Below are 72,089 nucleotides of genomic sequence, written 5' to 3'. Positions count from 1 at the left end.
GGAAACCTAGAATTCTCAGTCTTAACAATTATCCTCTGCCAAACTATTTTATCATTTCCGACCAAAGGACTCTACACAGAGTAAAGTAGCAAAGTAGGAAGCTAATGTACAATCTTATGATCTTCATTTTTATTTTCTATATGTTAAAATACAATCTTGTTAATGGCACCCCATAACCATCGGTACAGATTCTAGTGACCTGGCCACATGGTGTAGGCAAAGAAGTCTACATTGGAATTTCCCATTTCCATCCTTACGATTAAAGGAGTACCTGGCTTAATGTTCCTCCTTATTTCATCTGCAGCCATGATAAAATAGAGAACTATGTGGCCAGACTTGTGTCAAATGGGCATGCCTTGTCAGAGTCCTTAGCAGGACTTAGAGAGAGGTGTGTTTAAGAGTTACGTTTCAGCCTGACCCAGTGTGCTTACATCTGCAAGTACAAGATAAGTTGTTTTGCTAGGGCTTTGATATTTAAGGATCAGTAGTCACACCTGGGAGTAAAAAGAAATATAAGGATATCATGAAATCTGACAATTCACATTTAGAAACCTCTCTGCCTTTATACTGATGTTTGTGTGTATATAGGAGGAGCTGGCCAGGAGGGGAGGGTGGAAACACTGAGGATCAAATGCAGAGGGAAAAGGAACCATGTATCACCCCATTAAACAAAGAAATGCGAATGATTAAGAAGGGTATAATAATCATAATTAACTCACTAAATTGGAGGTTGAGTCTGCCACATCTGACTCTTCCTGTCTATAATTAATTTATGATATTCTCACTCTGTATTTACATATAATTAAAAGCTTAACAGCTTATTTTGGGGTGTTGTTATTATTTATCAAAATATAACATTTAAGTCCTATATTCCCCTTTTTTTGTTTAGTTTAGCTTTAGCAGTTCTATTATGGTATAATTGAAACCCAATAATCTAATACTTTTCAAATGTACAAATTTACATTTAGATGTACATACACATCCTTGAAATTGCTATCACAACCAAGCCAGTGAAGATTTGGTGTAGGCAAAGAGATCTACAATGGAATCTCTCATTCCCTTCCGTGTGATTAAAATAGTAGCTGGCTTAATGACCCTCCTCATTTCATCTGCAGTTCTGATAAAACAGAATGATATTTAGCCAGATCTACATCAAAGGGGCATGCCCTATCAGAATCCCTAGCAGGACTTAAAGAGAAGTGTGTGTTAAGCCTGCCTCTGTGTGCTTATCACCTTGAATGAACATATCCATTACCCATTGTGAAAGTTTCTTGTCTTCCCTTGGTAATCCCTTTCTCAAGCCCCTCCTCCCAACCCCCACGCCATTGCGCATCTATTTTTTTGTTACTATAGATTAATTTACATTTTGTATAACTTGAATTAACATAGTCATAAAAATTCTCACTTCCCGCTCCTCTTTCATTCAGTATAATTATTTTAAGATTTATCAATGCCATTTTTTAATAGTTCATTACTTTTGTTGTGAGTAATTGTGAAACTTAATTTTCTGTGTCAACATAACTTGGTCATAGGATGCTCAGATATCTGGTTAAAAATTGTTTCCAAGTGTGGCTGTGAGAATGCTTTCAAAAGATACTAGCAATTAAATGGGTGGGCTGAGTAAAGCAGGTGGTTCTCACTAATGAGGGTGGGCATCATTCAATTTGTTGAGAGCCTGACTAGAACCAAAGGGTGGAAGAAAGTTGAATGAGCTGTGGCTGGCCACTGAACTGGGGCATTGATCTTCCACTGTACTTGGTGCCTATGAACCTCAGACCTGCAAATTGAGACTAGAATTTACACCATCAGGTTTCTAATTGTCAGGCCTTTGAACTGTATTACCAGTTTTCCTGAATCTCCAGCATGAAAAAGGCAAATCATGGGACTTCTCAGTCTCTGTAATCTCATAGCCAGTGCCTAATAGATCTCTTTAGATGTACATCTTCTTGGTTCCATTACTCTAGACAACTCCGTGTAATGTGGTAGTATTCGATTACATGGATATAAAAAATTTGTTTCTCCATTCAGCTGTTGATGGACATATGAATTGTTAGGAGTTTTTAGCTATTTCAATAGGCTGTGGAAACTCATGTCTAAGTCTCAGTATGAACATATGCATTTATTACTTTTGGGTATATAGCTAGAAGTAAAAAAAAAAAAAAAAAAGGCGTCATTTGGAAGTTTTATGATTAACTCTTTAAAAACCTGCCAAAGTAAGTTCCAAAATAATTGCAGCATTTACATTCCCACTAACTGTGTATGAAAACTACAGTTGCTTCACATGCTTGCCAAAACTTCAGTCTTTTTAACTCTATCCATTATAATGGGTGTGTTACAGCATCTCATTATGTTTTATTTTGCATTTCCCAAAGACTAATTATATTGAGAATCTCTTCATGAGGTTGTCATCTCTGTATCTTCTTAGTGAAATGTCTATGCAAATCTTCTGACAATTTTTTTATTGGGTTGTGTTTATATTCTTAAGTTTTAAGAGTTTTTCATATATTCCAGGTATGGGTCCCTTATCAGATATTTGATTTAAAATTATTTTCTTCCCACTCATGATTTATCTTTTCATTCTTTTAGCAAAGTGTTTTGAAAACCAGAAGTCCATAAATTTGGTGAAGTATAATTTAACTTTTTTTTTCTTTTATGGATCCTCGTTTTGTTGTTACATCAAATAAATCTTGATCTAACCTGAGGTCACCAATAATTCCATCTACATTTCCAACTAAAGATTTATAAAACATTTGGCACAATTTATTTTTACCTATGGTGCAAGAAATAAACTGATTTTTTATGTCTGTTGGTTTTAGCATGTAGATATTCAATTGCTCTAGCACCATTTATTGAAAAGACTATCTTTCTCAACTGAATTGGTTTTTCATTGTTGTTGAAAATCTATTGATCTAATATGTGTGTGCCTATTTTTGGATTCTATATTATGTTCCATGGATCTATGTGTCCATTTTTAAACAAATACTAAAATACTATATTACCTTGATAATGCCTATTGAAATAAGCCCTCCAAGTTGTTCTTTTTCAAAGTTGTGGCCCGGCGCGGTGGCTCAAGCCTGTAATCTCAGCACTTTGGGAGGCCGAGATCATCCTGGCTAACACGGTGAAACCCCGTCTCTACTAAAAAAAATACAAAAAACTAGCCGGGTGAGGTGGCGGGCCCCTGTAGTCCCAGCTACTTGGGAGGCTGAGGCAGGAGAATGGCCTAAACCTGGGAGGCAGAGCTTGCAGTGAGCTGAGATCCAGCCTGGGCGACAGAGCGAGACTCCGTCTCAAAAAAAAAAAAAAAAACAAAGTTGTTTTGGGTGTTCTAGCTTTTTAAAGTTTCTATAAAAGTTTTAGAATCAGTGTCATTTTTTGAAAAAAGGTTAATGTGATTTCAGTTTTAATTGCACTCAATCTATAGATAAACTGAAATAATCAGAATTTTAAAATACTGAGACTTTCACTTCATAGACGTGTATTTCCCATTTACTTAAATCTTTACTTTTGCTCAGAAGGATTTTACTATTTTGGGATACAGGTTCTGCTTGCCTTAGATCTAGTTTTAAATATTTTGTAGTATAGGTCTTATTGTGATATTTTAAATTTTTAATTAAATTGATCTTTGCTAAAATGAAGTACAGTTGATTTTTATTTACTGATTGTGTATCTTGCTACCTAACTCACTTATAAGTTCAATGAATGTTTTTGTAGATTCCAAAAGATTTTGTATGTAAATGATTGTGCTGTCTCTAAAAAAAGAACAGTTTAACTTGTTTTGTTTTTGTTAAATCTGTATGTATAAATAAAATGTATATGAATTAAATAGCCTTAAGGTCAAGAGGGGAGAAATAGATTTATACTATAATAAATTTTTATACTATCATCAAAACAGTATAATAACTTAAAGGTAAAGTGTGGTAATTTAAAGATGTACACTGTCAATTTTGTAACAACCCCTAAAATAAAAAAAAAAAAAAAGAAAAGAAAACAGTTAACAAGCCAAAAAAAAGAATAAATTGGAATTATTTAAAAAGATACAGTGGATTTAAAATAAGGCAGAAAATGTGGGAAAGGAGAGTAAAGAACTGAAGAGGCAACAGAAAACAAATAGAAAGATGACACATGTAAGCATATCAATGAAAATTTAAGACATAAATCGTCTAACCAGAGGTTCACTAACATTTTCTTAAAAGAGCCAAATAGTAAATATTTTTAGCTCTCTGAGCCATATGGATTCTGTTGCAACTATTCAAAGCTACCATTATAGCATAAAAGCAGCCATACAATACGTAAATGAATGGACATGACTTTGTTCCAATAAAATCTTATTTATGAAAACAAGGCTAGCAATATTTGGCCCATGAATCATATTTTCCCAAGCCTTGTTCTAAACACTTTAATTAAAAGGCAGTGCATTAAAAAATAAAAGCAAGTATGACCTATATGCTGTCCACAAGGAGCAAGCTTTAAATACAAACACACAAATAGGTTAAAAGGAAAGTGATAAAAAATAGAAATATCAGAAAATGTTTATTTCAGAGCAAACAATATGACCCGAGGCAGAAAAAAAGAAGTCATTTCATAAGATAAAGGTCATCAAAGAGACCCCAAAATTCTAAATATTAATGGAATAATAGCATAATTTCAGGATATATAGAGGAACAACCTTATCAAATAAAAGGAAAAATTAACAAATATTCAAATATACTTGGTGCTTTGAATAAATTATTCTCAATAATTAATAGAATGATAGAGAGAAAAATCATGAAAGATGTAGAATACTTGAACATTATCAACCCACTTTATCTATTTAACATTCATGGGATACATCATCCCGAAACAGCAGAGTACATACTCAACTCAAAAGCACGGGGAAGGATATACCAAAATTTGAACCTTAAATTGAATTTCAATAAATTTTAAAATACTCAACTCAGACAATGTTCTCTGAATTAGAAATCCGTAACAGAAAGATTTCTAAAGGTCCTTCAAAATACTTGGTACTAAAAATGACAATACTAAAAAACTCCTGGATCAAAGAAGATATCACAGGGAAATTTGAAAGTGTTTCAACCTGTCACTCTGAGGGAAATTTATAGCACTAAGCGCTATTATACCAAATGCTTAGAAAGGAGGTGAGGTCCCAAGTTAGTGACCTCAGATTCTACCTTAAAGTAACAGAAAAATAAAAGGAAAGTTATCCTAAAGTGAGCAATACCAAGAAAGTCATAATGGTAACAGAGCAAATATTGTATAACAAGAAAATAGAAAAACAATGCTAAAGTTGATAAAATCAGAAACTGACACTTTGAGAAGATTAATAAAATTGGTAAAAACCTTAGCCAAACTTATAAGGGGAAAGAAAAGAAGACACACATTAGTAGTCGTGTAAACACAACAGAGCCTACAGATATTTAAAAGATAAGAAAGAAACAACGCAGGTATTGTGGACAAATTGCTTGAAATACACTAATTGCAAAAGCTTATTCAGGAATAAACAGATAAAAAGAATATCCCAATATTCATTATATAACTGAGTTAAAAATCTTCCCCAAAAGAAAATTTAAGATCCACATGGATTCACTGATGGCTGCTAGCAAATATTCAACAAGAAGTAATACCAATTCTAAACAAATATTTCTGCGAAATTCAAGAACCATAATACTTCCCAACTCATTCTGAGACCGCCATTACTCTGATATCAGAATCATATAAAGTGCTATGAGAAAACTATAAACAATAACCCCAGCAAACATGCATGCAAAAAATATTTTAAAAATTAGATCAATTGTAGTCCAACAATAATAAAAGGATAAAATATATGACCAGGTGGTACTTAAGAATGTAAGGTTGATTTTATATTCTAATAGTAAATATTTTTATATTCAAAAATTACAATTCTAATCTGCCATATTAACAAGGACACACACACACATACACATACACACATGCACACATGCACACACACAGTCCTATGATTGTCTCAATAGATGCAGAAAAAATCATTTGATAGAATCTAATATTCATTCTTGATTTAAAACAAACAAAACATAAAATAAAAACAGCGTGGAAAACTAAGAAAAAAGATAACTTAATAATGGGGACCTACCAATAACCTAAAACTGACATCATAATTAAAGTTATGAGACAAGCACTCCTATATAGCATTGTACTGAAGTTTCTAACCAATAAAATAAGGCACAAATAATTCCCATGATATTTAAAAATAAGTAAAATTACATTTGCACGAGGCATTACTATATATGTACAAAAAAAATGTAGGAGGAGAGGTCCTCAAATGACCTTGGCTGACCCGGTTTTCCCTCTATCGCTTGCAATTCCAGGCAGAAGGTACCAAAACGCAACATCTTGAAATGAGGAGGAGGTGTTCAAACAATCCAGGTGGTGTCTTCATCACTTGCAGACCAGATGTGCTGTAACAGTTGTGCTCAGTGAACAAAGTGACACCCAGGGCATATATACCCGGGGTGGAGGACTTCTGAGGTCCCTCATTTGAAGTGTGATATGGGGCAAGAGCAGAGGAGACTCCATCCACCCTAGCCAGCTTTCCCGAGACTTGAGGACCAATTCAACATGAATCCCAGGTTTCTGCTTGTCTTTGGAGCTTCACTGTGTGTAGTAGATCTGTTTTATGTAACTTGTGTGATTGTTTTGTCTCATCGGATTTATGCAGTTGGGAGAGATACTGAGGTTCCTCTTTGGCTCCTCTCTACTGTCTTCATGATGTCTTCAGAATGACTGCAGCAGCTAGATCTACTCTAAGCCCCCACTAAAGTTATGAACCTTTTCAAGAAGCTACTGGGATAGGTGACTTTTGCAAGATTTCAAGATAGGACTTCAATATACAAATATCAATTCTACTATGTCTTTAACAATAAATAGCAAGAAAATTAATACTATGCAGCCATAAAAAAGGAGGAGTTTGTGTCCTTTGTAGGGACATGGATGCAGCTGGAAACCGTCATTCTCAGCAAACTATCGCAAAAACAGAAAACCAAACACTGCATGTTCTCACTCATAGGTAGGAATTGAACAATGAGATCACTGGGACTCGGGAAGGGGAACATCACACACCGGGGCCTATTATGGAAAGGGGGAAGGGGGAAGGGATGGCATTGGGAGTTATACCTGATGTAAAGGACGAGTTGATGGGTGCAGCACGGGAACATGGCCCAAGTATACATATGTAACAAACCTGCACGTTATGCACATGTACCCTAGAACTTAAAGTATAATAATAATAAAAAATAAAATAAAATAAAATAAAATAAATTATTATGTACTATGCAAAAAAGTAATATTTTCATAGAATAAAAACAGAATTTGCTTTGAGACAGGTATAACGGAATGTGTGCAAGACCTGCACATTTAAAATATGAAAAGTTGCTGACAGGATTAAAGATCTAAATAAATAGTGAGATTTTACCATGGCCCAGCTTGTGAGCACCCAATAATAAGGTACTAATTTTCCCCAAATTTATCAATAGATTCAGAACAATTCTAATCAAAACCTCATCAGAATTTTTTATAGAAATTAATGCTTCCATTCTAAAATTCATATGGAAATGTTAAGTATCTTGAATAATTGAAATAACTTGGGGGAAAGTAACCAAATTGTAGGCTAGCAGTACCTAATTTCAGGACCCAGAAAGCAATGCTAAGCAAGTGGATATAGTTTTGACTTAAACATAGACGAGTAGGTCAAAGGAATAGAATAGACAATCCATAAATAGACCCACATATATATAGACAATTTATTTTTGAAAATGTTGTAAAGACAATTCAGTAGGAAAAGGTAATTATTCTCCACAAATGGTGCTGGAACAACTAAAAGTCTGTATATATAAAAAGAACTGAAATTTGTACCTTCAACTATATATAACAATTAACTCTAAATGCATCATAGTTGTAAATGCCAAAGCTAAAACTATAAAACTTGTAAGATAAAATAGTAAAAGGAGCATATTTTACCTTGATTTATGCAAAGATTCCTTACATATAGCACCAAAAGCATAATTCATTATAGAAAACATTGATGAAATGAACTTTCTCAACATACAAACTTCTTCGTTTAGAAAGTAAACAAAAAGATGAGCCAGAGACTGAAAGGAAATACTTGCTAAGCATATTTTCTGTATCCAGAATATATAGGCAAATTCTCAAAACTCACCAAAACATTTTTTTAAAACGGCCATTGAATTTGAAAAGACATTTTTAAAATGGTTAATAATAGCAAAAAGGAAAGGAAAAAAAAATACTCAGTATCATTACTCATTAGGAAAACGCAAATTAAAACCACAAGCAGATACGAGTTCACACAATTGGAATGGATACAATTAAAAACACTGATCATACCAAGTGTTGGCAGTGCTGCAGAGAAGCTGAAACTCTCATATCCTACTGGTGAGAATGTAAAATGCATCAACTGGGTTGGAAAACAGTTTGGCAGTTTCCTAGAAGTTAAATCTACTCATGCTATATTATTTGGCCATTCTGCTCTTAAATGATTACCTCTAACGAAAGAAAGCTTATGTGAATTGTGCACATATATTCATGGTAGCCTTATTTTTAATAACTGAAATCCAGAAAAACAATACAAATATTAATCAACAGGTAAATGGATAAACAAATGGTGATACAGTCAATTCTTGTTATTTTGCATTCCATATCTATGAATCTGGCTATGGGCTGATACTGATTTGTAACCCCAAAGTCAGTACTTGCAGAGCTGTCCTGGGCATTTGAGTGTACGTGCATGCACAGAACTGTGAAAAATTTGAGTCACCCACCACACACTTTCTCAACTGAAGATGAACAAGGCAGATGATGCTCTTTCTTCTTGTTTCAACTTTCATGTAGCCTCCTTTTAGCAGTATATTTAGTGACATGTTTTTGCATTTCTGTGCTTTTTGTTGGTAATTATGCTGTTTAAAATCACACCCAAGCACAGTGCTGAAGTGCTGTTTAGTGATGTGCCTCATAAAGTTAATATGCTTGTTAAATATGCATCATTCAGGCATGAGTTCAGTTCAGCTATTGGCCAGGAGTTCAGTGTTAGTAAATCAACAATATGTATTAAATAAGGTGTCCATAAACATAAAACCACATAAAACAGGGTTATGTATTGATTTGGTTGAGGAAAATGTTGAAGCCAGAAGCTGGCAGAAAATAATTCAGTATTTAATTATTCCTTGTTTGTGGGAACTTTTCAGAAGGTAAGTAACTTAAAAAATGAGAATCCACTGTGTACTCATACAATGGAATACAACTTAGCAATAAACCAAAATGAACTCTACACATAATATAAACGTCCTAATAATTACACTGAGAGAAAGAAGTCAGGGGAAAATAAGTATATTTTATGATTCTATTTATATAAAACTCTAGAAAATGCAAACAAATCTATTGTGATGAAGCAGGTAAATAGTTGCCTGGGGGAAAAGTGAGGGTGGAAAAAGAAGAAAGAGCTATATAAAGAGGTGATGAAAATATTGCTATCTTGATTTGGATGATGGTTTTATAGATATAAACATGCATAAAAGTCGCAAATTTTATGTTTTAAAAAAGTAAATATATACATATATCAATTATACTTCAAAAAAGCTTTCCCAAATATAGATTAACAATGGTATTATGTAGAAACAAGAAAGAGAATTATGTAACTATATAAAGCCTATAAGATACAAAATTGAGGATGTCTGTATAATAAGTGAATGTAATACACTAAGAATAAAATTTCTAAATCTTGTTGGAGTACATTCTTTTGTGTTTAATTATTACCAGTTTTTAATTTTCTTTCCCTCTTTTTAGTGTCCTTTCATATTATTTATGCTTCTTTGTTTCTTAGATGTCCCCACTGAAGCATAGAATGTTCTTAAGCTTAAAATAATTTCTTCATGATAATTCATCATTATGATGTTTATACTAATTTATTAATTTTCATAAAAAATTGCACTGTTAGCCACTATTGTTATAGCATGTAGAGTTAAATTCCATTGTTAGACCAGCAAATTAATAAAATCTTTATGCAAGCTTTTTCTCTTATATTTCTGATTGTAATAAATGGCATCACCACAGAGATGCTATTTAATAGTATATTTCACCTCTCTTAAATGTTATTAGGTTGGTAGCTAAATATCACATCTTGTTTAAATGCCAATAAAAAGGCTATTTGATTGATTATCAGTTATAACAAACTAAGTTTATAATGATTGTTTAATAAGAATATATTTAGACACTGATGTGTCCTTTTCTTATTATATATTAATCATTGTTATTACATGACTCATGTTTATTTGACCGTATATTTTTATATGAAGAAAAATGTAACCAAATTATAAATTAGGAAGTATAACATATTTAGTGTACAAAAATTAAACTATAAGTTCCTTTTTGTTGGCAAATGAAGTACAACTACGTTAAAAAATGATTTTTACATTATCATAAATACATCTTTATTGTTTTTCTTGGTGAAAAGTGAAATCATTTCTCAAAATACGTAATGCTGGTTTCTCAAAGAATTGATCACATTTGCCGTTAAAATCAATGTGGTTTATACCATTAATAGTTAAAATAAAATAACTAAGTTACTCAAAAAGCTATAAACTACTGATTCCGACTTTTGATTGTTTTTTTGCATACATATTCTGTTTAATGTCATTTACTGAGGAAAATTTTCTAATTTAAACCCTTAGCCTTCCTTATGATGTTTTACCTTTTTGAACTATTTTTCGCTAAATCCAGCTTACAATTTATAGTATTTAGATTCTGATTGGAATGGTTGCAAAATTTTTCTACTAGTAGAAACATATAACATTCTTGACTAATTCATGAATAATGAAGAGATTAATGAACCATTTTAAACAGCAAATTATGATAATTCAATTTGGCAATATATTAATTCTAGGGAGGCCTATATATGATTTCTGGATTTAGTCTATGGTGTGTAAATTGGTGAATGTATTGATTAACTTTAGCATAAGGGTAATAATCATTTTGCTATTGTCTGTTGGGTCATTTAATTGTTACTTAGCTTAAGAAAGTAACCTCATTTTCATCTAATCTTTTGAAAATATTTTAAAGCAATTTAAGGTTCAATGCAATTCTTACTAGAATACCGAAGACATTATTCACAGAATTTTTTTTAAATCCAAAATTTAAATGAAATCACAATGACCCTTAATAGCCAAAACAATCCTGAGCAAAAGAACAAAACTGGAGCTATCATCATACCAGCTGACTTCAAAATGTTCTACAAAGTAACAGTAATCAAATTGGCATGATACTGGCATGAAAACAGATACATACACCAATGGAAAAAAAAAAGAAAGCCCAGATTTAAACTCATGCATTTGTAGCCAATTTGACTTCAACAAAGGTGCCAAGAACGTACAATGGGGAAAGGACACTTTCTTCAATTAATGATGCTGGGAAAACTGAATATGCAGAAGAATGAAACTAGAACCCTTTTCTCTCACCATACACAAAAATCAAATGGAAAACACATTAAAGGTCTAAACATGAGACCTGAAAATATACAACTACTGGAAGAAAACATTGTGGAAATGCTTCAGGACATTGGGCAGATAAATTTTGTGTAAGGACCCAAAAGCACAGGTAAATAAAACAAAAGTAGACTAAGAGGATTATATCAAGCTAAAAAGCGTCTACATAGAAAAAAGAAATCAATTAAGTAAAGAGAGAACCCACAGAATGGAATCAAATAGTTGCAAACTACCTATCTGACAAGGGATTTGTAACCAGAATCCATAAGGAGATCAAACAACTAAATAGCAAAAACATCAAATAATCTGATTAAAATGTAGGCAAAATACCTAAATAGACATTTCTCAAACAAAGAAATACCAATGGTCAACAAGTATATGAAAATAAAATGTTCAACATCTCTAACCATTAGAGAAATGTAAATCAAAACTATACTGAGATATATATTATATAACCCTAGTCAATATGATTTTTATTTAAAAAGATAGGAAATAACATCTTCTGGCAAGGATGTTGAGAAAGGAGAACCCTCACACACTGTTGGTGAGAATGGAAATGAGTAGAGCCACTATAGAGAACTGTATGGCAATTCCTTAGAAAACTAAAAATAAAACTACCATATGATTCATCAGTTTGTATGGTAGTTCCACTGAGCATATATCCAAAAAAAAAAAAAAATCAGTATGTAAAAAAAATACCTGCACTCCCATGTTTATTGTAGCACTAGTCACAATACCTAAAATATGAAATCAATCTAAGTGCCCATTAATGGATGAATAGATTAAAAACAAACTTTATTATATATAAACAGTGAAATATTATTCAGTCATAAAAAAAGAATGAAATCTTATCATTTGCAGCAACATGGATGGAACTGGAGGTCATTATGTTAAGTGGATTAAACAAAGCACAGAGAGACAAATATTGCATTCTCACTCATACATGGAAGCTCAAAAACACAGATTTCATGGAGACATAGATGGTGATTATAGGAGACTAGGAAAGGTAGGGCAGGGTGTATGAAGAGAGATTGATTAATGAATATAAAAATATTGCTTGATAGAAGAAATGAAATCTAGTGTTTTATAGGTTAATAGAGTGACTATAGTTTATTATAACCTATTGTATATTTCAAAATAGCTTTCAGAATTTTAGTTTCTAGTGTTAAAAAAGACAAATGTTTAAGATGATGGATATCCTCAGTACACTGATTTGATCTTTACAAATTGTAAGAATGTATTTAATTATCACATGCACCCTGCAACTATGTACATCTATTATGCATCAATGTAAAAAATATTAGTGTTCTTAATAGGACGAAGTGAAACTGTTCTTATAAACTTTATAAAATTAATCAGGGAAGAAGAGAGGTGGAGAAATAAACCAAGTTTAAAGCATATTCAGGATTAATCATCAGGTCAGCTTGCTCTCTGACCAGCTACCTCACGGTTGTTTGATGGTTATTGTTCTAGAATCACATAGATTCAAGATTATAGCTCCTCTTTACTACTCTATAGGTAATTTGAATATTATGAAACATCTTATTCCCTTTGGGATATTCTTTCATGTCCTGCATACCGATGAATCTACTGATGTCAACTTGTCTGAAGGACCCCCACGAGGAGGTGACTCACCAAGGAATGCAGTTTCCTCATTCTGAAAGTTTCATCCCCCTTACCTTAATCAGTCCACAATCCCAAGTTTCAGCCCCTCATCCTCTATGATCCTCTGAAAAATCCCAGCCCAGAACTCCTTGGGGAGATAGATTTGAATGCAGTGGGCATATAAACCTGTTGGTCTTGTAACAAAAGTTATACAACATAACTTTGATATAGACTAAAAAAAGGATGGCAATCATTTTATAAAAAGCCCATTTGACAAAAGGGGAAAAGCTTTTTCAAATATTATCATTTTCTGTGATTTCCGTAAAAATAAGTATTATTGTGATTGTATTGTTTGTTGCCTAACCTATTACGTATCCACTATCCTTTCTTGCTTTGTACTCTCTCGAGACTAGAAAGACTATATAATAATTATTCCCACTTATGAGGTGTACCATGTGACACATATCTGCTCAATAAAATGCAATCGGAAGGCTACTGAAAACTTTTGAGGAGGGTTTTGCATTTTTTAAACTAGAAGCTGATGCAGTTGGTACCAAAAAAGCCTGTCCTCTTGTTTTAAATGGACACATGAAATCTAGAGCTGCTACAACCTTCATGCCATTAAGACAGAAAGGAAGAGAGAAATATAAGATTCTGGGACCCGTATCAATGGATTTTTGAACTAAAGTCACAAGCTGCCTCCTTCCTTATTTCATCATCTGTAAAAGATGCTGACTCCTATTTGTTTAAGTAACTGTGAGTCAGGATTGATTCTAATTGATGTATATGTTGTTACAGATAGCTAAATGTATTTTTAACAGGTCCATGTTTTCGTTTGCTCTGTTTGTTTGTTTCAGGTTGGCCCTTTCAAAGAGCATTCTTTAAATAATTTACATGACAGTATGGTTAGAATTATGCTGTTTGTAAAAAACAGAGAAGATTGATTTTCTACTAAAATTCATAACATAAATAAGAGCAATCAGGTTAACTAAGGTCAGCAGAATTAGTGTTACCAGAATAATTCCACATGCTATCAGAAATGTATAAGCTAATAAAATAAACTCTCATTTTATGTAACAAGCACAAATTTGGTGTTATGTCATAGATACATAAGGAACATATGGCCATACTAAAAATTATCTTTAAAACAGAAAGGCAGGCTGGTCGCAGTGGCTCATGCCTGTAATTGCAGCATTTTGGGAGGCCAAGGTGGTGGATAACGAGGTCAGGAGTTCGAGACCAGCCTCGTCAATATGGTGAGACTGCTGTCTCTACTAAAAGTACAAAAATTAGCTGAGTATGGTGGTAGGTGCCTGTAATCCCAGCTAATCAGGAGACTGAGGAGGAGAATCATTGCTTGAACCCGGGAGGTGGAGGTTGCAGTGAGCCAAGACCACACCACTGTACTCCAGCCTGGGCGACAGAGTGAGACTCAGTCTCAAAAAACAAAAAGCAAAACAAACAAAAAAAACCAGAAAGGCAAATATTTTAGTTATGTAATTATATGTATATGTTGATGCATGTCATTACCCATTCAATTTTTGCTTCACTTCATAATGATTATTGTAATAAGCCAAATCTCTACCGTAAAATTTTTATTTCACCAACTCACAAAGGTAAATTTTTTAAATAAATGAAAAAACAAATACATAAAATTATAATAATAAAAATAACTGAAGTTTATTATGTGCTTATTATGTTCTGGATGCTTGGCAAATGATATATACATATATATATATATAAATCACTTAAGAACTTATAAGTTAACTACCAATATTATCTCCATTTCATAGATAAAGAAACCAAAACACAAAGAGATAAAGTAACTTGCCCAAGTTCATACAGTGTTAAGTCCTGGAGTTAAATTTGAACTCAGTCATTTCATCTCCAGATCCTGTTCGCTTATCTTCTCCATAATGTTTAGTTTCTTCTTTGTGCATAGATGGGATATTTGTGGGTAGAGGAATTATTCATAGTCCTAGCACAGTCTTGAAAGACAGAATGCCTGCAAATTTTGAAAATAAAAACACAGTTGGGGGTTCAAAAGAACTTGCCTTCACCAATGCACTACTAGAATTGGTAACATCTTCTCTGTTAATGTACAAAAAGGTCTGAAGCAATCGTGTAGAATGAATAAATTTTTGTTAGCATTTGTCTCTACTAATGGAAGAAAGCATTTTTTAGTTTCTTAGTGACTTTCTAAGAGATACAGTCAACTGGAATTTAATTATTTTCTCCCTCCTTTCCTTCTTTACTCTTCCTTTCCCTCTCTTCTTTCTTTCTCTTCCTCCCTTCCTGTTTTCCTTTCTTCCTTTTTTCCTTCTTTCCCTCTTTCTCTCCATTCTTCTTTCTCTTATTCCTTTTCTTCTTTCCACTACAAAGCTTCTGGGAATTCGAAAAGGAATTTGGTAAATATTACACAATATTTTATTATTTTTTAAAAGAGGAAGACAAGATAACTAAGTTGTCCTAAAAATGTTTACACCTGCTAACATTTCACATATTTTAGAAGAATAATAAGTTACTTATATTGTGAACTTACAGAATAATTAAAAATACTATGACTTAAATTTTATTTTAAAAAGCTGAAGTTGGTATACTTCCTGGAAGAAGAAAAAAAATAAGGAAATTTTCGGAGTGAGAGAAATAGGCAGTCTCGAAAGTCAAATGGTAAATTTGAAAACCCATAAGGAATTACACCAGTGATTCATTAACAATGAATATTTAGTGTTTGAATAGAGGCTCGAACTGAGAAAAGAGGTAACTTGTACAGTGGGTGTAATAAAGCTGTTGGTGGCCTAATATGTTGCGAATGTTTGTCACCTACAGCAATGCATTCTTTAAAGATGTCTAACACAAAAAAATCTCCCAAGCGTATTTATTGACTAAAACCAGTTCCACAGAACCAATTAGTATCTTACACAGCCTGCCCTGCAAGGCTTATGAGGCCATCCATCACCTGTCCATTTAACTACTTAGCATTTGTTCCAGCAATTTGTCACTGTGTCAGAATGCTAGCATTTCAGAATGGGAGTTTTTGGTTGAAAGAAATCTAACTCAGATACTGCAGATATTTCTCCTCTAATAAGACTTACAGAAGATTTATGTTTCTATTATATTTAACCTTAAGCATCTTATCTGGAGGGTGAGGTTAATTCTTTGTACTGTGGATATTTCAAATTTAAATCAATTGTTTTATGCATTTTAAAATATGCGATACAAAATTATTTTAAATTTCAGCAATTAAGAGTTAACATCACTTAGAGTGCTAACATCACAATGCACCTTATCTCACAGTTTCTGGGATAACTTTTTACCATTTTTCCAATTCAATCATTTGCTTTTATGTTCTTTTCTCATACCTTTCTTAATTTCACAGTACCAAATGTATTATATTGTAGTTACCACTATGCCAAAAAAAAAAAAAAAAAAAAAAAAAATCAGCATTGCTCTTAATATTATGCCACCCAGCTAGACTTGGAAATGTAGACATATTTAATGGTGGAAAATTTGCTGCAACATTTCAATTAAATTACATGTAATTTACAAACAAATGTGAACCCATTTCAAGCTTGGTTGTTGATTACAGATATAGTTAACGGCTTAATTTTTCTCTCAGAAAATGCCAAACAAATATCATAACAGTATAATTTTAAACATGCTAGCTACTTGGTGTAGAGAAAATTGCCCAGAATCATGAAGCAAAGAACTGTAGCAAAACATAATTTGTGAAATGGTTCCACATAGTACAACCATTATAGAAAAATATAAATATTATATAGTTAATTTTAAAACTTAGACATTTTACTACTTTAGGCATGCTAACTTAATGAAAAATATTCAGATATCTAACCTTTAAATTTGATTTAAAAATAGGATGCATCTTTTTACTGGTGGCAACAGATATGTAGGCAGCCTGTTTTCCAACTACCTTATGGGTTCACCTGATTAAGATTTCTAATGCAAAAGAAGAAGCAAGATGCTGGGACTCAAATGCCATTTCTGCATCCTGAATGTTTGTTAAGCAGATCCCATGGCATTTCTCACAGACTTTCAATGTGTGCTTGTCACTAAGCTCAATCCCAGAGATAAAACAGAAAATGTAAACTCCTGTGGGAAGAGAGTTGAGTAAAAAGCTTTCCTGAAGCCCTCCGAGTAAAGTGTTCTATTACCAAGGCTTCAGTCAGCAATTTCATCCTTCTTACCTAACACAATTCAGAGTTTGACATGGATGGATGTTAGGTTGGAGTAAGGAATGAACAATATAAATGTTTATGCATATGTGTGCATCCATGCACATGCGAGTGTTCAAAACTAATCTTCATGTTTAAGACATTGCTAATCCCATAACGCCAGAATATTCATGTTTGATAATGTGTGTTGCTATTTAGAAAATATACATAACTTGATTTTAGAGGGTAGAAAAAAGGAGGAAATTTTTTTTTTTTTTTTTTTTTTTGAGACGGAGTCTCGCTCTGTCGCCCACGCTGGAGTGCAGTGGCAGCTCACTGCAAGCTCCGCCTCCCGGGTTTACGCCATTCTCCTGCCTCAGCCTACGGAGTAGCTGAGACCACAGGCGCCCGGCACCTCGCCCGGCTAGTTTTTTGTATTTTTTAGTAGAGACGGGGTTTCACTGTGTTAGCCAGGATGGTCTCGATCTCCTGACCTCGTGATCCGCCCGTCTCGGCCTCCCAAAGTGCTGGGATTACAGGCTTGAGCCACGGCGCCCGGCCGGAAAATATTTTTAAGGATTATTAGTTTAAAATAGGTTTTCAAACTAATTTTTAAAAATATTTAGAAATATTTTTAAGGATTATTAGTTTACATTAGTTTAAAATTTTTGTATATCTGTAAATATATACGACACGTGTATTACATTTCTGCATTGCTATTTGAAATTTTTATCTTTAAAATAAGGCTAGAAAATAAACAATTTAACAGTTTTTTTCACTAAAATAATAATAGCAAGATACTAATCTTACTAGATTAACACACACAGCAGCTACAAAGAAGTTATCTCTGAGTGGAAAGGACTCCCTTTGTTTATTAATTATAGTGATAGTAATAATAAAAATGATAGAGACTGCGTAACTACACTCCACCACTGCTCTTCAAATATAATAATTCATTAATCTCTTCAGTTTAAGAGCTAAGAGATTTGTCAGTTAGGACACCGGTTGCACAGTTGTGGGGCTAGAACTTTCCAGAAAAAGTTCCAGTGCCTATCCTCTTAAGCACTAGATAAAACGCCTCTTAACAACCTACACTATTTACAGAAGCAGGGAAATAAACTACTATTTATTGAGTGCTTTAATTTTCAGATGATAGTCACTTTATAGGTGATATTTCATTTAATATTTCTCAAAATTCTGTGAGGTGATTATTATTGTCCCAGTTAAATTAAAATAAAGTAATGTATTAGTGGTTATAGCATGCTAATTGGCAAAGGAAAGATTAGAGCTCAGTTCTTTCTGGCCTTTTAAGTGTAACTTTGTTCATGTTTTCAACGACTGAACAAAATATTATTGCTTGTATAGAGCCTTGGTTTTATTTTTAATTCCATCTATATGCTTCCTAGTAGCTACAACCTGTATATGGAAGCATAAGTTAACATGATGGATACCCAAATTTTGTTATTGTGATAGAAAATGTTTGGGCTATATAGGCACATATCTTTCTCGAATAAAAATATGGTTTATATAATTTAAAGCATAAATTTGTAAATTTTTGTTAAAACTTGGAAGAAAGTAGGCACAATATAGAAATGTAGATTTTCTTTTTTATCAAGATCAATTTGAGTGTCCATCTCTAGTTTCTTAAAAAATCTTCAAGAAGGCAGAGAAAAATAAAGTTCTTCATGAACTATATGTAATGCAAGCCTTAATTAAATAATGAATGTATAGGCATGAATGCAAAACTATTCCCTTAGAGGCAGTAGTGATATTGTTTTAGGGAAAGCAGAGAGATAGCTCCTTGAGGACTTGGATTCTCTCCTACTAAGCATGTTATCTCCAGGACTAATAATAGTGCCTGTCGCATAGTATATACTTGACTGACCATTTGCTAAAAAAGCAGACTCAGCACAGTTATGGCTAAAGGACCTGGAAATGGTTAAATAACATCAATTATTAAGTGTACCAATTTTAAAAATGCTAAAGCTCCGTGTGTTCATGGGGCATTTTTTAAACTTTGCTGGGTAGGGTGGGAATGTGGCAGAGATGTGAGAGGAAAATTAGTGTTCTATTGTCTTAATAGTCATCATTAAAATCTGCTCTAGAAATCTTGTGACTGCTCATACTACCACTGTGGTGACACATCACTATGACCAATTAGATGGTAGGGTCTGTATAAAGTAATTTGCAATGAAGACTCTTAAAATTCGATTTGAAGAAAAAGCAGAGAAGAAAGTGCTGGATATGATCTAAACATAAGCAGAGAAAATTGTGTATGTGTGTGTGTGGGGGCGCACATATGTGTGTGTGTGTATTAATGGCATATGTGTGTGTGTATATATATAGCTGAGGAGGTCTTAAGCATCAATGCTTTCCCCATCCCCCTATAACTAACATTTGACTTAAGCTGGAGCTAATATTGTCAAATGAGCAAATACTCATAGATAAATGCCTCACATCTGGCAAAGTGAAGTTAGCTGACATTTACTTGGTACAAAGGAGCAGGGATTAAATCAGATAGAATCTCACAGGATCTAACATTGGTACATTTTTCTCCGCATTATTTTAGTTGTTTTTGAAGACAAGCAGAAAAATTTATTATTAACTGGGAGGTGAAAAGAGGAAATCATATCTTATTTTTCTTTTTAACTTATTTTTCTTATTATGTCAATAGGTACATATTGTAACAAAAATGGAAAACTCAGACATGAATTGTAGATAATTTGAAAAGTGCAAGAGCATGTAAACAAGAAAGAAAAATAGGTCACAACTCCTAGTTCAGGCACAAGCACTCTTAAAATGTTGATATTTTTCTCTACAGTATTTTCTACGTGTGCAAAGAGAAATAATAGAGATGGTGAAAGAAATAAATACACAGATAAATGGAGAAATAGAAGGCAGATTTACATGTATGCATAAACATTACATTTTTGAAAACTAAAATCAAAATTATATAAAGTTTTTGCGAAATGAATTAATTGCAATATACACTGAATATTTTCTAATATCATTTCATAGCATTATGAAACAATTTTAGCTATTGTATAGTATTTCATTACAATACATTTGTCTTATAACAAGATGTCATCAAGGGTCATAAGAAAATTTACAAATTCAATTTATAAAGATCACCTTGATAATACCCTAGAGCATGGAATGTTAAGAGTACATTTAAGAATTTGCAGTTACAATCTAGGCAGATTATGTCAGAGTTCTAAACCACTGCTGTGAATTGAAGATGGAAAAATTGGAAAGATTAAGAGTAAGAATGATTTAGGGAACTGGGTAGATGGTTGGTGGTGTTTCATTGTGTTTGGGAATTCAAGAAAAGTTACACTACTTTTTGGAGGAAATCACATGAGAATGATCATTTCAATTGATTCAGAAGGAGAATCAGGTAAATAATAGAAAATCTTGGTGAATATATATTTTAAATTAAGAATGTTGTCACCAACTGGATAAAGAAAAATTAAAGAGAGAGGAAAGTTAAATGAGGAGAAAGTAAATAATCTAGTAAATAATTACTTACATGATTTTAAGGAGAGACATAATAAGACTAAGTTTAAAATGTTAAGGAGGATAGAATGTTATAATTAAGGAGGATACTTTTGATAAATGTAAGAGAATGCTGTAGCATATATCAAATTTTTAAGATGTAACAACATAAGAAACACTAGTAATTCCAAAACTCAACAGAAAAATTGGACCACCACCAGAACTATTGAATGAACTCATATTTTTTTCTTCGCTGCCACCTTCTTATCCCTTAGAAGTAAGTATTTTATGGAATTTTTAATTTATTATTACCTATCTTCACTAAACATGTGTTTTTGCCAAGTAGATGTTTTCTCTTGTTCCACTTAGCATCTATTCTAATCCTTAAATCATAAAATAATTGTATGCTTTTGACCAGCATGAGGAAATAATATATTACCTTTTTTACTCATTTTCCTTATTATGTCAATGAACATAATAAGAAAATATAATACATATAGTGACAAAAATAGAAAGCACAGAAATGAATTGTAAATAATTTGAAAAGTGCAGGAGCATGTAAACAAGAAAAAAAAAGTAAGTCATAACTCCTAATTCGGGAACACACACTCCTAAAATATTGATGTTTTTGTTTACACTATTTTCTATGTGTGTAAAGAGAAAAATTATAGGTGAAAGAAATAAAAATAGAGATTGGAGACATTCTCATCCATCATCTCTTCTAACGGGGTAGACACAAAGTGTAACAGTCGTGGTAACCATCTCAGCTCCAGGAATCCCAGATAACATCTCTTCTTCCTTAGTTACGGATGCAGCTTCTAGTCATCTTTGGATGATCTATGAGAGTAAAGTTAAGCATTACCAGAAAGCCTCATTCCAAATAAGATAGACAGAAATTTATTTCAGTAAACATACATAGAAGAAAACACATAAATGGGTAATAGTTTGATGGAAAATAACAGAAATATACACTGGTAATGTAGTTTATATTTTGCAATTGATCAAAAGGCTAGAGTTGATATTTATTGTTCCATTTTATATTTCCCTACATCTTTTTTTTTTTTTCTGTCTCCCTCAGGTAACATCTCAGAATTCTCTGCTTCATGGGGTAAGTTAAATTACTTTGAAGGACCTGAGTCCATTATGATCCTGCATTTATTGGATTCCTATATTTTTCTATTGACATCTACCATTTACCATGGAAGTTCCAAGAGGTACTCAGGAAAGCATTTAGATTCCATTCATAGTTCACCCTGCCTCTGTTGAGCATAAGCAGCCTTATTTCCCTTTGGTATGTGGAATCAATCACTCTGTCCTATCTTTGGTTCAATGGCATGTGGATCTTGTTGTCACTCTTAAAATAACAAGACAAATGGCACAGGCCATTTTGAAAGTTTTTTTCCAGTAAGAACTAATAACTCTAGACAACAAAAAAATTCTAAGATTGTGGGAAAATAAAAAAAAAGTTTTGTGAGCTAATAGTTAAGTGATATAGTAAGAGGGACCCTGCACACTTTCTCTTCTTACTTTTCAGACTTGTATATTCTGATATTCTAATTATGGAAGAAACAACACCATATATTACATTGTGTAGAACAGTACCCCAGCTTCACTGGATTGTTTTAGAAGGTGCCATACTTGAATTTTCAATAAGCCATTTCACCATTGTATTAGAAGTGTTGCAGGAAGAGAAACTAAATCTACATCACTTCCTCCTTCTATAATCTTCCACCAAGAGCCTGATTTGATTGATCTCCCAAAGCAAGCACCATGTCATAGGCTCTGCATTGGCCTTTGATTTTAGGTTTGGCACTGTGCTATGAATAGTCAGATCATCATCAGTGATGGAGAACCTTGTGATTGAGTACATGCATAGCCTACATTCTTCTATAATGACAACTTTGTAGGTGGACAAGGAATGAGGATGACTGACATGAAAAAATGCATCTACCTGATTATTGAGAGATCCAATTGCAGAAGACATTTTTACTAAGTGTAAATAGAGGAAAAACATACTCACAGACTATACCCAGAAGTTCATCCACGGACTTTGTACTTGTTTCATTCAAATCCTTGATCAATCAGCAAATTGCCACTACCCATGAATCCATTAAAATCCATTCATCTGTCTATCCCTTTTTCCAGGCAAGCAAACAATCAGACATACTGCTGGAAGTTTTGCTCATTGAAAGAAACTTTTTATACCACTGTCTTTCAGAACCACCCTTAAATGGAGGTATAATATAATTTGAGATTAGTACTGTCTGGTGCCAGCACAGTCATCTGTAAACCAAATCTCAAATAATTTTCTTTCTCCATCAACTGATAATAAGAATTTTGCAATGAAGGCATATAACTTAGCAGTAGGTGCTATTAAAGTCTGAGTTACTTACTTACGTAATTTGTTTGCATTTTAGACCCGTTCAAGTAGTATCTAACATATGCTAGTTCCATTTAATAAGAGATAGATTTTGTATGCACGCATTATGGTTTGACAGATCATACAACTCTTAGTTCAAATGGGAAGCTTAAGTTCCCTAATCACTTGTGATTCAATAGTCAAGTATTCAGATTCTACTAAGTCCAGTAAAAGAGTTGCTATTTAAAAAAAATTCAAGTATTCTCGTATGTTCTCATCTCAAGTCTAAAGAGTTCTCCTCCTTACCAATGAATTCCCTAACATTTGCATGAAAGAATCAGTGAAGTTGTTGGAGCCCATTTCACTGGCAGCATTTCTCACTATAAGCATAGCCACCAAAATAACTTTTTGGAAAAATTAGTTTTGTCTGGGACATTTAATTCTCAATGCTGTTGTGAATAATTTGGTCTCTAATCCCTCTACAATGAGGTAGTTCATGTTAGAATGAGCAGAGTCACATAAAAATATGCTTTAATATTTCAATTATTCTGATTATGGAAGAAATACCATATATTACATTGTGTAGGACAGTATCCCAGCTTCACTGGATTGTTTCAGCAGGTGCCATAACTGAATTTTCAACAAGCCATTTCACTATTCTATTAGCAGTATTACAGGAAAAGAAACTAAATCTACATCACTTCCTCCTTCCATAATCTTCCACCAAGAGCCTGATTGATCTCCCAAAGCAAGCATCGTGTCATAGGCTCTGCATTGGCCTTTGATTTTAGGTTTGGCACAGGTGTCATTCTTCCATCCATTGCTTGGCCAGAGTCTGCAGGGCAGATTCGGCAGCACTGTGTCCTTGTCTTCAAAGCAGCAGGTTCCCTTTGGCCCAGGATGTGTCTAGAAATGTTATCTGGAAGCTATGATATGGAAAGGGTGACTCACAACTCTGATTGTTGCCCTACCTTCCTGTGTCTGATGTGGTATCAAAATGATGCATGAAAAAGTCCTTTTTACTTTTTCCTCTCCTCTCCTCAAGAGGAAGAAAGGGGTCTTTTTTTAAGCCATGAGCTGTGCTGCCTGGGATAGGGGTAGGGGTGGGGTAAGTATTGCCTTAGCCATCCTTGCTGGTGCCTCAGTAATTCGTGTACCTTCAAAGCCTGCTGGCTCTGAGCTCAGTTCATTACTGGGACTTACCTAGGAGTTACAGTCCTTGTGGCTAAGGCTCCTTTTAAAGTTTATTTAGGGCCTGATATCATTTGGATATGTGATCCCTCTAAATCTTATGTTCAGTTGGAGTCCCCAGTGTTGGAGGTGGGGCCTAGTGGAAGATGATTGCATCATGGGGGCGGATTTCTGTGAATGGTTTAGCACTGTCCCCTTGGTGCTTTCCTCATAACAGTGAGTGAGTTCTCATGAGATCGTCATTTAAAAGTGAATGGCACCTCCCCCCACACACTCTTGCTCTTGCTCCTGCTTTGACCCTGGGAAGAGTCTGCTCCCCTATTGCCTTCCACCTTGATTGGAAGCTTCCTGAGGCCTCCGCAAAAGCAGATGTAGAGTAGATGCATCCTGTACAGCCTGCATAATTATGAGCCAATTAAACTTATTTTCAAATTAATTACATAGTCTCAGATATTTCTTTATAGCAATGCAAGGGCTGACTAGTACAAAAAGCTGGTACCAGGTGTGGGACAGTGCTAGAAAGATGGCTGATAATGTGAAAGCAACTTTGGAACTGGGTAATAGGCAGAAGTTGGAAGAGTTTGAAGAGAAAGATAGATGAAGAAAAGTTTCTGATTTCTTAGAGACTGACTAAATAGTTGGGAGAAAAATGCTGATAGTAATATGGACTGTGAAGTGGAGGCTGCTGAGGTCTCAGATGGAAATGAGGCACTTATTGGGAACTGGCACAAAGGTAACATGTGTTATGCTTTAGCAAAGAACTCGACTGCTTGTGTTCATGTCCTTGGGCTCTGTGGAAGATGGACATTTAGAGTGATGCTTTAGGGTATCTGGTGGAAAAAAATTCTAAACAGCAAAGCATTCAAGATGTGACCTGGCTGCTTCTAACAACCTCTGCTCTAACATGGGATCTAGGAAATGACTTAAAGATGGAATTATTCTTAAACAGGAAATAGAGCATAAAAGTTTGGAATATTTGCAATCTGGCCATGTGGCAGTGAAATATATAGCTCTTTAAGTAGAAGTATTCAAGCAGGCTTTGGGGCAACCACTTGCTAGAGAAATATGCATAACTGGAAGGGAGTCAAGGGCTGATAGCCAACAATGGGGAAAAGGCCTCAAAGACACTTCAGAGATCTCTCAGGCAACCCCGTCTCATCACAGGCTCAGATATCTAGGAGGTAAGAATGTATTTGTTGGTTACTCCCAGGGTACTACTCAGTCTTGGGACACTTTTCGCCATATCCCATCACTCTGGCTTCAGCCTCAACTCACAGGGGTCTGGGTACAGCTTAGCCTGTAACTCCAACACCTGAAGGTGCAAACTGTAAGCCTTGACAGCTTTCATATGGTGTGAATCCTGCAGATGGACAGAGTGCAAGAGTGACAGAGGTTTAGCAGCCTCTGCCTAGATTTTGCAGGATATACGAGAAAGCCTGTGTGTCCAGGCAGAAGCTTGCTGCAGGGGCAGAGTCCCCACAAAGAACTTCTACTAGGGCAGTGTATAGGGGAAGTAGAAGATTGTAGGCTCCACACACAATCCCCATGGAGCACTGCCTATTGGAGCTATGGGAAGGGGGTCATCATCCTCCAAATCCCAGAATGGTAGATCCACCAGCACCTTGCACCCTGCCCCTGGAAAAGCCACAGACATACAACTCTAGCCCATGGTGGCAGCCATGGGAGCTGAATTTTGCAAAGCCACAGGGGTGGAGCTGCCCAAAGCTTGGCAGTCCAAACCTTACACCAGCATGCCCTGGATGTGGGACATAGCCTCAATTGAGAGATTATTTTGGAGCTGTAAGATGTAATGCCTGCCCTGCTGAGTTTTGAACTTCTGTGGAGACTGTAGTTTCTTTCTTTTGGCTGACCTCTTCATTTTGAAATGGAAATGTTTACCAAATGCTTATACTTTCATTTTATCTTGGAAGTAAATAACTTGTTTTTGATTTTACAGGCCTATAGATGAAAGAGATGTGCCTTTTTGTAGATGAGACTTTGGACTTTGAGCTTATGAGTTAATACTGGGATGAGTTAAGATTTTGGAGGACTGTTAGGAAGAGATTATCGTATTTTGCAATGTGAGAAGGACATGAGATTTGGGGGCCATGGGTAGAGTGATATACTTTGGATATACTTCGGATATGATATATTTTGGATACTAAGTCTCATGGTGGGTTGTAATCGCCAGTATTGGAGGTGAGGACTGGTGAAACTTGATTGGATCATGTGGGGAGATTTCTCATGAATGGTTTGACACCATCCCCTTGGTGCTATGCTCATGATAGTGAGAGAGTTCTCACGAGATCTGGCCATTTAAAAGTAAGTGGCACCTCCCAGCTCTTGCTCCTGCTTTGGTCATGAAATGTTCCTGTTCCACCTTTGCCTTCTACCATGGTTAGAAGCTTCCTGAGGCTTCCCTGAAGCAGATCCCACTATACATCCTGTACAGCATGCAGAACTGTTAGCTAATTAAATCTCTTTTCAAAATTACCCAGTTTCAGGTATTTCTTTATAGTGATGTAGGAACAGACTAATACATAGCCCCAGAGCACTTAAGCCCATGGTGGCAAGACTTGCTAGAACTCAAATTCTGACTGCCAAGATGGGTGATCCCCTCTGGCTAGAGCTGATTTAAATACTCCCTCCATTGATAAATGTCAGCTGACTGCAGCCTAGTTTTCCTTTCTGTTATAACAGGGCAGCACTTAGTTCAGTGCAATGTCTCACAATTGCTGTTGTACTTGTTACTATAGCTTTCATTCCAGGAGTCTTGAAGATCTCCCTAGGGAGCAACAATTTTCTCTAGGTGTATTTTTGTTTTTGATGTTCCATACATACCCATTGTACTTGTTACTTTCATCACTTTGCCCCATCCTCCCTGTTTGGGGACATATTTTTTTATTCACATCATTTTCCGTAGTATCAACGCTGTTATTTCCTTTTCTTAAAGTATCAGACATTTTCCCCTGCTACTGCATTTAATTTAATTTCAATATTTCCCTATCTCATCCATCTCTATTTTATTTCAATCTGACTCTCAGCCAGAACTTTTGTCATATGTCTTTTGTCTTATCATTCCACATTTCATCTGTTATACTGGATCCAAGTTGTATTTAATTACATTGAAAACACAGACAGATATATTCTAACATGTTTCTTTTTTCAAAGCCCCCTTTTATCTTATCCTTGAATGGTATAACCATCCTTTTTTTTGTCATTGTGGAATTTTTTCATAGGTTAAAAATGAGAGTGTTTTTATTCTCTGTTTAATAATATTACAAATAGAAAGATCTATTCAGAGGTAAAATTTGCATCAAATGAAAAATTTCTTCTGGTTCTTATCATCTAGTAGATTGCTGTTAGATTCCACATCACAAGCATACTAGTACAGTGCCCTGTTTCACGCCTAGGTTCATGAAAACTTGACGTTTGCCATTCTAAATGCCTAAGATGAAATTGTCACCCTAACTTTTACCAGGCTATAATTGGAAGAAATTGTTCAGATTTGTAGCTCTAAAAATAAGAAACTGACTAAATTTGAGTTTAAAAAATGTGAGCTACAATATAAATGTTTATATATTAATAATATTTCCTCCTTTTTTTATAATTTCTATAATTTTCTGATATTATTTCTTATGACAGAATCAAGGAATCAAAACTATAAAATCAGTAGCTAATGAACAGGACATTTGAGATTGCAGAAAAGATGCCTTTGAAAGATGATGAAAACTGGAACAATTGTTCATTTTCACCGGGATGGACATCAGGGAAGGGAATCAACAGAAGCCAGAAAACTAGCGCATGAAGACTTATGCCTTATACTATTTGATGAAAAGATCAGAGGCAGAGTTCCAGAGGTGAATAGACAAACATTTTCATATTAAGCATAAAGTTACTTTGCAGTTTTCAATGTGCTAATGATGTCTCTCGTCTTGGACATAGGATGGCTGCAGTACTTCCAGGCATCACACATAGGAACAACTATTTCTGCAGTTGTCAAGGGGGTGCTTTCATGGATGAGTCTTTATTATGTAAGAAAACATTTCCAGCGTTTGTTTCCGTTACATGTCTTTCAACAAGAAAAACAAAGAAAGTATGTATTCCACATTTTCTGCCTCTTAGATATAAGCCAGACTCTGCGAGGGAGGAAGAATGACACGCACTCAGTTTATGGGGTTATGTCACATACCACCAGACATTTATATGGGTTTTCCTGGGACCCAAAGAAAATGTTCAAGTTTATCATCTCACTCTAAACTTCCAGAACAATCCCCAAACTAGTCAACAGTCTAACAATGCCCAAAGAAGATGCTTGAATCTGATTGATCCAGGATTCTGAAGACTGAAGTGTAGATGTTTCCTCGTGGTGTGACATATGCTAATCTATTATTCTGGAGGCATGTTTTGGTTGCTATTTGAATTAATATATCTAAAAAAAATTCAAGGAAATCTTGAACTTACCTCCAAAAATTTACTTCCTAAAATTAAAAAAAAAAAAAAGACTCTTATGACCAGAATAACATAAAACCTAGTACAGGAAAAAAAGCAAACATAACTCCATATTTTATGACTCCTCTATTGCTTTGCTAAATTGTATCTCTCATTCTTGCTTATGGCATTAAATTACCTGTCTGATCCGAGTGTTTCTTCGCCTTCTAAGTCCATTCAAAACAGAAATGTTAAGCTATAGAAGTGGTTTATATAAAATTGCACTATCAGTTTGGAGATAAAGCGACCTGAGGTTAGCAGCAAGAAACCCTGGAATAACCTAAAAGAGGAGCCTCATAGCTGCATCTCTCCTTCTCAGGGAATGGTGAACCTGTAAAAAAAGGGAGTCAATTTCTTATGTCTATCATTCTGTTTTGGCAAACTCTATACTAGTCAAACTTGTGGTTTGGGGGCTTATCTTTTCTGTTGCTGTCTCCACTATGCTGGTGTACCAACTCTATGTCCTGCTGTCTTTCTGTTTATTTTAGTCACTCCCCAAATTACCATATATCATCATTATCATTGTTTTTAAATACTAGATTGTACTCGGATAAGAAAAATAAGTCTAAATCATAAACTCCCTGTATGACTCAAGGCTTGCCTTGCTTCCAGGTCTCATTATAAATGAGTTGTTTTTAATAGCCTTCTGTTTAGGTGTTCTATAATAATTTCCCTGGAACATCACTGTTTTTAAGAAAAGGATCAGATGTAAGGTGTTCCTTGGAGAATTTCTCTGGTCAAGTTCAATATGTACTGTATCAAGTACTAATTTCTTATTATACACTACATGTGGACAATAATTTCCCTTTAACAGAGTTGCATGAGTTTCCCTTTAATTTAGATTAAATATTTTGTTAGCCATTTTCATAAGAGCAAAGAGAGACAGTGGGATAGCAGTATTTATTTCTGTACCTTAACTTGCTGTTCTTTTATGTGTTATTTTATATGGTTAAAATTTGGAGAAAAAGTGGAAAAAATATTTTCCCCTTGGAGAAAAATAAAAGATACACTTCAATACAACAACAATTTCGCTGAAGCTACTGAAACCATTGTAAATCAATTTAATTTTCTGTTTTCCATCTGCAGGTATTTTGTTATCATTCAATTGTAGATATGTGAAACTTTTAGTGTAGGTGAATCCATCTTAGAACACTCTTTGGTACAAGAATATTTTCTCAGCACACAATACAAAGTACACTCTCCAATCAAGAGCTCCATGAGCTGTTTTGTACATGGTCTTCTAAGTGATCTTAAGAGGAAAAATGAGATGAAGGAGTTTAAGTAAAATATTCACCAATCTTTTCCCCTCCATTTCAGTAATACACCTCCATTCTTTCCCCAATCTAGTTCTAGAAAACAGTGCTACAATTAACAGTTCCCCTAAATAGATAGTATAAATAGGTACCTGATCAGAGCACAAAATGCTTAGAGAAATGATATAACGAAGCTTAAAAGTAAAATAAATTGAGAAACAGTTACACCCATAAATAAATAAAGAGGTAGCTAAAATAATTATATTTTAAATTATATTTAAGAATAATTATATGTATGAAATCTGATTTTATTTTCAGAAAATATAAGTGGAAATACATCTACTAAGAAATGTTTGAAAAGACATGAAACAAAGTAAACCATTTGAAAGTCTTAACATGAGAACCTGTAATTATGTTCCAAATTATAATAAAGGTGCTTGAGCTCTGGAAAACTTTATGAAAACAGATGCAGCCATCCTGAGGAAAATTTTGTGAATATAATTTAGTGAACCTTAAATTACACATATTCTACAATCCAGGAACTCTATACTTTGGTATTTAATTTTGAATTCAAAACCTAAAACTTCAAACCATGTCTTCCCTTTTTCAAGCTTTAAAATTTCTTTATCTGACAGAGATGATTTTGCTGATTAAGAACTACTATGTGCAAAGGACTGTGGTGAGGGTTTTATATGTATTCTCTAATTTTATGTTATCATAATAATTTGACGATATTAAGTTGTATGAAGTCAGAATCAAAACTTTTAGTTAGAAGTGGAGACAATGTAAGTTGCCAAATATGAGGTCAACATCCAAAGTTCATGTTGTACTGGAAGAAGCAAACCAGAAAAACAGCAATCAAATGAAAGGATAGTCGGAATACTTTCTTAAAATTCTTCGTCTACTTCATCACATTAAACTTTGAATGTTAGAGCGATCAGGATACAACTTGTGTTTTGGGGGTTCGGAGTATCAAGGTTTTCAGAATTCTCTGACTAAAATGAAACACAAAGGAAAACAACAAAACAAACATTTCTCTTTCAATTGTAGAAAATACACTGGAAAACAAAATCATGTTTCTCTTTTTCAAAATTCTGGCAATATTTCTTTTTTATTAAAACCCTATTCAATCATCATCACTTCTGGCAAAGCTTTTCCTAACAAACATAGATGTTCTGTCTCTCCTCTCTGTTACCATAGCATTTTTCTCATAGTACTTTCAGCTTTCCATTATAACTTTTGGTTTTATTAGACTGTCTTTGCAAATGATGTTAGTTCACTAAGATCGTTGTTCATTTGTATATCCTAAAGGTAATGTCTAATACATACTAGATCCTCAAATACAGCAGAGGAAAAGAAAGGAAAGAGAAGAAGAAACAAACGAGAGAGGAGTAGAATGAAAAGAGAACAGTCAACCAAGCTCTGAAAAAAAGTAAGAGTATAATTATACAGGAAGTGGTTAAAATTATGAGTAAAAAATTAATAAGAAAAACTGGAATCGATGTGGAACAGAAAGAAAACTATAAATTACCTTTTTTTCATTGAAGACAAGGAGCTTGACCTCTTGGAGTTTCAAAAGGCTAATAAGTAAAGGAATATGTATTGCTGAAACTCTGTGATGTGTAATAACATAGGAAAATAAATAATAATTAGGGTCTATTAGCATACACACTAATATGTCTTATAGTAGTAACTAAATGACAGAGCCAGACTTTTTCATACATTAAAATATATATGACTAGATTTTAAAGCAAAATAACAGGAAATCAGTTTCCTGTATTATGAATATATCTTAAATATTTAATTAATTATGGTTTCTATTACAGCAGTAATTAAGATGTGTATTTCTTAATTTTGTGTACATGGACCGTGCCATATCTAAGAACATAGTCAGTAATTTTCTTTATTATCACTATTACGATCACATCTAATATTTCTTTATTTGAATATTCTCACCACAAAAGTAAGCTTTATATTTCCTCTTTTGCTAATCTTTCTCACCTGCTTTAATTAATAGATCTATACATGAAACTTTAACAGATATGTCACTATGTAGGTATCCTTCGATCTTATGATTTAAACTGCTGTAAGCATATCACCATTTGTTAGCTTCTGTTCTTTACAATGCTATTCGTTGAACATGGAGCTGCACAATTAATTTTTCCCTCCCTCAGCTCACGTTACTTCCATTACTTAAAGAACAATTTCTTGCTCACAAGAGAATTGGGCTGAAACTGTTATTTTTGCATTTTAAAATTTCTGTTGAATGGCTCCCTTATATCTAGTTAACAATCTGTGTGTGTACTTTTCGAGGAGAACTGCAGCCTTTCAATGAATCCATCTGGGCCTTATTCCATTTTTAAATGTAGGGCATTCTCCCATTTCACTCCCTCCTGAAGAAAGTTCTAAAATTCGAGGTTCAACCATGTGAGTTATTTAATTACTTTAAGATACAAGTTAAAGCACATATTTTCTGCCATATATTGCGTATTTGTGTTCCTCTCTATACTAAACACAGCCCATCTTGCTTTCCTTGCAGACACAGTTTTTTATTACAATAATGAGATATATAGACGATTTGAACACATCAAAGGTGCACAAAATATAAAATAAATGAAATGAGACTGCGATCAAAGTGACTTCTGCAGTTTTAATATAATGTATATAGCAAATTCTGGAACTAATTGATTTTCTTGTGGTTGCTATAACGGAATACCACAAACTTAGCGACTTAACCAATACAATTTTATTGTCTTAGACAATAAAGTGGCACTGATCTCATTTGGCAAAAAGCAATGTTGGCAGGCCTGCATTTCCTTCTAGAGGCTCTAGAGTAAAATTTGTTTCCGCCTCTCCAGCTACTACAGGCCATGTATATTCCTTGGCTCATGGACTGCTTCCTCCTTTTTCATATCCAGCCAATAATGAGTGGAGTCCTAATAAAGCTGCAGTCACTGTTTCTCTACAATTGAGAGAGGGTCTCTGTCTTTCAGAACCCATGAAATAGATTGGGCCCAGCTGGATAATCCAGGATTATCTTTCTGAGTCATGGTGTTTAACTGTAACCAAATGTACAAAGTCCTATTTGCTATAGAAAATATAATATTCACAGGTTCCAAGGATTAGAGGATGGTCATCTTTGAAGGGCCATTATTCTGCTTTCCACACCTTCAAATCCATGGATCTATAAATAGCTTTCATGTATTCAATATATGCACTGACAATATGAGCTGGAGTAATTCAAAAGCTCAAGAGTATCATTTAAAAACTATCATAAGATTAATCATTAAATAAAAAAGAAATTCAAACACAAATAATAACTAATTAAAAAAAAAACTTACGTCATCTCAAAACTAACCCCAACCACATTCCTTCAGTCATAATAATGACTACATCTGTGTCTTATATATGTATGAATGGATTCATTCACACATAAGTAGAATCATACTTTAACATTATTTAACAATTGCTTACTATATTTAATACGTTTATGATAGATTTTACAAGTTTTTGAATATAGATTCACCTCATTCCTTGGTATAACTATAACATAATATGCTAAATAATCTTCATATTAAAGGAATTCAAATTATGTCTCTTTTTAATCATTAATACTTTAATGAACACTTTTGGAATTAAAACCGAGTACATGTGTGTATAAGTCAGGACTCTCATTGCACAAAACAAAAGTGCAATTTAAATAAACAAAAACAATATATTAGCTAAAATAATTGAGAAACTAAAAGGTACATGTAATTCAAAAACTTTTATATTTAGGGGATAAACAATGTTATCAGGCAATGTCTATCTATATCTCAGCTTTTCTCTGTTTTGTTTCATTCTGAGATGGATTCATTAAACATAATGGGAAGACAGTATCTAGTGATCCAAGCTTACATCCAAAGAAAGGAGTGTAACAAATATTTTGGAAAGATCCACAAAGAATACTGATTGGGCTAGTATGGGTCATATATGTCCAGAGTATGGAAAGCAATTATTGTGGATAAGGAGATGGAATATTCTTATCTCCAGACTTGAGTCAAGGAAGGCTGAATGAGAAAACGTGGATCTAGCCCGAATGAAACAGCACAGATGTAAAAGATTTAGGTGTTTTAGAGGAGGGGTTATGTCCTAAAGGAAAAGAGCTACAAACTGTGCATTCCTGTGGAGTCCCTGAGACAAAAGGTATGTTCATATTGGGGATCTGATAGTTGTTATGGGCTGAATTGTGTATCCTCAAAATTATTGTGCTGAAGTCCAAACCGTCGGTACCACAGAATGTGACTGTATCTTGAGAAATGACCTTTAAGGGGGCAATTAAGATAAGAATAGTTAATGTGGGAGGAGGGAGCCCCTAATCCATTATGACTATTGCCCTTATTAGAAGAGGAGATTAGGACACAGACCAGGCAACTCACAGGCTGAGGAGCTACCATGTGAGGTCACAACAAGAAAGCAGCCACCTGCAAGCCAAGGAGAGAAGCCTCAGGAAAAAAAAACAAAAAGCTACTAATTCCTTCATTATAGACTTCAAGCCTCAAGAACTGTAGGAAAATTAATTTTTATTGTTATTATTATTATTATTATTATTGAGATGGAGTCTCACACTCGCGTGGGTTAGAGTGCAATGGGGTGATCTCGGCTCACTACAACTTCTGCCTCCTGGGTTCAAGCAATTCTCCTGCCTCTGCCTTCTGAGTAGCTGGGATTACAGGTTCCCACCACCATGCCCAGATAATTTTTTTGTATTTTTAGTAGAAACGGGGTTTTATTATGTTGGCCAGGCTGGTCTCGAACACCTGACCTCGTTATCTGCCCACCTCGGCCTACCAAAGTTCTGGGGTTACAGGTGTGAGGCACCGTGCCCGGCGAATAAATATATTTTTAAGCTACAGAGTCTGTGATATTTTGTTATGGCAGCTGTAGCAGACAAATACAGTAGTTATTGCCAAATTTACATATAGAAATATTACTTTACTAACCCTTCTGCCATAATATAACAGAGTAACTAAGCCATATTCATTATTGAATATTATCAGCATTTTCTGTGCTTTGACCATTCAAAAATGGTATTTCATTTTAAGTATAATTATTTTCCTCATGAAGAAAAATCAAATACTTTGCATTTTTTCTGGTCATTTTGTATTTCATTCATATTCATTCTGTGAATTCACTGTTTCTATCTTCATGTTTATAGGTTTATGTTTTATTTAATATTCTCTGATTTTATGTTGAAAATACATTCTTCTAGTTTGTTGTATGTCCTTTAAATTTATTCATTTGCATGTGTGCCTGAGTGTTAGAGCTCTGAGAATCAGAAAAGCAAAATGGAATTAGATGTGCAAGATATACATTAGGAAACAACCATGGAATAGCATGAGGAGCATGCCAAGGAAGACTGGAGGAGCTAGTTGGATGACAATGGAAGCCTAATTACTGAAGAAAAAAGGAATAAGAAACAATGGGTAATAAAAGACATGGACTATAGTGAAGTTCTAAGAAAGTATTGTCAAAGCCAATGGGAAGTCCACAGCCAAAGTCACCAAACAGGAGAGTCACCCATCACCTAGGAATAGGCCTACCATGGAATCCATACTGCACACTGTCATTTGTTGGGAGCAGCTCATGTGAAGCATATTCTCTATGTAAACATAGTGCTGTATTTCAGAGCACAGAAGGTGGAGTCTTTGATCAATTATGACCTCTGCAGAAAGAAGTCTAAGGAATTTACTTTCATGGCTTCTGCAGCCTATTTTCTTCAAGATATATTAATTGTGCTTACCCTGCTCTGTTCACTAATGTAGAGAACTTCATTTCTCAGACTCTCTTGCCAACTTCCTTTAGGTGATTTCAGCCAGTGGGAGATGCTCACAGAAGACTGGGAACTGGGGAGAAAGGACAATATTTCTCCCTCTCTTGTGCTGCGTTAGAGTGTGTTTCCAGCACTGGTTGTACCTTCTCCAGGGTCCCAGCTTTTGCAGAGCTGCTCCTCCCACTTTAATTCTAGTTATTTTAAGCTCTTGCTGCCACTATGGTTCCGGTTCTCTTTAGGGAGACCAGCTTCTGGGATTGCATAATCTACCTTTTCCATTTACCTCTTGAGCTTCCTGCTGTTTCTAGTTTGTAGGTTGCCCAATTATCTCCTCTTTGGATCTTGAGTTCTTTTGTCATCTATAAACTAATTTCATGTATTAAAGTTTATTTGTTTGAAACACCTAGAAAAGATTTTATTTTTCTTACTGCATACTGATATTTTTTCCTGTGTAGAAAAGTTTTAAAGAAAATTATCTGCGCTTTAATTCATGTTTCAGACATTTGTTATCAGCAACTATTGCCAAGAACTATTAGAGACATTGGGGATAAAATAGAAAACAAAATAGACAGAAGTCCTTGTTATTATTCAATAGGCTGTAGGTTACAGCCAATTGAATAGAGATAGAATAAATAATATATGTAATATGTACATAAAACATACATAAAAAATATTATAGTTTTCAAGTCATCAACAATGCAAACATAAAGTAAGACAATGGGTGGTATTTGAATGTAATGAGTGGTCAGTATAGGTTATAATGAGAGAATCATATTTCAGCAAAGACTTGGAGTGAAGAAGTAGTCTATGAGGTTATCTGGAGGAGAAATATTCCAGGGAAAGGAAATAGTCCAGGCAAAGACTAAAAAATAAGCATATTTAGCTTGTTTGAAAAGAACAAAGAAGCCAGTGTGGCTGGATAATAATAGACAGTAATATGAAATAAAGGTAGAAAACTAATGGGAGACCAGGCACCACCATTGGGAATTAGAGATCATCTAAGGACATTGACTTTTACTCCAGAAAATGAAGTAACAGAAATAAAATCTAAGCAAATGGAGGACATAATCTGACTTAGGTTTTGTTCATACGGACCTCTGTTGTAAACAGCCTTAGTGGAGGAGAAATAAAGGAGAAAACAAATATACCAGTAAAGAAACTATTACAGGTAACTATAGGTAACTAGTTGAGAGATACTAGTGGTTTAGAACAAGATGGTAGATACAGAAATGATGCCAGAAATGATTGTCAGAAATGATGGCAAGTGGCTAGATCCTGAATCTATTTTGAAGGTAAAGCCAACTAGATTTCTGAAGAGTTTTGGAGGAATAGCATACAATAACATTATATGGGATAGCATTATATGGGATGTTATAGGAATAGCATACACATAGCATTTAATTGATGATATTAAAAAACTTGAGGCAGAAAGTGATAACCAAATGAGTGTACATAGAAAGAGAAATGAAGTTCAAGAACTGAGTTGTAAACCATCGTAAGTTAGATCAAGAAAATTAAATGAAATTTTCTCTGAGGCTGGGAGCAGTGGCTCATTCCTGTAATCCCAGCACTTTGTGAGGTCGAGGTGGGTGGATCAATTGAGGTCAGGAGGTGGGTAGATCACTTGAGGCCAGAAGTTCTAGACCAGCCTGACCAACATGGTGAAATCCCATCTCTACTAAAAATACAAAATTAGCTGGGCATACACCTGTAAATACAAAATTATAGGCATATACCTATAATCCCAGCTACTTGGAAGGCTGAGGCAGGAGAATTGTTCGAACCTGGGAGGCGGAGGTTGCAGTTGACCGAGATAGCACCATTGCACTCCAGCCTGGGCAACAACAGCAAAACTCCATCGAAAAACAAACAAACAACAACAACAACAAAAAAAAAACAGAATTTCTCTGGGAGAATCTTTCTGCAATTTGGAAAGTGAGGGCTGGAATAATGTCGATTGGGTATGTGTATCATCTGCTATAATTTATGTTTCTTCCTTTAATATAAGACATTTGTCTACCAAAACTGTTTTAAGACACTTTGATAATAGATAAATGGAAAATAGAGAAAGTTTTCATTACCTTTTTATTTGCCAGAATAGTACTATAGTTATTCTGAAGGATGGAATGGGATAGGAGCTACTGAGTACTGAAAACAAACAAACAAACAAACAAAAAACCTGTGGGAATGTCAGGCCAGCTTCTTCATGTGAGAAAATACATAATAAATTAAGTCATTCAAGAAGTTAATATTTGCATACTCTCCTTCCCCACACCAACTTTACGAAGCACTGTTTTATACATTTAGCATTTGGAGCAAAAGGCAATTTCCATCCCTTTTGTACAAAAGAAAAAATTATGAGGTCTTGGTCAAGACATTTAATTCCAAGCAACAGGAGTCTATATAAGCTGGCTTAATTTAGGACGCTGCGCTTGAACTAGTCAGAATTATCACTATCACGTGGTCAAAAAATGCAGACAAATCTTATGAGAAACTAGAATCAAGAACTGAAAAGTCATCAGAGTCATGTTTCTTCTGTCTTTCTATGAGTCTCTAAGTTTAACTAATTTCTTTTTTTCAGCCTGTTTTGATTGTCTCTGCTTCAAAAATGTGTGAGTTTTCTATTGCTACATAACAAATTACCACAAGCTTAGGGGCTTGAAACAACATTAACTTATTATTTCATTGTATTCAGGGTCAGGAGTCTGGATACAGATACAGGGTAACTGGATTTTTTTTCAGGTCTTATAAGGCTAAAATCACAGTATCAGCTGGAGCAATAGTATTATCTGAGGCTTAAGGTTCTGTTCCATGCTCATTGTTTGTTGGCGGAATTCAGTTCCTTGTGGTTTTAGAAGTAAAGACAGTTAACTGTTTCAACATCAGCAGGAGAGCCCCTCTCATTCTTCTAAATTCTTATGTCAAGAAGGGCCAAGTCCCTTTTGATCTTTACCTGATTAGGCCAGGTCCACCCAGGATTATCACCCTTTCGATTAACTCACAGTCAATTGATCATGAACCATAGCTGCATCTGAGAAATCCCTCCTCCTTTCTCATGTATAATCACTGGAGATAAATCCATTATATTCACAGTCACTCAAGAAGAAGGAGCCACCACAAAATTCTATCACTAGACATATTGCCAAATGAGGCCTGAAATGTAAATTTTTGGTTCTGATTAACATTAGCAGAGATTGACCATTTCAAATTTAATTATCACTTTCTAGGAGTATGATAGAATGATTGAGTTGGAGTCTAGTGAATACCTCTGCCTCATCATCTTTGAATTGTGGGATTGAATAATATAAGCCTGATCATTGGATTGGTCAATATGGAGGGAATACACAGTGTGCAAACTCAGTGGAGACAGAAGGAGTCACTAGTGAGAAAGAAAGAAAACCAAGAAACTGTGCTGACCAGAAAATCAAGTCAAAAAATTCTTTTCAAAGGAAGGGCACAATGATCTGAGGGAAATCTTGCTTATAATGGACAATTAGACCTAGCAATGTAGTTACATAAATAATAAATACTATAATGATATAATCACTGTCTCTATTATATCAAGAAATCCTTGACTATCTATAAATATACACAATCTCCTGCATTTAAACATGGTCATTTCTCCTGTTTCAGAATTTACTTTAGTTAATCTTCTTTAAATATATTCCTGCTGCCTGCTGTGAACTACTCACCATTCATGCATTCACCATAATCTAAATTGGTAATCAGACTTTGGTACGCATCACAATCACTTGGAAAACTTAAAAATGTGTGTGTGTGCGTGTGTGTGTGTGTGTAACCTCTACCCTAAACCTATTAAGACAGGATATACAGGGAACCTGTTTTATAACCATCTTTTCAGATTTTTAATTGGCATTGTAAATTGTGAGAATTTTTGATAAGTCTGCTGTACCTCAATACCCAAAGTATAAAGGAAGTAAAAACAACCAAAGTGCGTTAACAATTTCCATTTCAAAAAGCTAGAAAGGCTAAAACTGCTGGAATAGCAACACACATTGACCATTAGTTGAGACCATTTACATATATATATATTTTTTATTATACTTTAAGTTCTAGGGTACATGTGCATAGCGTGCAGGTTGGTTACATATGTATACTTGTGCCATCTTGGTGTGCTGCACCCATCAACTCGTCAGCACCCATCAATTCATCATTTATATCAGGTATAACTCCCAATGCAATCCCTCCTCCCTCCCCTCTCCCCATGATAGGCCCCGGTGTGTGATGTTCCCCTTCCTGAGTCCAAGTGATCTCATTGTTCAGTTCCCACCTATGAGTGAGAACATGCGGTGTTTGGTTTTCTCTTCTTGTGATAGTTTGCTAAGAATGATGGTTTCCAGCTGCATCCATATCCCTACAAAGGACGCAAACTCATCCTTTTTTATGGCTGCATAGTATTCCATGGTGTATATGTGCCACATTTTCTTAATCCAGTCTGTCACAGATGGACATTTGGGTTGATTCCAAGTCTACAGAATGGGAGAAAATTTTTGCAATCTACTCATCTGACAAAGGGCTAATATCCAGAATCTACAAAGAACTCAAACAAATATATAAGAAAAAAACAAACAACCCCATCAAAAAGTGGGCAAAGGATATGAACAGACATTTCTCAAAAGAAGACATTCATATAGCCAACAGACACATGAAAAAATGCTCATCATCACTCGCCATCAGAGAAATGCAAATCAAAACCACAATGAGATACCATCTCACACCAGTTAGAATGGCAATCATTAAAAAGTCAGGAAACAACAGGTGCTGGAGAGGATGTGGAGAAATAGGAACACTTTTACACTGTTGGTGGGATTGTAAACTAGTTCAACCATTATGGAAAACAGTATGGCAATTCCTCAAGGATCTAGAACTAGATGTACCATATGACCCAGCCATCCCACTACTGGGTATATACCCAAAGGATTATAAATCATGCTGCTATAAAGACACATGCACACGTATGTTTATTGCGGCACTATTCACAATAGCAGAGACCATTTATATTCTACTGGGAGACATATACAATGTAAAAAGTGATAGAGCAGGTGACTCTCATGAGTCTCATTGTATCAACACAACTGTTTTGGGGTATAATTTCATTGGCCAGAAAATCTGGTTTCTTGGGATTCTGAAAACTGTTTAAAAAAGTCTCTAACCAAATATTTCTAAGGTCAGTGAAGAGGGTCAATAACACAAAGGAGTTTGTAGATCGCGTTCGGCTAGTACTGACATCCATTGTACTCATAAACAAGGTCAGTAAAAATATGAATAGCCAAGATTCTCTGATCTTTTGATTTGAATCAAACAAAGTGAGTGTTCATTAATATCTGGGTTTCTTATGAGCTAAAATACACATGGTACTTGCAAATTATTTTTGGTGATATTTAATAACCTAAGTCTAGAGATCTACGTGAAAAACAATTAGCTAGACCAGAGTTAATATTTCATGATAGTTGGTAATATCTAGAGTGGTAGAATATGTTTCAATAATAAAGTATGAATTAATTCACATTCTCTACTGAGAGTTCATTTTAGTTACAAAACACTTTTTGGGGCCCATCGTTTCATGTTTCTACCACTTCTCATAATCATCCCTATGAAAATTTCTAAGGTTTTATTTATTTTCAAACAGGGAATCAACCTGCACCTCAGGTACAAATAGAAACAGATAATTTAGCCACCAAAATTCAGCAAGGAGCATGTTTAATTTCTTGGTAGTGTTCAATATAGTCTAGTAGTTGAAAGTGTAATAGTTGTGGTGTAAAGCAGAACTGGAATCTAATCCATCTACGACACTCTAGACCTCAATTCACTTAGACATATATGAAAATTGATTTAAAAAAACACTACTTTTTGAATTCTTGTGACAATTACATAAAATAATGCATATAAACTACTTAGCTCCCAGTAATTATGCATGAAAACTGCCATCATTGTTATAAATAGTATCAATCTAATTAATCGGGATCTCAGTGGTTTCAGTGCATTGATCTGTTTTTTTTTTTTCCCTTTCTATTTCCAGCTAAGGAGCTTTGGATTTTAGTTGTATTCTTTCCTACTATGGATTATTTATGGTCTGATCAGCACATTTTGATTATCTGGCTTTTAAGCCTCTCCAACTGTTGCTTTATTAGGGCATATCATCTGGATGCAAAAGGTAAGAGAAAATGACTTGGTTGATGCAAATATGGAGTCAGTTTTACATGACAAGACAGACGAATTTTTACTCCCTCTACTCACCTTTCCGGTGTTTCTCTGAGGTATGTTACTTGCTATCTTCGGCTTTGGCAAAAATTCTCAGTTAGCTGATTTGTTTGGAAGGAAAACTAAATCTAGCTTAAATGTAAAGGATGAATTGATTATAACCTACAAAGACTAACTATAGAAAAGCACTGTAACATTCAGACCCTAGACTCTTTGAATTTGTATGCTTTTGGCTTCTATGTCTCTCTCTGTCCACTTCATTTTTTACTCTCTTTCTACCTAATAATATTTACTTCATATGCTCAGCCTACTCAAGAGAAAGGCTCAGCAGCTATTTTTCAAAGACCCAAAGTAAAGTAGCTTAAAAAGAAGAAGGCTTTCACCCATCTTTCAAATATAAAAGTCCCAAAGTGAACAGTTCATGTTGTCAATCATTGAAAGACTCAGATTCTTTTAAAATTCTAATTTTTATGTAGCCTCTGATATTATTGTCTGCAATTCAGGCTGAACTATAAGTAGTTTGTTTCAGCACCTTACAGTGTATGGAGACATGGGCTCACCTAATGTCTTAAAACCAAAGCAAACACATTCTAATGGTGAGAATTTAGCCTATGGACACATCTGGAGCTGGAGAAGTTGGAAAATATTGTCTTTCTTTAGGCAGCCAAGTGAAGACCAGCACGTTCTACCTCAATAGTTGAGACTTCCAAAGGCTATCTTAGCTCCTAAATTTATGTGCCCTAATTTGAAGAGGCCAGGAATATCAACTAATGTCTTTAAATCCCATATTTAAGTTTTCAGGAGAGAGAATCTTAATGGAACATTTTGGATCTCTTACTCTCTCTCAGTCCAAGAAGTTATGGACAAAAGATACGTGATATAAACCAAACATGGTTGTCAAAATTCATAAATAAAGTCAAAAAGTGGTCCAGAAGAGAGAGTTGTATAGTGAACAGATACGGCAATGATTAGTTACTACCTATGTACTAGACATTTTAATTTTGTGAAGCTAACATAATCTGCACATCAAAAAAAAAAAAAAAAAAAAAGAAAAGAAACAGGATAACATACAAACAGAAGGCTACAGACAAAACAAATTTTGTTGATAAAAATATTTTTACAGAAAATACTAAAAAAAAACCCAGAATTTTGAAAGATCTTCAAGCAGTAAAACACTGTGGTTAAGTACAGTTCATTTTACAAATGTAAAGATATTTTATTTAAGGATTCTTTTGATATAATTTATTCTGCCAATATGTCAAAGTAGTGTAACTGTTATTTTTATCTTTAGATGGTGAAAAGGAATTCACATTAATTCAATACATATTTTCTTATTGAAAATGATAGTAATATAAATAGATGTACTTACTATTAAGAGATTATTAGAATATCATATCTTAAAACTTCTCAGTCATTAATCATATCTGGTGATAGACTGTTTTTTTTTTCTAACAACAAAAGTCCCATGATGCTAACTCATCATGATGCATGAGTTGGCTATAGGATTCCAGTCCTTGGTTCACTCTGCCAAGACATAAATGTCAGATTCTCTGACTCCCTTCAATATTGTGAGACAGAGGGCGAGAAAATGAGACATTTTGTGTGTGTGTGTGCACGTAGAAACTTTTCTGGATTCTTATTTAACTTGACAAATGAAAATCTTGAATGTTGATGGTACTATGATATCCATTACTAGGTATTTTGCTATTAGAAAACAAAAATAGAAAAAGTGAAATATTTTGCAATGTTTGGGTACTTCAGATATTTCACTGTATAAAAAATACAGAAGAAATTATTTGGAGTATTTTCAATTGAGAATTCTTCTTCTTTGGTCTTTCACACTATCAACTAATTCCATAATCAAATGGTGAATTTCAGCACTTAGAAGTACTATCTAGATATATGACTGTTTTCAGAGAGATAGATCGCCAAACATAAAGTATAGCATTCAGCAATTTACAGCATTATTTGTTCTTATGTAAAATGGAGTTATTGATTCTTATATCTATTAATAAATCAGTTTTATAGTCATGCAATCAAGGTTCAGTGAGTTTCTAATTCAGACTTGCAGATACATTAGATGTGAAATATGTTTAAATTTAAACAAACAGCCCTAGTCAAAACTTGCATTGCTACCTTCTATTAATCTAGAGATAAAATTTTCCCTTCTGCTATACAGTATAACCTATGATTCTGAACCCCACAGTACCCACATCAAGAGAATAAGCATATTTTGAATATATCTACAAAAGAAGTTTTCTATTTCCTATACATGATTTTCAATATTTCTTTTGCTAGACATTAACTTAATACCTGTATTCTAATTGTTTATCTATGTATTTCTAAAGAGTTAAACTATGGAAAGCCTTGCCAAGAGCTGCCACCATCAGTTACTTCTAGGCTTGTAAATTATTGCTTATGTAAGCCTGCAGACAGATCATCTTTATAGAATCCTGATACAAGTGTGTACATGGGATGCTTAGTCATTATTATGTAACCACTGAGCAATGTAGCAAGATAATGCTGATGGCATAATAAATCCTATTTAGAATCCAAAAATGAGATCCAGTATTCTGACTTGATAAATGGGATTTTTTAAAACAAATGAGGTTATTTTGCTGGAGTTTCATGGTGACATAATCGAGGTATAAGAGGGTACTTGCTAAACTCCTATTCTTTGCTTCCTACAGCCTAGCAAGATGTTACTCTGGGAGGCAGAATTTCATTACCACCAACCCCAGCACATCTCTATTTAGGAAGCCAGAGAAACATGACTCCCTCCATACCGAGCACCCCTCCACCTCCAGGTTAATGTCCGCTAGTATCTTTTACTAGAAAATAATTCATTTAAGCATGTTTTAGTAAACTAGTTTCTTTTACATTGATGTGTCATTGTTACCAAATATTAAACCCAGCCCTTGGTAGAACAAATTTACTATCACACTCTGATGCAAATAGTAGAAACTCAGTGAAAGGTTATTAACAAAGTAAAGGATACATAATTATTATGCCTTTGAAAGAATCTTCTTGATATCCACGGAAAATTCACTAGCTTTATAAGTGTGTCTCGTTTTCAAGTATTTCCCAGCAGAATACATTCAGCACACCATTCTCTGGTTATTCTTCTTTAAACGATACATCTCCTATGGCACCATCTTGTCCACAACTTTGATGACTTTGTTGAGGAGAACAACCCTACTATTGTATATTGAATTTTATACTTGTTAAAGTTCAGAATATGTGGACTGAATATAAAAATGATTCAGTAAAAATTAAATTAAGGGACTCTTATTGATTATGTGACAACTATGAGCACTACCAACCACTCCGTGATTCATCTTGATAATAATTAAGGCCAATGAGAAAGCAGTCTAATGGCAGAACTATTTAGGGTCCACAAAAAATTACATATTGCTGGTGTCTCTTACTGATTATAAGGGAGTGATTTTAAGTGAATTCCAATAGAAGACAAATTCATTGAGTTTGGAAAAACTAGGAGGAGCAGGTTTCTGTGAAGACTGAGAAATAAGTGCTCCATATTGATCTTGTTAATCTTGAGTTGACTAGGTGAAAGTTGAACATGTGAAGCTGGAGCTCAGGGAAGAGGAAATTTAACATTTACATGTTGTTGTCATCCATAAACAGTTGAAATTTAACACCTATGGAGTGAAGTAGGTTCATAGGGAGAATGTTCAAATAGGGAAAATAAATGAACTGAAAGCAAGGTTAGAGGGATGGAAATTTCAGATATTAGGAAAAGGAATAGAAGATGACAACCACAAAAGACTGTGATTTTTTTAAAAAGATAATTAGGAGACAGCATTGTCATAGAGTGAAAATAAAGTATATCAAGAAGGAGGAATTGGTCAAAAGTGCCAAATGCTTCATAGAGAAATTGAATTACACAAAGATCACTGCATTTGAAAAGATAAAAGATGTTGACGACTTTAACCTGAGTAAATTTAGTATTATCAGTAGGTTAAGAAGTGGGTTAAAGTGAAAATAGTATCGGAGGAAACAAACTCTATGAGTTGAGACAAATCTTCCAAAACAGTTTTATAATAAACAAAAAGTTTGGATAAGGGGAAGATGTAGAAAAAGTAATATGAGGGTAATATTTTGCCACCATTTTGTGTTCTAAATAGTTGTTTGTTTTAAGCTGGAAATTATAACAGCATGTATGTAAGTTGATATAAAAGAATTCAGTAGAGAGGAAATATTGATGATGAAGAGGAAGTACAAATCCTTGAGTAGGCAAGCGCTTATGAGATCTAGAGCACATTTGAGGAAAAGTGTGGTCTGTGATAGGGCCAGAAACAATCATTGGTGGTAAAAAAAAAAAAAAAAAAGCACAAAATATTTATATGCAGACAGACTTCTAAGAAAATGAGAAAGTTTCTTCATATTCTACACATGACCCTTGAACAATGTGGGGGTCAGGGGTGACAACTTTCTGCACAGTCAAAAATCCTCATCTAACTTTCAATTCACCAAAAAATATAATAGCTAATACTCTATGGTTGATCAGGAGCAGATATTTGTTATAATGATGGATCTTGAAATCTAAGATGGTCAGAAAAAAACAAACAAACAAACAACAACAACAACAAAAACTAAGAACATGGGATGTTAGTGACTGGAGAAAGGATGAATAGTTACAGAATGGCAGTTTTGAGAAACAGGATATTTTATTTGTTTTGAGATGGAGTTTCGCTCTTGTTTCCCAGGCTGGAGTGCAATAGCACAATCTCAGCCTCCACCTCCCAGGTTCAAGCAATTATCCTGCCTCAGCCTCCCAAGTAGCTGGGACTACAGGCATGTGCCACCACGCCCAGCCAATTTCATATTTTTAGTAGAGACAGGGTTTCTCCATGTTAGTCAGGCTGGTCTCGAACTCCTGACTTCAGGTGATCCTCCCGCCTCAGCCTCCCAAAGTGCTGGGATTACAGACGTGAGCCTCTGTGCCCCGCCGAGAGATGGGGTTCTTAGAGAGGCTGACACAATGTTGGAATGGGAATACTGAGGGAGTATTGAGCTAAAAGGATAATGGAGGATAGTCAGGTAATCAGAAGGTGTAAAAGAAGGTTTTGAATAAGGATCTGCTATAGATACCAACAAAATTAGGGATCATGGCTGAAAAGTAATGGATGAAAATGTCATTGAAATCTATTATATCAGGGCATACAAGCCTCAGTAGTTGGATGGCTCATACTGAGCTTTAAAATTAGGCAATATTCACAACAGTGAAGGAATGGTGAAAATGGGTCAACAAATGACTTAAGATCTAGCTTATATTAGTTACATAAGAAAAGGACAGATGAAGGCAATATAGACTTAGAACATATTGGAATTCTACTACACCAAGTTTATACAAACAATATAATATTAATAGATTAAGGGAGAAAAATAATATCTCAATAAATGTTGAAATGACATTTTATAAAATAATTAATACATGAAAATATATATAATATACATGTATACAATCATTTATATAAACTATTATGATTCTTTAACTTTACTGTAGACAACATAGATGAAGCAATTAGAATGAAATGAGGTATAAGCATTGGAAAAAGGGCAAAATTGCATACTTCCAAATTTCATTATTTATTAGTAAATTTGGAGGATAAAATGGGTAATTTTCATTGTCTCTTTCAGGGTTAACATCTCCAATGCCTTGCTCCTTCTTCTCTAGGATCTTGAAGAAGTAAGGTTTAAGAATCCCTGAAATACAACATGCTTTCTGCTTCCCACTCTTTGCATCATCAAGAGAACATGCATTGACTGGAAGACCAAATAAAACCACTTATGATTATTTAGGATCTTTACATGTATCATGATATAGTTGGGACCTATGTCCCAACCAAATCCCATGTTGAATTCTGATCCCCACTGTTGGAGGTAGGACCTGGTGGGAGGTGATTGAATCATGCATGTGGAGTCCTCACGAATGGTTTGACACTATCCCTGCTTGGTACCGTCATCCTGATAGTGAGTTCTCTTGAGATTTGGTTGTTTAAATCTATGTGGCACCTCCCCTCTCTCTTTCTTTCTGCTATGGCCATATAAGGCAAGCCTGCTTCCTCTTCACCTTCTGCCATAATTTTAAGCTTCCTGAGGCCTCCCCAGAAGCCAAGTAGATGCCAGCAACACGCTTACTATACAGCCTGCAAAACCATGAGTCAATTAAATCTCTTTCTTAAATTACCCAGTTTAAAGTATTACTTTATAGCAGTGAAAGAATGGATTAATACGTACCAATATTAACCCTCCTCACAATCTATTTTGCTTTATTACTTTTTGATACTATATTGCATGCACATATAAATATTGTTTTCTATTTGTTTTTATGTTTATAGTTTTGGAGGCTACAAATGCATTTTAGTTACATGGATGTATTGCATAGTGGTGAAGTATGGTCTTACAGTATATCTACCACCTGAATAGTGCACATTGTACCTGATAGGTAATTTTTTATTCCTCACCCCACTACCAACTTTTCACCTTTTGGAGTCTCCAATGTCTATTAATCCACTCTGTTATGTCCATGTGTACTCCTGTTGTTCAGCTCTCATTTATGAGCTGTGAACATGCAGTATTTTATTTTCTGTTTCCTTGTTATTGCATTTAAGATAATGACTCCCATTTCCATCCATGTTGTTGCAAAAGACATTATTTCATTCCTTTTTATGGCTGAGTACTGTTCTATAGTATTTTCTTTATATAATCATTCATAATGAACACTTTGCTTTATTCCATGACTTAAGTGTTGTAAACAGTGCTGTGATAAATATATGAGTACAAGTGTCCTTTTTATATAATCTTTTATTGTTCTTCTTACTTTTGGTAGATACCCACTAGTGGGATTGCTGGATTGAATCACACAGTCCTATTTTTAATGTTTTGAGAAATGTCCATACTATTTTTCATAGAGACCATTCTAATTTACATGCATTCCCACCATCAGTGTATAAGCATTGCCTTTTATCTGCATTTTTGCTAACATCTATTGTTTTTTGATGTTTTAATAGCAGTCATTACGAATAGTGTAAGATGGTATCTATTGTGGTTTAAATTTGCATTTCTCCAGTAGTTACTGATGCTGAGCATTTGTTAATGTTTCTCTGTCTTCTTTTGTAAAATGTCTGTTCTTTTGTAAAATGTCTGTCCACTTTTTAATGGGGTTATTTTTTTCTTATTTACTTGGTTGACTTCCTTGTGGATATTAGCCCTTTGTTGGATGCATAGTTTTTAAATGTATTCTCCTATTCTGCAGGTTATCTGTTTACTCTGTTGATTATATCTTTTGCTGTTATGAAGCTTTTTAGTTTAATTAAGTCCCATATCTCTATTTTTGTTTTTGCTGTGTTTGCTTTTGAGGTCTTAGTCATAAATTGTTTGCCAGGCCAATATCTGAAGAGTTTCCCTAGGTATTCTTCTAGAGTATTTCTAGTTTCAGGTTTTGTACTTAAGGCTTTGATCTATTTTTCTTAATTTTGGTCTAGTTTCTTTCTTCTGCATATGACTATGCAATTTTCCCAGTATCATTTATTGGATAGGGTATCTTTTTTTCAGTGTATGATTCTCCAGTATATGTATTTTCAACTTTGTTGAAGATAAGTTGGTGGTAGGTATTATTTATTTATTCTCTTCCATTGACCTAAGTGTCTATTTTTATACCAGTATCATGCTGTTTTGTTTACTAGAACCTAGTAGTGTAATTGGAAGTCAGGTAATGTGATGCCTCCAGCTTTGTTCTTTTTACTTAGGATATCTTTGGCTATTCAAACTCTAATTTAGTTACATATGAATTTTAAAATTGTTTCATAATTCCGTGAGCAATTATATTGGTAATTTAATAGGAATTGCATTGAACCTGTAGATTCCTTTGTGCAGATTATGATTCTTCTGATCCATGATTCTGGGATGTTTTTCCATTTATTCATGTTATCTACAAATTATTTCATTAGAGTTTTGTAGTTTTCTTGTAGAGATTTTTCACCTTCTTGGTTTAATTTATTCCTAGTTAATATTTTTTTTTCAGATAATGAGTTTTTATTTGGTTCTCAGCTTGAATGTTACTGGTTTATAGAAATGTTACTGATTTTTGTACATTGATTTTGTAACCTGAAACTTTACAAATATAGGTGTCTTTTGGAGCAGTCTGTAGGGGTTTCTAGGTACAAAATCATATCATCAATGAAGGGAGATAATTTAACTTTTTCTTTTCCAATTTGGTTGCATTTATTTCTCTTCCCTGATCGTTCTGGCTAGGACTTCCAGTACTATGACAAAAAAAAATAGTAAAAATGGGCATCTTCGTTTTGTTCTAATTCTTAAGGGAAATGCTTTCAACTTTTCCTCATTCAATATGATGTTGGATATGGAATTGTCATATACGATTTTTATTATTATAAGATATATTCCTTTGTTAACTAATTTGTTGAGATACTTTATCATAAAGGGATGCTGAACTTTATCAAATGATTTCTTGCATCTGTTGATCATATGATTTTTGTTTCTAATTCTATTTATGGGGTGAAACACATTGATTGATTTGCATATGTTGAATGCATCCTTGAAATAAAGCCGACTTAATCATGGTATGTTATCTTTTGATATGTTGTTGGATTAGCTTTTATAAAATTATGTTAAGAATTTTTGCATTTATGTTAATCAGGGTGATTTGCCTGTACTTTACTTGTTGTGCCGTTGCCTGACTTTAGTATCAGGGTGATATTAGCTTCATACAATGAGCTAGGGAGGATTCCCTCCTCAAATTTTTGGAATTTTTGGAACAATTACAGAAGTGAAATCAGTTTTTTGTTTGTCTGGTAAAATTCAGCTGCAGATCTGTCTAGTCCTGGGCTTTTTAAATTGAGTTATTTTGTTACTGATTCAATTTTATTGCTCATTATTGGTCTGTTCAGGATTTCTATTTCTTTATGGTTCAATTTTAGGAGGTTTTACGTTCCAGGAACTTAACAATTTCCTCTAGGTTTTCTAGTTTGTGTACATAGAGATGTTCACAGGAGATTATGATGATCTTTTGTATTTTTGTGTTATCAGTTGTAATGTTACATTTACCATTTTGGTTTGTGTTTGAGTTTTCTCTCTTTTATCCTTGGTTACTTTGGCTATTGGCCAATAAATTTAGTTTATCTTTTCAAAAAACAAGCTTGTCATTTCTTGAACCCTTGGTTTTTGTTTGTTTGTTTGTTTGTTTTGGGTCTCAATATTATTCAGTTCTACTCTGACCTGACCTTTGTCTAATCTATCTCTTGTCTTCTGCTAACTTTGTTTTCTTGTTGGTGTTGTTCTTTGAGGTGTGACATTAAGTTGTTAATTTGAGATCTGTCTACATTTTTGATATAGGCATTTAATGCTATAAACTTTCCTCTTAGTACTGTTTTTGCTGTATCCAAGAGGTTTTTCCTATGTTGTGTCTCTATTTTCATCCATTTCAAAAAAATAATTTCTGCCACAGTTTCATCATTTACTCAAACATCACCGAGAAGCAGGTTGTTAAATTTCCGTGTATTCTTATAGTTTTCAGAGTTCCTCTTGGCACTGATTTCTAGTTTTATTTCAATGTTGTCTGAGAATATTTGATACATCAAATTTTTTAAATTTATTGAAACTTGCTTAATGGCCAAGCATATGGTCTCCTTTTGATAATGTTTCCTGCACAGAAGAATGTATATTTTGTGGTCATTGGGTAGAATGTTCTGTAAATATCTTCTAGGGCCATTAGTTCTATAATCCAGTTTAAGTCTAGAGTTTTTTTTGTTGTTGACGATGTTTTTTGCCTTGATAATCTGTGTAATTCTGTCAGTAGGTTGTTCATGTTTCACACTATTATTGTATTGCTGTATATGTCTTTTCTTAGGTCAAATAGTATGTTTCTGTGAATCTGTGTGCTTTGGTGTTGCGTGCACATATATTTTAATTTTTTACATCTTCTTGTTGAATTCATATTTTTATCATTATATAATGACCTTCTTTGACACTATTTTACTGTTGTTGATTTAAAGCCTGTTTTATCTGACATAACTATAGGTAGTCCTACTTGCTTTTGGATTCAATTTATGAGGAACATTTATTTCCACCCCATTATGTTGAGTCTGTGAATGTCCTTACCCCTAAGTACCCCTAAGTTGAGTTTCTTGTAAGCAACATACGGTTTAGTTTTTAAATTTTTTTTTTTTTTTTTTTTTTTTTTTTTGCTAATCTTTATCTTTTAAATGGAGTATTTAGTCCATTTACCTTTCGAGGTTAATACAGATATGTGATGTCTGTTTCTGTCTTAATGTTAATTATTATCTAGTTGCTTTGCAGTCTCAATTGCATAATTGCTTCTAGGATCTGTGAGCTTCGTATCTTCATGTGCTTGTATAATGGCAAGTTATTGTACTTTTGTTTCTAGGTTTATAACTCTTTTGAGCATTTCTCGTAGAACTAGTCTAGTTATGACACATTCCCTGAGTGCTTGCTTATCTGGGATAGACCTTATTTCTTCTTCATTTATGAAGCTGAGTTTCATTTATGAAAAATTCATGGCTAGCATTTTTTTTTCTTTTGAGACCTGAAAAGAAGATCTCAATCTCTTCTCATTGTTAAGGTTTTTGCTGAGAAGTTTGCTCTTAGTCAATGGGATTTACTTTACAAGTGATTTCTTTCTGCTGTTTAGAAATTTTTTCTTCACATTAATTTTGGAGATGGAGAACTATTTGCCTTAATGAGATCTGTCTTGCCAAGTATCTCTGAGATATTTTCTGTGTTTCTTTGATCTAGAAGTTACTTATCTAGCAAGACCAGGAATGTTTTCTGAATTATTTTCTCAAATGAGTTTTCCACGCTCTCATATTTTCTTCTTGTCTCCCAGAAATGCCTATAACTCAGAGGTTTAATCTCTTTACATAATCTCATATTTCTCAGAGGCATTTTTTTTTAATTTATTATTATACTTTAAGTTCTAGGGTACATGTGCATAGCATGCAGGTATGTTACATATGTATACTTGTGCCTTGTTGGTGTGCTGCACCCATCAACTCGTCAGCAGCCATCAACTCGTCCTTTACATCAGGTATAACTCCCAATGCAATCCCTCCCTGCTCCCCCTTTCCCCATAATAGGCCCCCGTGTGTGATGTTTCCCTTCCCAAGTCCAAGTGATCTCATTGTTCAGTTCCCACCTATGAGTGAGAACACGCAGTGTTTGGTTTTCTGTTCTTGTGATAGTTTGCTGAGAATGATGGTTTCTGGCTTCATCTATGTCCCTACAAAGGACACAAACTCATCCTTTTTTAAAGCTGCATAGTATTCCATGATGAATATGTGCCACATTTTCTTAATCCAGTCTGTCACTGATGGACATTTGGGTTGATTCCAAGTCTTTGCTATTGGGAATAGTGCCGCAGTGAACATATGTGTGCATGTGTCTTTATAGCAGCATGATTTATAATCCTTTGGGTATATACCCAGTAGTGGGATGGCTGGGTCATATGGTACTTCTAGTTCTAGATCCTTGAGGAATCGCCATACTGTTTTCCATAATGGTTGACCTAGTTTACAATCCCACCAACAGTGTAAAAGTGTTCCTATTTCTCCACATCCTCTCCAGCACCTGTTGTTTCCTGACTTTTTAATGATTGCCATTCTAACTGGTATGAGATGGTATCTCATTGTGGTTTTGATTTTCTTTTCTCTGATGGTCAGTGGTGATGAGCATTTTTTCATGTGTCTATTGGCTGTATGCATGTGTTCTTTTGAGAAATGTTTGTTCATATCCCTTGCCCACTTTTTGATGGGGTTGTTTGTTTTTTTTCTTGTAAATTTGTTTGAGTTCTTTGTAGGTTCTGGATATTAGCCCTTTGTCAGATGAGTAGATTGCAAAAGCTTTCTCCTATTCTGTAGGTTGCCTGTTCACTCTGATGGTAGTTTCTTTTGCTGTGCAGAAGCTCTTTAGTTTAATCAGATCCTATTTGTCAATTTTGGCTTTTGTTGCTGTTGCTTTTGGTGTTTTAGATATGAAGTCCTGCAAGATGGCCGAATAGGAACAGCTCCAGTCTCCAGCTCCCGGTGCCAGCAACACAGAAGATTGGTGATTTCTGCATTTTCAACTGAGGTACTGGGTTCATCCCATTAGGGAGTGCCGGACAATCGGTGCTGGTCAGCTGTTGCAGCCCGAACAGTGAGAGCTGAAGCAGGGCAAGGCATCGCCTCACTTGGGAAGCGCAAGGGGGAAGGGAATGCCTTTTCCTGGCCAGGGGAACTGATACCCACAAGACCTGGAAAATCGGGTAACTCCCACCCCAATACTGCGCTTTACCAAGGGTCTTAGCAAATGGCACACCAGAAGATTATATCCCACACCTGACCAGGAGGGTCCTATGCCCGCGGAGCCTCCCTCATTGCTAGCACAGTAGTTTGTGATCTAACATCAGGCAGCAGTGAGGCTGGGGGAGGGGCGCCCGCCATTACTGGGGCTTAATTAGGTAAGCAAAGCCGCTGGGAAGCTGGAACTGCGTGGAGCCCACAGCAGCTCAAGGAGGCCTGCCTGTCTCTGTAGACTCCACCTCTGGGGACAGGCACAGCTAAACAAACAAAAAAAAAGCAGCAGAAACCTCTGCAGATGCAAACAACTCTGTCTGACAGCTTTGAAGAGAGCAGTGGATCTCCCAACATGGAAGTTGAGATCTAAGAATTGACAGACTGCGTGCTCAAGTGGGTCCCTGACCCCAGAGTAGCCTAATGGGGAGACCTCCCCCACTAGGGGCAGACCGACACCCCACACCTCACAAGGTGGGGTACAGCCCTGAGACGAAGCTTCCAAAGCAAGAATCAGACAGGTACACTCTCTGTTCAGCAATATTCTATCTTCTGCAGCCTCTGCTGCTGACACCCAGGCAAACAGGGTCTGGAGTGGACCTCAAGCAATCTCCAACAGACCTACAGCTGAGGGTCCTGCCTGTTAGAAGGAAAACTAACAAACAGGAAGGACATTCACACTAAAACCCCATCAGTATGTCACCAACATCAAAGACCAGAGCCAGATAAAACCACAAAGATGGGGAAAAAGCAGGGAAAAAAAGCTGGAAATTCAAAAAATAAGAGCACATCTCCCCCTCCAAAGGAACACAGCTCATCGCCAGCAACGGATCAAAGCTGGACGGAGAATGACTTTGACGAGTTGAGAGAAGAAGGCTTCAGTCCATCAAACTTCTCAGAGCTAAAGGAGGAATTACATACCCAGCACAAAGAAACTGAAAATCTTGAAAAAAGAATGGAAGAATGGATAAATGGAATAATCAATGCACAGAAGGCCATAAACGAACTGACAGAGATAAAAACCATGACACAAGAAATACGTGACAAATGCACAAGCTTCAGTAACTGACTCGATCAACTGGAAGAAAGAGTATCAGTGATTGAGGATCAAATGAATGAAATGAAGCGAGAAGAGAAGTCTAAAGAAAAAAGAGGAAAAACAAATGAACAAAGCCTTCAAGAAGTATGGGATTATGTGAAAAGACCAAATCTACGTTTGATTGGGGTGCCTGAAAGTGAGGGGGAAAATGGAACCAAGTTGGAAAACACTCTTCAGGATATCATCCAGGAGAACTTCCCCAACCTGGTAAGGCAGGCCAACATTCAAATTCAGGAAATACAGAGAACGCCACAAAGATACTCCTTGAGAAGAGCAACTCCAAGACACATAATTGTAAGAATCCTCAAAGTTGAAATGAAGGAAAAACTATTAAGGGCAGCCAGAGAGAAAGGTTGGGTTACCCACAAAGGGAAGCCCATCAGACTAACAGCAGATCTCTCTGCAGAAACTCTATAAGCCAGAAGAGAGTGGGGGCCAATATTCAACATTCTTAAAGGAAAGAATTTTCTTTTATTTATTTATTTATTTATTTATTTTGAGACAGAGTCTCTCTCTGTCACCCAGGCTGGAGTGCAGTGGCCGGATCTCAGTTCACTGCAAGCTCTGCCTCCCGGGTTTACGCCATTGTCCTGCCTCAGCCTCCCAAGTAGCTGAGACTACAGGTGCCCACCACCTCGCCTGGCTAGTTTTTTGTATTTTTTAGTAGAGATGGGGTTTCACCATGTTAGCCAGGATGGTCTCGATCTACTGACCTCATGATCCGCCCGTCTCGGCCTCCCAAAGTGCTGGGATTACAGGCTTGAGCCACTGCACCCAGCCAGAAAAGAATTTTCAACCCAAAATTTCATATCCAGCCAAACTAAGTTTCATAAGTGAAGGAGAAATAAAATCCTTTACAGATAAGCAAATGCTTAGAGATTTTGTCACCACCAGGCCTGCCTTACAAGAGACCCTGAAGGAAGCACTCAACATGGAAAGGAACAACCGGTACCAGCCATTGCAAAAACATGCCAAAATGTAAAGACCATCGATGCTAGGAAGAAACTGCATCAACTAAGAAGCAAAATAACCAGTTAATATCATAATGACAGGATCAAGTTCACACATAACAATATTAACCTTAAATGTTAATGGACTAAATGGTCCAACTAAAAGACACAGACTGGCAAACTGGATAAAGAGTCAAGACCCATCAGTTTGCTGTATTCAGGAGACCCATCTCACATGCAGAGGCATTGTTTATTTTTAAATTCTCTTTACTTTTGTCTGATGGGGTTTCTTCTTATATTATTTATTCTGCTTGTTCTAGACTATGGTGAATCTTTCAATTGTATTTTATAATTGCTTCAATGAATTTTTTATTTTCAGAAGTTCTGTTTCTTTAGAATATCTAACTTTTTAAAGTATATTTTTATTCATATCATGGTTTTTTTTTTTTTCTTTTTTTTGTGGGTTAGTTTTACCTTTCTCTTGGATCTTATTAAGCTTTCTTACAATCCATGTTTGAAATTGTCATCTGTCATTTCAGAATATTCAGTTTGGTTAGAATCCATTGCTGGAATGCTAGTATAGTCTTTTTGGAATACATAAACACTCTATTTTTTCATACTGACACAATTTCTACATGAATTCTTTCTTATTTGGAGAAGCTGTCATTTCTTATTTTGAATTCACTTTCATTGGGTTGGACTTTCTGTTTTCCTTTGAGGGTATGACTATAATGTGTGTTGTGTATGGTCATTTGACTTTGATTCTGGCTGATTTCAGGGAACCAAGTCTCTGTTGAATTTTTTGGTCATAGATAGATTTTGTGCAGCAGCTTCCTCACATGTTGATTACAGTAGTAATTTACTAGGCATATGACCAGGCTCACTGCCTTCTGAAACACTGGGATTACAGATGTCTCCAGAAGTTTATCTCATCCTGCAACACTATGCCTATCTTTCAGCATGTTTTTACTTGATCAGTTTAATCTCTAGCCCAGTGGGTGACATCTCTAAGTAAGAGCAAGCTGGGCAGAAGCAACTGGGTAAGTGCTTGATCTTTGTTTACTGGGAGGAGCTTTATGTTGTCACATGGGATTGGCTGGTCAGTAGGATGTTCACTGCCCTGAGTTCCCTGCTCAGCCCCGGAATAGGAGGCCAAAAGTGAACAAAGCTGGACTTCCAAGCTCATCCTAAGATAACCCAATTACAATTGGATCCACCTTATCTGATAAGGGTAGCAGAGAGAGTTCATGGTATAATGTGCCATTATTTCACCAGTGGGAGAGTAGACATCGCACCAGACCCACATCCCGGGAAAGCAGAAACATGATTAATTTCCCTAACATAACCCTGTCCCAAGGCTCATAACTTTCTGTTCAGATGGAAATTTTCATTTATCTGCAGTCCATGATTTAACTGAGGACCATGGAAAATGTTTATCCTGTAGCTACAACTGAATTGGTCTTGGGAAACAACCTCTTCCCTCAGCCCAATACAGATAGCTTTATGGGTCACCGATACTCTACTGTAGTAATGCTGCTGCTGTTTGTAGGAAGGGAGGTGGACCACATCCTTCATGCAAGCCCAGGCTGGTAGAGACACTATCAGTGGGACTGTAGCTGTGCCCAATTACTCTGGAATTGGCATCCCAAGGCACACCTGCACCTACCCCCCATGTGAGCAGCCATGGCTGCATTTGCAGCAGTGTTGGGGGAGGGGGGCAGTAGGAGAAATCCCCTCTCCACATCAGTTTTCGGGCACCAGTCCTGCCTAGCCACTGAAACAGAACCATATTCCTCCCCTGTAGAGCTTCACACTGCACCTGTGTCTCTGTAGGGTGAGGGCACAGTCATCTTCTGCTCACAAGCAGGGAGCTCTTGGTTACAGAGTATAAAATCTGGTTTCTCTTTCTCAAGGGGCACTTTGGCAATTTGTGTTCTCCCTTCCCCCAGGGGCATCTTGCCCTGCAAGTTAGACTTCCAGAAATCTCACAGTTCCCTAGGATCCTACCAGTCCACTGTGGTTGCCACAGTCTGAATGGATTGTGGGGAATGTTTACATGGGGTCTAGTGGTGTGTAGATACAAGAGATGAGACTCTCTGGAACTGATAGAGACCCACAGCAGGTGCACAACTGGTATGATGCCTCCACTCTGGTCTGGGGAGTGGATGAAGAAGACTGCACAGCTTGTTCTACTCCCAAATTCCCTAATCTCTTCCCACAGGGATTGCAAGAGAACCCTCCAACAGCTCAGAGGTCAGCACTGTGACACAAGGGTGAGAAACAAAACACACCCACCTAGCTTTTCCATGAGACTCCAAATTCCTTGGGAGTTGGTCTCTGCCAAACTCTTGGTTCCTTCTTTTACTGCACCCAGCTTCCTCTTGTGGGTTCTTCAATAGATTCCTCACTCATCCCTCAGTATCTCACTTGGACCATGGTTACTTACCTGTAATTTTGATTCTGCTTTCTGAGGAGAACTGGTGTGCATTGCCTCTAGTCAGGCATGTTAATGGAAAAAAAAAATACAGAATTGTTTCTTAAATGTATAAAAAGGACACTCAATAGAAACAAAATTATAACTTGGCTCTCATGTTTTCCTTTCTAACAGTTAAATGTATCTTTATTTAAGCTTTATGCTGCGAAAAGCAGTGAATGAGGAAAGAGTATAACTAGAAAATTAAATAATGGAACTGGTTTGAATGGTACTCCAGTATGACTCCAGATGAAAAATGTTTTTCTTCACCTTTTTACCTGTATTCTTGCCTTAGTTCCGTTCTTTTCTCTATTATATGGCTTTCATTGAAATTGTTAAAGTCAAAATAATGGCATCACTGATATATCCAAGACATTTTGAACACATATAGCCACTTTATACTAAGAAATTCTCAGATATTCTGCAATCAGTAGAAAGCCTAAAAGAACGAATACAACAAAATTTCATTGCCTGATGCATGCCTCAAGGACAGAATGGATATTACTCAGCAAGCCCAAGCAGACACGAATGGATGCTCTCATAAACAAAATGCTGGAGGCTAGCTACATCATCTCCAGCTTTATTTTCTAAGATTTTCCTTTGCTGTTCTAGACCAGGCCCATTAAAAGATGTATCACCTTTCTGGAATGTCAGAGAAGGGGGTGATTACAACCAGGGAACAGGTTAATCAGCAGAATTGATATGTTTGTGTCTATATTCTCATTTTTTTCTCTCGCCTTCTCTTTCCCCTCTCTCCCTATTTTATATTTTAAGTCTACTCAATCATTAAATTTATTGTGGCCTGACTTTCTATTCTTCTCCTGTTTCATTCAAAAGCAGAAACTATAGAGTTGGGGAATCAGGAAAGACAAATACACACACACACACACACACACACACACATATTTTTATTTAAAGATGAGAAACATTCTTGTCTACTACACTGAAAGATATTTTTTATTTATTGTCATAAACAACAGTTTTGCTACAATAAATAAATGCAATAACCATTTATTGCATGTATTTTATATCTTAAACACTGTATTTAATATGTAGATAGATAAGAGAGTTTATCCTTATCTTCATGGAATCTGCAATTTACTAGGGATAATAAGATACTTATTCTCCCTGTTCCCCCCAAAATTAAAAGAAATATGATAAATGCTTGCTCTTGGAAAAAAATAAACACTAAGAATTTTAAAGGAGAAAACATTGTGGGGACTCAGAAATAAAAATAAGAAAAACAAGACATGAAGAAGGAATTTGGGTGTAACCCTAAGGGGCTAAATTGGGAGTATATTAAGACATAATAAAAAGATGAAAGGAGGAAATAAACAAGTATATGTGGAACGCAGCTAGTAGTTCAGTTTAACTGAAGAGTAAGGGAGGAGTGGTATGGTGATTAGGGATGAGTAAGTGCTGGTATGAAAGGCCTTGAGTTTTAGACAGGAGCTGGTATAGAATTTATTCATTGTCATTGGAAGCAGGATGGAGTACATAATTCTCAGGGCCTGGTACAAAATAAAAATTAGGAGATCCTTGTTTAAAAGTTATTAAGAATTCCAAATGGCTGCATCAAAACATTAATTCATGTGTGAGTCCCTTCTAATCATGAAGCCCTATGGGATGCATAGGTTACATGTCCATGAGCCAGCCCTGCTGGTCAGTCATTGCTTTTGAGTGTTGGAGAAAATGAAAGAAAGTTGTACTTAAGAAAAATAGGTCTAGCAGAATTGTTCAAGATAAACTGGAAAGAAGGGGAATAGGAAAAGGAAAAGAATCAATATATACTAGAATCATAGAGAAAAGTTGTAGTCTGACTATTGCAAATAAAAAGTAATAAAATGGTTATAGTATGTATCATGAAGGAAAAAACATCATCCATTATAGTTGGCAAATTACAACTAGCTAAAAAGAAAAAAAAGAGCACTGAATGAAAGATGAGTCCGCATTTTATGTTTTAAAAGAATAGGAGAAAAAGTAAAAATATCAAAGGCAGCAAAATTACAAAGAAGAGCTTACTTGTGGGAATATTGGGAGAATGCTGATCTTAATTGTGAGATGCTGACATACAACTAGATAGAAAAATATATGGTGTAGCTGAGGATATAGGCTCAGCTATCAGAAAAACTTTTATGAGAGAAAGAGATAAAGATTTTAAAGTTACATAAGACAAAGGAGGAACTTGTTTTCTTCTTTAAGATAAATTGTTCAAATATTTAATTCTTACAATCATGGGAATAAATTATTCTCAGATTATTTCATATCCTGATTTTTTCATCTTAGACTTGCCTGGATTGTCTTCTATATGAAGGTCAGAATTGAAGGTGTGAAGATGAATGAGATAAATAGTGAAGAGATATCTGAGTGAAAAAATACTCTAACCTTGAACATACTGATACTCAAGAGTACGAGAGAGAAAATGACACAATTAAGAATATTTTAAAAGAACAAACAGAAAAGTAAAGGGTCACTGCACTAATCAGTGGAAAAACTTTCAAAATGCTTATATGGAGACAAAACATGCCCAATGCTATATGAAGGTCAAGAGAATATAGTCCCATAAGAAGCTCACAAATTTGGTAAGTAGGTTGCTGGCACTGATGTGTAAGCTAGAAGTTCCAGGGACAGTGTGGAAACAGCAAACAGATTGAGAAAGATAATCGTGGGAATGTGAGACATGTCAAGCCTACATTGTGCAGTGTGGAGGTGACTCCTAGTGGGGGTTGGACACATTGAACAATAGGGAATGACAAGGAAGTGACAGATTCTGTGAACAATGATAAAAATGTATTCCAGCCTTGAAAGGGAGGCAAGTAAGGGCAGACTCAGATAAAATGGGAGAAAAATAAGTAAGTTCAAGAACTGAAGATCTGAAGATCTTGATGAGCTTTTAAAGACTGTTTTATGAGAAAGAGAAGAAGGAGAGAAGAAGAGAGAGAGAATATTGAAGATAATATGATAAAAGTCAGAAATTCCAGATTTTGTGACTGTAGAGAAAAGACAGATTGTGGATTTTCAATTTTTATATACTTAATTAATAAATAATATTTTACATATGTATGGGGTATATGTGAGTATTTCTTACATGTGTATGCAATGATCATGTTAGGCCATTTGAGGTACCTATCACCTCTAGCATTTATCTTTTTTTTTTTTTTTCTTTTTGAGACAGAGTCTTACTCTGCTACCTGGACTATAGTGGCATGATCAAAACTCATTGCAGCCTTGAACTCTTGACCTCAAATGTTCCCCCTGCCTCAGCCTCCCAAGTAATTTGCTATCACAAATCACATGCTACCACTCCTGGCTAATTTTTTATTTATATTTTCTTGCAGAGACAGGATCTCACTATGTTACCCCGGCTGGTCTTGAACTCTGGCCTCAAGTGATTCTCCTGCTTCAGCATCTCAAAGTGCTCGGAGGCATGAGTCACTGTGCCTAGCCTCATTTATCACTTATCATTATTATAAGTTGGGAACATTTCAAAGTAGCTAATACTTTAAATATAAAGCACACTATTGTCTACTATAGTCACCCTACTCTGCTATAGAACATTAAAAATAATTCCTTCTGTCTAATTGTATATTTGTATCCATTAACCAATTTCTCATCATCATCACCTCCTATATACACATACCTCCCATCCTGTATATAATTCTTTTTTATGGATGAATAGTATTTCATTGTGTATATATACTACATTTTCTTTTTCCATTTGCCCATTGACAGATACTTAGATTTATTCCATCTCTTTAGCATTGTGAATAGTTTTGCAACAAAAATAGGAGTGCAGTTAATCCTCTGATACACCATTTTCTTTTCCCTTGAATAAATATGAACTAGTGGGATGGTGGATCATTTGGTAGTTCTATTTTTACATTTTGAGAAATATCCATACCGTTCTCCATAGTGACTGTACTAACTTATGTTTTCACCAACATTGTGTAAGAGCTCCCTTTTCCACATTCTCTCTAGCATCTCTTGTTTTTCTTTTGTTTTATTTTGTTTTTTGACTTTCTGTATTTTTAATAATAGCCATCCTGAGGGGGTACAATGACATTTCATTTTGGTTTTGATTTGCATTTGCCTGAGGATTAGTGATATTGAGCATATTTAAATATACCTGTTACCATTTGTATATCTTCTTTAGAGAAATGTCTATTCATGTTCTTTGCTCACTTATAAATGAAAATAAACATGTTATTTTATTGTAGTTTTAATTGAGTTGTTTGGGTTCCTTGTTTTCTAAATATTACTTCCTTGTCAGATGAATAGTATGTAAATATTTTCATCCATTCAACAGATAGTCACTCCACTTTGTTGATGGTTTCCTTTTGTTGTGCAGATGCTTTTTCATTTAATATGGCCCATTTGTCTATTTTTACTCTAGTTATCTGTGTTTTTGAAGTCTCGGCCATAAAATATTTGCCTAAACCAGTGCCCTGAAGTGTTTTCCCTTGTTTTTTTTTTTTTTTTTTTTTTTGTATTAGTCTTATAGTTCCATGACTCATTTTTAAGTTTTTAATCCATCTTGAGTTGATTTTTGTATGTCATGGGAGATAGGGGTCAAGTTTTATTCTTCTGCATAAGAGTATTCACTGTGCCCAGCCTGACATATTAAAGAGGGTATCCTTTACCCAAGGTATGTTATTGGCACCTTTGTCAAACATCATTTGGCTACCATTACATGGATTTATTTCTGTATTCTCGATTATCTTTTATTGATCTATGTGTCTGTTTTTATACCAATACCATACTGTTTTGGTTACTATAGCCTTGTAATATCTTTTGAAGTTGATTAGTTAGATGCCTTTAGATTTGTTCTTTCAGCTTGCTTTGGCTATTTGAAATCTTTTTTGGTTTTATATAAATCTTATGATCTCTCTTTTTTTTAATTCTATGAAAAGTGCTATTGATATTTTGTTAAGAATTGTGTTGCATCTGGAGGTTGCTTTGGGTAGTATGGTCATTCCAATGATATTAATTCTACTGATCCATGAGCGTGGGATTTTTTTTTTTTTGTTTGTGCCCTCTTGAATTTCTTTAATCAGTGCTTTCTGATTTTTTTTTTTTTTTTTTTTTTTGTACAGATCTTTCACCTGCTTGGTTTCATTTGTTCCTAGGTTGTTTTGTGTGTGCTACTGTAAATGAGACTAGTTTATTTGCTTCCTGATGGGTTTATTATTGGTGTATAGAAGTGTACTTTATTTTTGTTTATGTTGACAGATATATATTTGCATATTGTTGGTTTTGGTATTAGAGTATCACAGAATGAGTATTGGGGAGTTTCCTCCTCTTCAATTTTTTGGAATTATTTGAGGAGAATTCTTGTTAGTTCTTCTTTGATAGTTTAGTAGAATTCAGCAGTTAAAACATCAGGTCTTGTACTTTTATTTGTTGGGAGACTTATTGCTTAGATCTTACTACTTGTCATTGAACTTCTGAGGTTTTCTATTTCTTTCTGGTTCAATCTTGGTAGATTGTATGTTTCTAAGAATTTAACCATTTCCTCTAGGTTTTCTGGTTTGTTACGTTATAGTTGTTCATAATAGTCTCTGATGATACTTTGTATTTCTGTGGTCTCAGTTGTAATGTATTCTTTCATTTCTGATTTTGTTTATTTGGTTATCTTTTATGCCTGGCTAGTTTAGCAGTGTATTGATTTTAAAAAACAATTTTTTATTTCATTTTTTTCTTAGTCTCTGTTTTGTTTTATTTTGCTCTGAACTTTATTATTTCTTTTATTTTATTAATTTCGGGTTTCGTTTGTTCTTGCTTTTCTACTTTCTTGTGGTTCACCTTTGGATTGTTTATTTGAAATTGTATTACTTTTTAGGTAGAGGTGTTTATTGATATAAACTTCCCGGTTATCACTGCTTTTGCTGTGTTGCATAGGTTCTAGTATGTTGCGTTTTGGTTTTCATTTGTTTCAAGAATATTTTTTATTTGCTTCTTAATTAATTCCTATACCCAATATCATTCAATAGCATGTTGTTTAATTTCCATGTATTTTTAAGTTTCAAAGTTCATCTTGCTGTTTATTTCCAGTTTTATCCCAATGTTGTCAATATTTGTTTTGTGTCCTAACATATGGTCTATCCTGGAGAATATTCCATGTGCTGAAGAGAAGAATGTGTATTCTATAACTGTTTGATAAAATGTTCTGTAAATGTCTGTTAGGTCCATTTAATCTAAAGCGCAGTTTAAGTCCATTTCTTTGCTAATTTTATATCTAGAAGATGTGTCTAATGGTGGGAGTGAGATGCTGAAGTTCACAACTATTATTTTATTTGAATTTATGTTTCCCTAGTAATATTTGCTTTGTCTCTTTAGGTGCTCTAGTGTTGGGTACATCAATGCTTACCATTGTTATATCCTCATTCTGAATTGATCCCTTTATCATTATATAATGACTTCTTTGTTTATTTTTACGATTTTGATACTCTGTATTCTTAACTGAAGCCAAAATAAATTCCTGTAATTTTTTTTTTTTTGTTTCTTATTCTTAGAAAATGTGAGTCTGGAGTTAAAGTATTGCTGTTATATTTTTACTTTATTACTTTTATATAATAGACTTTAGTTCAGTTCTTGAAACTTTAGCTTTCTGGATTTTTTTTTTTTTTTTTTTTTTTTTTTTTTTTCTGGAAGTTCTATACAAGAGAGTTGTATTGTGATTCTTTGCTCCTAAACTATTTAAATGAATTATATTTAGCACATATTCTCTGCAATCTGAGAGCTAATGATGCAGCTCTTCACTTTCACTGTCTCATTTAAATTTCAATGCCATATAAAACAGGAAGCATTGGGTTACTAGGAAGGTAGAACTAAAATAAATCTCTATTTTTTGACTGTTATAGTGCATTATAATAAATCAAAGTTGAGAATTTACTGTGTATGAAGACTGGTTCAGATAAAGAGCCAGGATTATCTTGGCTATTTCATTGATCTTATAAACTATATACACACCCTTGATTCTGACTGGAACAGACATATATTTTGCATTTTTCCACATTCACTATAGGAAAATGGTTTGGATAATGTTACTTCCATCTGATCAAGGTCATATTAGGTTGCTAAAATACATGATGTAATCAATAATGTGTTAAGGGAATTTGAGGAATATTTCTCTATTTTTGTTTGTCCTAGGTATTAGGAAAGACATATATAAAAATTGTTCAAAATAAAACAAAGTTATCCCTTGGTTTTGTCTATGATTCATTTTTTTCCTTCTTTCCCTTTGCCCCTTATCCCAACAGTACTCTATGGAATGTGATTATAATTATTGTGAAGAGCAATAAGCAATAATTTACTTCTCTGGGTCTACTTTTAGATGTTGAACTCTGATAAGAAGATCTCTGTCCTAGTGATATTGGTGTTAATAATTCCCAACACAGTGCCTGAATTATAATAGACACTCAACATTCACTTGTTAAGTTAATGGTAAATGTATACATGTGTCCCAAATTTTGTGAAATAAAGAGGTACATTATCCAATTTCTCCCAGACTTAAAACAAAACTCTCTACCATAGGAATACAAATAGGAATTTGTGAGTTGTTCCATGCACAGATGATGGAACATTTATTCCATCACACACAGATGATGGAACCACTATTTATTGAAGATACAATTGAAGATACAATAAATAGTGGTTATATTTTGGAGATGTTCACAAATATTTAGGTTTATCGCAGGTAACAAATAGTCCTGAATCAAAGTTCTTCACAAATACTCCCCGTTTATGAACTCTTAAAGTTCCACAAATATGAAAACTTTAAAGCAAAGGCATAGAACATCCTGATACTCTGTCAAATCAGAAAAAGTAGGATCATTATAATTTATGAAAAAGAAGCGGAGGTTAGAATCTTCTCTCCATCCCACGTTCATCTCAGTAACATTTTCTTCCTTGTACCTTCTCTCAAGAATCTTTCTATGTCACTGTTTATGCACCTGGCAATGTGAAGAAAAATAGCCAGTCTAATGGTAGGTGCATCTATCAAAGCTATTTAAATGAACCTAGTCATTAATCACTTCATTTTGAATATGTTTGCAGAATAATAGGCCATAGAATTTGTCACTTTAGTTAAATTAAAAGAAATTGCAGTTATTATTTAAATCAAAAAACGAAACAAAACAAAAAACAGAGTTGCTTGTTTCAAGTGTACATGGAGCTTCCATTGGTCCTGTTTCAGTAACACCAAGATATAGAAACTTTCCTCCAAGAAGGAATAAAAGTTTGTCAAAATAAGATATCTTAGGATATTCTTACATTATAGGGATTTTGACCTATCAGTGTACTTTAATAACCTGTTTCTAAAAGTGTTTTCTTCACTAATGACCGATTTAGTATTACCCTCAGAAATTTTTGTTTTTCTCCCAATTGCACTCAGTGCTCATGATTAATTTGTATTTTACTGGCCATAAATGATTTCAATTGGTTCTAGCAATAAAATCTTTCTTATGAGTTTATAAATTTGAACACTGTGTGTTTTATTTCTAGGCAGTTACTTTGGCCATTATGCACAATTTATAAACAAAGAACAGATTTCTCTGCAGGTAAGTAGCAACTATGAATATATTTAGAAATTTTTAAAAACAAACTAGATTACATGTGTAAAGTTCATTATGAAAATGATGAAATTTCTCACTCCATTTATTGCAAAAAAATTGTATTTTTAATAAACAGCAGATAGTTTACAAAAATGAACATTTTATATATAGCTAAATTATATGCCTTTTAAATTAAAAAAAATGACTATATACAAATTCAATAGTACCTACAGAACAAAAGAATATAAATACAATCTTTCATGGATATTACTGAGATTAACTCACATTTGCTTGTGAAAATTATAAAAAATATTATATAGTTGCCATAATTTTTTTTTAAGATGAGGGGATGTGGACAAGAGAAAATAGGCAGTAGATGGTCAAGACTTTACAAAATATTAACACAGGGCAAGAAAAAAATCTTTGTTTATCCCTACTTTAAATCATTATGTTTTCTGTCTAAAATAACTAAACACAAAAACAGTACTCAAAAAAATTCTTCTATTTGATCCCCCTTTCTAGATACATAAAATAACATTTTAATCAGCATTGGTATACTTTTTGAAAGTTATAGTTTTAGAATTATCAAAGAACAGTATAATAGATGTTATAATGACCACTGTAGAAACATTGCTTACTGTTGCTTGTGTCTTTGGGCAATCTTAGGAAGATGTTGCTGTTGTTAATAATAGCTAGGTCTAAAAGCCAGGCTTGAATCTTTACTATCCCATGATTAGCTGGGTGATCTCTAAATACCACTAAATCTCAGTTTTCTCATTTGCAACATCAACATATAATTGTCATCTTTGTTATTATTTGGGAAGATGGAGTCAGATTAAATGATAAAGCCTTTTAGCATTGAAAAATAATGCACAGTTAATAAATAGTGGTCATATTACAGAGAACTTTACAAATATTCAGGTTTATCACAGGAAACAAGTAGTTCTGGATCAAAGGTCTTCATAAATAGTCTCTATAAATAGTTACTTCCGTCTAGTGAAACTATATCTAATATTCCCATTTAATACTGCAATATCCAAATACAGAAATTTGAATGTGCTTGAAACACTAAATAAAACAGCAGACATCCTTGAAATGTTTTTGTTTTGTCATTTTTTTCTTTATATTTTTCAATAGGAAGTTTCAAATACAGTACATAAAATCTTGTATATTTTTCAACCAGCTTACCCCAATGGTTATATCTCATAAAACTATAATATAATAGCAAAATCAGAAAAATGACAATATTACAACCCTTATAAGTAAATTACAGAACTTAATCATTTTTCTTCATTTTTAGTATCTTTCATTTGTGTGTGTACACATATGTACATATGTAGGTTTATGCAATTTTAAATCATGCATAGTTTTGTGTGACCAATGCCACAATCAAGATGCAGAAAAGTTATACTAGCACAATATTGGTAAGGGTTTTCCAGAGAATGGTAAAAATACACACACGCAAACACACACACACAGAGTCATGCTCCCCATAACAATATTTCAGTCAACAATGGACCTAAGAGAGGACAGCAATTCTATAAGATTGTATTAACGTATTTTTACCACACCTTTTCCATGTTTAGATATACAAATACTTGCCAGTGTGTTGCAATTGCCTACAGTATTCAGTACAGTAACATGCTGTATAGGTTTGTAGCCTAGGTGTAATAGGCTACACCAGATATCCTAGGTGTGTAGAAGTCTGCACCACCTAGGTTGAGTAGGTGGTACACTTCATATTGTTAGTAGTACAATGATGGAGTCATTTAGACCCCTTTCTCAGATTGTATTCCCACTGTTAAGTGATATATGGCAGTATATCTCCAGACAATAGGACAATACAGAACTCTTTATAGATAAAGAGATTCATTATACATAATTGGCTCAGATAACTTTGGAAGCGAGAAAGTCCCAAGATCTGTAAGGTGAGCTGGCAAGCTAGAGCCCCGGGAGAGCTGAATTGTTTAGCTCTAGTCTGAGTCTAAAGGCCCAAGGCTCAAAAAAAGCTGACAGTGTGGTTATCTCTGAAGGCCAGCAAACTCAAGACTTAGGAACTGCTGATGTTTTTGTACAAAGTGTTGTGGAGAAAGCTGATGTTTGTGCAAGGGAAGTTAGGCAAGGTATAATTATTTCTTACCCAGGGTAGAATCAGCCAATTTCTATTCATATATTCAGCTAATTCAGTGAGGTCCATTCCCAATAGGGAGGGCCATCTATGTTACTCATTCTACCAATTTAAAAGTTAATCTCATTCGAAGCACCCTCACAGACACAACCAGAATAGTATTTGAACAAATATCTAGGGACTCTGTGACCCAGCCAACTTGGCACATAAAATTAACCATCACAACTACAAATAAACCTCCTTGTACTTCTATATTTGCACCTACCTACTTATCCACCTCCCATCCATGCCCCTTGGCAAGCACTAATATGGTTTTCATTCTCATAGTTCTACTATGTTGATGACATTTTTTCACAATAGCAAAGACTTGGAATCAACCCAAATGTCCATCTGTGACAGACTGGATTAAGAAAATGTGGCACATATACACCATGGAATACTATGCAGCCATAAAAAAGGATGAGTTTGCGTCCTTTGTAGGGATATGGATGCAGCTGGAAACCATCATTCTTAGCAAACTATCACAAGAAGAGAAAACCAAACACCGCATGTTCTCACTCATAGGTGGGAACTGAACAATGAGATCACTTGGACTCGGGAAGGGGAACATCACACACTGGGGCCTATCATGGGGAGGGGGGAGGGGAGAGGGATTGCATTGGGGAGTTATACCTGATATAAATGATGAAATGATGGGTGCTGACGAGTTGATGGGTGCAGCACACCAACATGGCACAGGTATACATATGTAACAAACCTGCACGTTATGCACATGTACCCTAGAACTTAAAGTATAATAAAAAATAAAAAAAAAAGAAAAGCCAAATAAAGGAAAAAAAAATAGGAGAATACAGTGTAAAATTATTTTGAGAATTTTTAAAACTAAGCATTATGCTTTTGAGACTCATTCAGATTATTGCACTCATCAACAATTCAACACGTTTTGTTGTTTTGTAGTCTTCTATTGTATGGTGTTCCATTGTACAGTTCATCTATTGAATGACATTTGAGTTGTTTCTACTTTCAAATTATTATAAATAAAGCTACTATGAAGACTCGGGTACAGGATTTTACGTGAATATAACTTTTCATTTCTCTAGGATAATTGCCCAAGAGTGTGATTGCTGAGTCATATGGAAAATGCATATTGAGTTTTAAACGAAACTGCCAACTATTTTCCAGACTGACTGTAACCATTTTACTTTTCCACCAGCAATGTAATAAGATTCAGCTTCTCTGCATCCTCATCACCATTTGGAATTATCACTGTGTTTTAGTCCATCTGCATTCCTGTAAAGGAATACCTGGAGCTGCGTAATTTATAAAGAAAAAAAGTTTCATTTGGCTCAAAGTTCTGCAGGCTGTACTAGAAGCATAGCACCAGCCTCTGCTTCTTATGAAAACTTCAGGAAGCTTTCAATTATAGCATAAGGGGATGGGGGGCCCATGTGTCACATGGTAAGAGAGGGAGCAAGAGAAAGAGAGGAATGAGGTGACGGGCTTTAGTTTTACAATCATGGGAAGCTAAGATCTTATAGGAACGAAGGGTGAGAACTCACTCATTACCATAAAAATAGTACCAAGACATTCATAAGGGATATGGCTCCATGACTCAAACACCTCCAACTTGACCCCACTGTCAACAATGGGGATCACATTTCAACATGAAATTTGGAAGGGACAAATATCTATAGTATATTATTCTGATCCTTCCCCACCAAATTGCATGCCCTTCTTGCATTGCAAAATACAGTCACCCTTCCTCAATAATCCCTCAAAATCTTAACTTGTTTCCACATCAACTTAAGAGTACAAAGTATGAAGTATCATCTGAAACTCAAGATAATTTTCTTAGAACCAAGGAGCACTTAGAAGTTTCTAGGCTATTTACGTGCTTCTGAAGCTGGGATTTCAAATAGCTGAGTTATCCTTTTCTTTCATCACTTTGTCTAGTAGTGTTGGGAGCACCCAATCAAATTTATTATAGCCCTCAGTTATCCACAAATGTTTAAAAGTGTCAAGTACAGAGTAACTAAACTTCTTGTCTTTTAAAAATGATGAATCAGCAGTATCAAATGCATTTGCTTTGTGTAGCACTATAGATAGTTCACACCAAGGACTGTTAGTGCTCTCCATATTATTAGAAGTAGAGTTTTTAGTAATTTTAGGTCTAATCAGATTAGAAAGCCAATTCCAGAGACCTCAAAACCAGTTAAAGAAATTCATCCTTGAGTAGGGGTATGGTGCTAAACTATTAGAAACCACCTGCATGATCCAGTTACCTATCACCAGGCCCTAACTTCAACATGTGGATATTACAATTCAACATGAGATTTGGGTGGGGCAGAGAGCCAAACCATATAATGAGGGTTCTCCAGAAAGACAGAAACCAATAGAACATTGGTTTCTACACACACACACACACAA

The sequence above is a fragment of the Piliocolobus tephrosceles genome, chromosome 1, assembly GCF_002776525.5.
Source record: "Piliocolobus tephrosceles isolate RC106 chromosome 1, ASM277652v3, whole genome shotgun sequence".
NCBI classification, from domain to species: domain Eukaryota; kingdom Metazoa; phylum Chordata; class Mammalia; order Primates; family Cercopithecidae; genus Piliocolobus; species Piliocolobus tephrosceles.
Note: the sequence above shows the minus strand (reverse complement) of the source record.